The 72,089-nt window shown below is 33.4% G+C and overlaps 1 protein-coding gene, 1 long non-coding RNA gene, 1 other non-coding gene and 1 pseudogene across 3 annotated transcripts; 1 reads left to right on the forward strand and 3 right to left on the reverse strand.

Moving 5' to 3' along the window:
- Positions 1-7,560: 7,560 nt before the first annotated feature.
- On the reverse strand, positions 7,561-9,878 carry LOC114169510. Its single transcript, XR_003600944.1, has 3 exons — positions 9,772-9,878; positions 8,406-8,490; positions 7,561-7,844 (listed from the first exon to the last, which is right to left on the reverse strand). It is a non-coding gene; the product is annotated as an uncharacterized LOC114169510 (long non-coding RNA).
- Positions 9,879-17,844: 7,966 nt separating this feature from the next.
- LOC114169509 lies at positions 17,845-18,948 on the reverse strand (annotated as a pseudogene).
- Positions 18,949-21,570: 2,622 nt separating this feature from the next.
- On the reverse strand, positions 21,571-21,652 carry TRNAS-AGA. Its single transcript has one exon. It is a non-coding gene; the product is annotated as a tRNA-Ser (tRNA).
- Positions 21,653-46,452: 24,800 nt separating this feature from the next.
- Positions 46,453-49,635, forward strand: LOC114170183. Its single transcript, XM_028055667.1, has one exon. It carries the CDS (start codon positions 46,453-46,455, stop codon positions 49,633-49,635), a length of 3,183 nt encoding a protein of 1,060 aa, XP_027911468.1.
- Positions 49,636-72,089: the final 22,454 nt, after the last annotated feature.

Raw genomic sequence — 72,089 nt, forward strand, 5'->3', positions numbered from 1 at the left:
AATACATCTCAAACCTTTGCTGAAGGGGCATTCATCAACATGCCACCTCTGTTTGCTGGTGAAAACTATCCTTTTTGGAAAATTAGAATGAATTTTTTTCTTGAATCAGTGGACAACGAGGTATGGGATGCTGTGGTAAATGGACCTTTTCAACCAATTAAAGTTGTGGAAAGCAAAATTGTCCCCAAAGAATTGTCACAGTGGACTCTTAATGGAATAAGAGGGCACACTATGATGTTAGAGCCAAAAATATTATATCTTCTACACTAACTTTGGATGAATTTTACAGGGTATCTGTGTGTGAATCAGCCAAAGAAATGTGGGATGTCTTGGAAGTAACCCATGAGAGCACGGATGAAGTCAAAAGGGCAAGGAAGAACACTCTTAATCAGGAGTATGAGATGTTCAGAATGAAGGCTATAGAAAGCATATGCGATGTTCATAAAAGATTTACAGATATAGTAAATCACCTCCTAGCTCTTGGCAAAACCTTTGACAAAGAAAAACTCAATATAAAATTTTTGAAAAGCTTAAATAGGACATGGCAGCCCAAAGTAACAGCAATATCTGAATCCAGAGATCTCACTAGCATGAACATAGCCACTCTCTTCAGAAAACTGAGGGAACATGAACTAGAGCTTGGAAGACTCAAGAAAGAAAAGGATGGAGAAAAGAGGCACACCATTGCCTTGAAGAGTGTTGTAAAATCTGCTGCAAAATCCAATTCCAAAAAGGTTGAATATGCAACTAATGATTACCTTACATTATAATGGTAAGGAGGTTCTCAAATTTTTTGAAATACAAGAACAAAACTAACAATAATTCTACAAGAATTAAAAGATCCTCTAGGAAGCAAGAAAAACATATTGTTCCAACCTGCTATGAGTGTGGCAAAATGGGACACATCAAACCTGAATGCCTTGTCCTCAAGCTAAAGCAAAAACTAGAAGAGAAGAGTGAGACAGACAAGCACAAGAAGAAAAAGAAATCTTACAAAAGTGACTCTAGCTCATCCAGTGAATTTGATGGAAGCACTAAGGAAGAAACCATCCTTTGTCTAATGGCTGGAACAGGCTCTTCGAAGAGCAGTGTGAGTAGTTTCAACTCCAACGATGATGAAAATAACTACTATGAATTACTTGATGCTTTTAATGAATTGCATAAGGAAGCCACAAATTTTCAAAAGTCAAATAATAAGCGTAGAGGAGAAATTAAATGGCTTGAAGGTAGAGTAAAGCAACTAGAAGAGGAAAATGAAAATCTGATAACAAGTCTTGAAAAACTAGAAAAATCTGGGAAACACTCTAGGTTCAAAGATGGCACAAGCTCTCCCCAATGTGAAAAATGTCGAGGACAGCTAGAAAATATAGATTACCTAATGAAAACTCTTTCAAAATTCACCTTGGGAAGATCAAACTTCTATGCAGTGTTAGGATCTCAAAGGAGTGTGCTTAACAAAGAGAGAATAGGTTACACTGGCAAATCTAATCCATTAGGCACCAGAAATTTTCTAAATATGAGTAAACCACCATCTGTTATTTGCTCCTATTGCTCTAAACTTGGTCATGCATCTAATTCTTGCTATTTTAAGAATTGTGGGGTTCCTTAAGGAAAGTACAAATGGGTACCTAAAGGAACACCTCAAGCCATTAATATGAAATATCCCATGTTCAATTGGGTACCTACATCTTTTCTTTAATCTATGCTTCAATTACGTCTTGATGCAAGGAAAACAATGTAGCATTTATATAGTGAAAGCTCAAGACACATGAAAGGAGATGTGAAGAACTTCTGTAGGATATCCTACAAATCCAATTAATGGTCATGTTACAAGAGGTGATAATAACGAAGGTCAAACTTTAGGCATTGCCAAGGTGAAAAGTTCCTCGTCTATAGTAATCAAGAATAATTGTTGGTTGAATTTCTCCCATATTTTGCATGTTTGTTCACTAAAAAGGAAGTAAAATGTGCATTTTTCATATTTTTGCATAAATTAATCCATTAGAATAGCTTCAAATTGATTAAAATGGATTGTTGTTGTGATTGTGTGTTTTGAGGGATTGATTAAAATTATGTGCCTTGATTGCTACTAAATCACCTTTTATTGAGATGCATGTGTTGTTGTTATATTGTGTTTTGATAATGTGATTGAAATTGCGTACTTTGAATGTTATTAACTCACATTTTGCTGATTTGTATTATGTGTTTTACTTGCTAGCTAATCCATTAAGTGATTCTCTAATCGATTATTGTTTTCCTATTATGGCTCATTTGCTTTTGAACACTACATAATTCATTAGATTAGTCATATGCTAGTATTGTAATCCTTAATTGATTGTATGCACTCTAATGCCTTCATACTTTGCACTCTAATATTGCACTACTTAATTGCTCATATGATTTATGCCTGTATGCACACTGATGTTAACCTGTGCTATTGATTCCACTTGCTGCGTTGTTAAAATTATCATACTTTGTATTGTTAATCTGTGGTGTTCCTGGTATGTGCTGGTTTGGTTGTTTTACACCCTTCTGCTCCTTTTGCTAATGTCCAAAGGGGGAGAAAGGTTGTTTGTCTTGTCTCTATGTTGCAGGACACACATTGGCCATCATCAAAAAGGGGGAGATTGTTGAAAGGGGGAGCTTGTTCAACTCCAATGGAGATGGTTTTGATAATGTCCAAAGTTATACATCATGTGCATCATTGGTTTAGGCTTAGTCCTGATTTTCTATCTTTGGCATTAGGTGTTGCAGATCTAGAATTACATGTAAAACAAGCTTGCATTGAATTATATCAACTATCAAACTCTTGAATGTGACCAAAAGCAGAACTCGTAAATAGATTAGCTACCTAACTAATATATTAGTTGAGGACACTACACTGATGCAGTGAAAATACACTCACAATAATCTATTAGGTAAATTCCTAATCTATTAATAACTACATCAGAACTCTGGTATAAAACCAGTTTCTGAAATCAGTTTTAAGGGTGAGAGAAAAATAACTGAGAGACTTCTTTTTTGAGATCCATAGAGTTCTTGTGCTTTCTTGGGAGATCATTCAATTGGACATTCAAGAATATTGATGGTGGATTCAACCTTGATGGGTCAAGCTTGGATTTAGGATCAAGTGACAAATCTGCACATCCACTAGGTGTATTCGTTCCTTGTTTCTTTTCTTATTGTATTTCTGTTCATAGTTGATTCACGGTGTGAAGTGAAGGTCTAGGTGCAATTGTGTGGATGTGTTGCATCTAAGGTGAGTTCTTGATTTGTAGATCAAGCTCCTTAGTCTTTAGGGTCTTGAATTACATAGATGCTCTTGTAATTCTTGTAACTCTATTGATTTAGTGGAATCCTCCTAAGTGGGTTACTTAGGAGAAGATTGGACGTAGATTCATCTTGAATCGAACCAGTATAAAATATATTGTGTTCTTTGTTTCTCTCATCTTTTATGCTTTTCTTAATTGCTTTAATTAGTCCATTAACACAGAACTGTAAAACTGGTTATTTGGGGTATAAAGATTAACGAAACCTTCAAGATTCATTTAAAATCAGTAAAAGATTCACTAACCAATTCACCCCCCCCTCTTGGTTGGGTTATATTAGACATATCTGAATTAACAACAAAAGGAAAAAAAGATCATGAATGGAAGCATAAATTCGAATAGAAACATGCATCATAAGAACCAAAATAAGAAGTAAAATGGAGAAAAATATGAAAGACTAGAAAGGGGAAGAGGATTTATAATGCTAGCACGCCACTTAAGGGGGCACACAATTCACCAAACCCAAGATAAATGGGAATGTCAACACTTGAATCCTAAACTCAACATAAGAATAAAGGGTGATCACACTCTCAAGAGAACTCTCACAATATATATGTATAGACTCAAAATATTCAACCTTTTTTCTAAGAGGCCTCCTTTTATATGTGATGGAAAATCCCTCTTTGCAAAAGCACAAACATAAGGACACAAAAGCAAATACATGGAAAATGCTTCTAGAACCAAAGGCGTACAACCATACTCTACTCGATTCACATGTGGTTGTTGAGTAGTATCCACTAGAGGTGGAACATGTGGATGTGGGGTAGGAGCCATAGGAGGAGGAATATGTGGATGTCGAGTAGGAGCCATAAGAGGAGGAACATGTGGATGGGTCGACATAGAAGGAATATGTGGTTGTTGAGTAGGAGGTATAGGTGGAGGAATATATGGTTATGGAGGTATAGGACACACAAGAGGAGGAACAGGTGGTTCTTAAGTAGATACAGTTTTTTTAAGACGTTTGGTTTTAGGATCCATGATTATTTAAACTAGAGTACAATTCTAAAGTACTGCAAATGAAGATGAACAAGAGAAATTATAATAAAGTAGTCAAGGATTTTTGTCTCTATTTTAATCAAAATAAATAGGTTAAACATAACTACATGTATTTACCTTTCAATTGGATACATCCAACAATAATAGATCGGTCCTCCTAATTTCACTTCTTCTACAAGATGACAAGTTAAATGGACCATCATAGTGAAGAATGATGAAGGTAGAAGAATTTCCAAATGGCAAAGAGTAAGCACAATTCAATGTTGTAACTTGTCAATATCTGAGATATTCAATCTTTTACAACATAACTCCTTGAAAAATGAGGAAAACTCTACCAACACTACAATCACATGGTCAGGCAAAACATTTCGAATAGCTATTGGAAGTAAATGTTACATAAGGATGTGAGAATCTTGACTCTTAAGGCCAAATATCCTATAGTTTTCATCATCAACACAACGAGATATGTTACTTGAATAACCATCTGGCATCTTCACATTCTTTAATGTATTGAGAAATATCTTTCTTTGTTCTCTTGTCATTGTAAATAACAAAGGAATGTATTTTCCATTTTCATCCGGCCAAAGGTCTTCTTTTATCCCTATATCTTTTAGATCTTAACGAGCTTGAAGATGATCTTTTGATTTTTCATCTTTGAGCATTGTATACAACACATTATCACATACATTCTTCTCAATATGCATAACATCAAGGTTATGACGTAAAAGATTGTCCTTCCAATAAGGAAGATTAAAGAATATGCTTTTTCTTCTCCATTGGTTTCCTCTACTACTTGACTCAAGATTGCTATCAAATGTTATGGCGTCAAGTTGTTTCAAAATTTCTAACCCAAATAATAATTTTGTAGCACCTCTTTCTACAATTGTGCCATCAAATTGTTTTTTCATCAATCTAAATTTGTGGCTTCTCTCTAAAAAGTGTCAATGACCCATGAAACACCACTTGTTACTGCGTCTTAATCGACAAGGAAAAATGTCAAAATTACAAGTTGGACAAGCATAACCAGTATAAGTATTCCACCTAGATAGAGTACAAAGTCCAGGAAAATCACTAATTTTCCACATGAGACGCTCGCATTACAAACACTTCGTTTGGAAAAGAATCATATGTTTCAACTCCTTCTGTCCATAACTCATTCAACTCTTTCACTAAAGGTTGTAAGTACACATCTATCTTATTTCCTGGCATTTTTTTTCTTGGAATTATCATAGAATTAATAAAAGATGATTGTTTCATGCACCCCCAAGGAGGTCTGTTGTATGGAATTAAAATCACTGGCCATATACTATGACTATTATTCATGGTTCGATAAGGATTAAAGCCATCTGTTGCAAGGCCAAGGCGAACATTTCTAGGTTCTAGAGCAAACTCAGGGTGAAGTTGATCAAAACTCTTCCATGCTTTACCATCTCTTGGATGTCTCAACAATCCATCTAGGTTATTGTTTAAAATATGCCATCTCATGAACTTTGCTGTTTTTAGAGACATGAATAATCTTTGTAACCTTGGTTTCAAGGGAAAGTAACGTAATACCTTTACTGGAAGTTTTTTTTTCCACTAGTACGTTTTTTCTTCCATCTAGATTTATTACAATATTTGCAATTCTCCAAATTTTCATCTTCTCCCCAGTACAACATGCAATTTTTTGGGCAAACATCTATCTTGGTATAATTAAGACCCAACTTTTGTATCACCTTCTTTGCCTTTTAAAATGAAGTAGGAAATTTTCCATATTCAAATGCGTTTGTTAATAACTCTAAAATCATCGTCATAGCCTTGTAAGTCATACCACACAAACATTTTCTATGATACAACCTTAATAGAAAAGACAACTTTGAGTACTTTTGACATCCATCATACAACTCTTGGTTACAATCTCTAAGCAACTCAACATATTCTTCATTTGGCATGGTTTCTACTAATTCGAAAGGTCCTTTATATGCATTATAATCCATATCATTGTTTTTATTCATCCTAAATACATCATCTATCATATCTATCACTAGATTTTCATTTTGTGATGGCACATTTACTACATTTGTGTCTCTTGATTGCATTGTGTCATATGTTTCCCATGCCAAATCCAAACTTTGTATTTTTCTGGAAACAGCTTGCAAATTAAGTGGTCAAACACAACGTCTCTGGTTTCCCATTTATTACAATGACATCTAGGACAAGGACACCTTATTGTATCATTGATAGATCGGAATTCAAATGCAAAGTCTAGAAACTTATTTAACCCATCTAGATATTTAGTTGTATTTCGTGGCATATCAATCCATGACTTATCCATTTGTAAATCTGTCTAGCTAAGTTCAAGGAGAAAAAACTAGTTATAAAAAATTGGATATAAATGAGGGACTTGATGAGATTAGAAGTTGCAAACACTAAAAAGAAAAAAAAAGAATTATGAAAAAGAAAGACAAAAGAAGTAATCATCTAAAAAAAATTATTATTATCGAATGAACTTATTAATTATAAACAAAGAGAGCTAAGAAAAAACATATATATATATATATATATATATATATATATATATATATATATATATATATATATAGTGTAAGGTTGTGGTAGAGAAAGCTAAAGCTTGGTTTGTCTCAACATTTATTATTAAATAAGAAGGTACTAAATGATACCAAAAACTTTTAGTAAAATAAGTTAGGAATATAAAAAATGTGTTTTGTTTGTTTAATATACATCTTTCTCTAATTGGGATTGATAACTAAGATGTTGTTCTATAGTGAAAAAAAATGTATAATAAATAAGTATTTGTTATTAAATAACATGTTGGCTTGCTTAACTCAAAGAGAAGATAGTACATCATCATGAATAATAATATTAATATTTAAAATTTATGAAGTTAATGTTGGGAATACGAGATAGCAGAGAATGAAATAAAAAAGAGAAGAGAGAGACAATAAGAGAGGAAGGAAGATGGGTGGCATATTAATTCATTATGAAAGGGGTTGTAATCCTCACTTTCATGATTCACACACAATGCCAAAGGCAAAAAGTGTGCATCAAATTCCATTCCCACTCTCAAAGCATGCTCCCAAAGTAAATTAAATATTCCCATCACAAATTGTGCTTCATATATGAAAAAAATATTATACCATTTTATTCTGGTATAAAAATCAACCCAAGATTTTTTCAAAGTTTAATCAAAAGTGTCTAATAATAATTGTACCTATGACTAAAGCAAAACACAAGATGGTATTTAAGGAACCAGTGGCTAATCAAGTTAAATGACTTTGATAAAGAGTAGCCAACTAAACATCTAAGTAAAACATCAAAATACAGAGAGAGAGAGTTACATATAACAAAATTCTCTAGAACAAATACATGGTATCTACAATTATGAGGAGCATTAGAGATCAGAAGTAAGAATAAAAGTAGAAATTTAGTTTGGGAAGCATTGAGATACTTACTCTTTTAACCCTTGGGAGAGAAATCTACACTGATGCACTTATGTTTATCCAAAGATGGTGGGTGTTTCTGAATTGGAGAGAAGAGAAGAAAGTTGAAAGAGGATATAAAAAAAAAAGATAATCGTATGTTTGATGTTTCCTAAGCACAAGTCTGAGGAAAAACAAGTATTTCTTTTCAAAAAAACTTAACTAAGGAAGGGGCTTATTGATTTTCATTTCCAACATGCAGATTTATTTTATTATTTCATTACTTGGCAAGCTAATCTCATAATATTTGCGTGATTGTTTTTTTTTTTTTGGTAATCTATCTTGAAATAATATAAAACTAAGACCAGATCATTTATTTTGTACATTACTCCATGTTGATTATTTATGGATAATGACTTTCTTCCATTTGTTTATAATTTGCATTTACTTTCATCCATGCAAATGAACTAAAATACAAAAGGATGAGATATTCGATGAATGAAAAGGAGAGAAATAAAAATGAGTGGGAAACAATTACTTATTTTTTATTGGATAAATTATCATTTCATCTCTTAATCAGAATGTTATGTGAAGTTAATCCTATAATTAAAAATAATGATGGATATAAATAAAACTTTGAAGAAGAATATAATATATTCACCATTTTACAACTGTAAAACTTTCTACTCCTTATTAGCAAGTGGAAATGTCTAAGTAAGCAGCAGCAGAAACATCACTGTTGTGAACTGCATCAATCCAACAAAGCTAATAGAATCATTGAAGGATACAAGAAAGCAACAAGCAGTGAACGAAAAGAGAAAGATTACATGTAACAATATATACCAATGTAATAAAAATGAGGTACATGAATAGTATATATTATATATATAATATAATTTTTGTGTACACCAATTACTTCAATTAAAGCCAAATTACTTTTATTAGAAAGTATGTCACTATATGAAATGTGCTTGTAAAGAACACACATGAATGAGAGAAGGTTTGAAATGTATCTGTTGAACATGTATGAATTAGAGATGAAGATGGTGATGAATCAGAGACATGGATAATATGATGATGATATTGCACATACATGAGAATTGTTGCAAGGGTAATGAATTAAACCAGCGAACACATTTGGAAAAAATTTTATAACTTTTTAAACTACATTTGAACTCAAGGCTTTTAATTGAAAATGTCATCCAACGGATTTCATATTCTACACTTCTATACAAGAAATAAGTCAAACTAAAACATTAAGAAGTGATTTTTCTGCATAGAAACACAATATTTTATAACCAGAGTGCATACCATATCAGTAACTTTTAAACATTGAGTTTCTTAATGAGGTCAAGGACATGTGGCAATACAAAAATTTGTTAAAAAAAACACACATAGAATGTTATTACTTTTTGATATGTAACATAACATTGAACATTAACCACACGTATGTGCGTGATTGAGACCACATTCACTTTCCCTATATTTTGAAAAACTGAAGATCTTTGCACTTTGACATGTCTCGTATAAACCAAACAATATCTAAAGGCATGCTTATTCAGAATCTTTAATTCAAACACAAATAAACAAGTAAATAAAAAGAAAGAAATAAAATACAAAACAGAGCAAATAAAATACAAAGATGCTTGAATGTTAGTGAATACTATTAAGAAACTTTTTCTAAAGACTTCCCTATTTTTCTTTGTGCGGTTTTCCTTGAGAAAAAAATATCTAAATCAACAACTAATTTTTCATAAGTAGAAGAATAAGCTGAAAAGAACAACCAAATACATTCATTTACCTAAATTAAAGAATCGAAAATGAGAAAACTAGATAAATATAGATCTGAAAACACTAATTATTAATTGTGAACAAGAACCCTAATAATAAATCGAAAATAAAAATGATTTCAAAAAACAAAAAATCCCATGCGAAGAATTTGTGTAAACATAATAATAAATCGAAAATAGAAAAAAAAAAAAAAAAAAGAGAGATTTCAAAAACTCATGCGAAAATTTTGTGCGTACCAGAGTTTGATCTTGATTTGGATGAGACAGTGAACGAGGTATTCTTCGCAAAGGAGTAGAAACAACGAGTGACATTCACGAAGAAATGATAATAGAGGAGTTCGAAACATTTTGAATTGTACGGCAATAGAATATATTTTTTAAAAGTTAAATTCATTAAAAAACAATTAAGTTAAAATAAAGATACATACATTTAAAGAATGTGTAACACTGTAAAGTATATTAACGTTTGTGGCGGTCAAAAGAATTATCACAAATGCTAAACATGTTTGGTGGTGTATCTTAACCGTTAAAAAATAACCCCTAAAAATATATTTTTTTTAGTGTGACACCACTTTTAATCCAAAACCTTAAGATAATGGAATGGGATCATGAGTCTTTCATCTTATGTAGTGAGTAACTTTGTCTGTTCTATCCAATATGGGACTTTGACTCACACTTGGACTATTCTCAACACTATTAAACCACTAGAATGGAGTTAAAGCAGCTGACCAACTCATTGAATTGGGGGGTGACATGGAAAACAATTTGGGAACAATGAAACATCAAACACGATTGAGTTTAGGGCATGACTACGAAAATGGTTACCAACAAGAGGAAACCCAAACTCTCAACGAATAGAGAGACAACAAATATAAATCAATGAAGGGGAAAAACATCGAGCAGGAAACAACACAAAAGCACACTGAATCTAGTAGCATTTTCAGAAAGGAGAACACTTTGGGTAGGAAAATCAAGTAAGAATAAAATTTTAGAGAGAGAAAGAAGGGAAAACCAAATTATCGCAATAATACGAAGGAAAAACACAAGGTTAGCCGTTCATTCCCTTTGCAACTATTTTTCAGAAAATGACATTAATAATTGTAATAGACTGTATTGGGAAAAGAAAGGTAGTTCCTTAAATGTTAGCATTTGGAATATCACTAGAGAAATAAGTATCACGCTATCAAGGGAGGAGGAAGATATATTAAGGAAACTAGATGAGATAGAGGAGAGAGATAAAGAATAAAACAAAAAGACAGAAGTGGGGGGTAAGAAAAGTTATCAATGATAATAATAAGCTTAAACATTATGGGATTAAGGGCTGAGATAAATTGGATATACATAAAAGAAATTATCTATCAAGAACACTACAAAAAAATCATAAATTACCAACGGATCAAAATTGACGGATCTATGTTCGTCGGTAAATCACATTTACCGACGAAATTACCGACGAATATGTATCCATTATTTATCGATGAAAATATTTGTTGGTACGATGTTATGTCAAATTATTGACTTATTTACTGACGGGCAGTTTTTATTTACTGACAGATCGTATCCTTCCGTAAAGTCCTTGATGAAATCATAATTACATTTCACTTTCCCTAGCCCCAATTTCAGTTTCGTACCACAACAAAAACTGAATACCTCGCTCTATAGTGTGATCCTATGAGTTTGCCCCTTTGAACTTGGTGCTGTGAAGTTGCCACTGCCTGTTGTGACTATGTTGTGCATTCGTGGCCTAAGCAAGGTGTCTTTGTCGTAGTCCTCCCTTAATCTCACTCGCTAGTGGTAAGTTTGTGTGTCACCTTCCATCGTTGTTCTGTGGTAAGTCTAGTGGTAACTCTCGTTGACTTGTGTTTCCCAATTCAGTGGTCGCATGCATTCAAGCTACGCTGTGGTGAGGAGACTGCCAAAGACCTAAGCCATTGCTAGGTGTGCCATTTTCTTCTTTCACTGTCTTGATCCCTTATTGAGTGATATGTTCAGTTTTTTGTTTGATGAGTTGGTTGATTAGGGATTTGGTGTAGTTTTGAACCAATTCGTCAATGAAATTGTTCATCAAGTTCAATTATATTATTACTCCAAGCCTCGAGCTATTCCAATTGAGATTTGGTATAAATTCTCCCAACTCAATGATGTTATGGTTTTTGTCCCTCTTTTATAGATAAACTTTTCTAGAGAACCATTACCCATGAACTCATAAGACTAAAGGTTTCTTGCTACCTTCAAAGCAAAATCCAAGAAGTGACACAATATTGTCACAAGAGGTTGTGCTGATGCTAGCAACCTCATTAATAAATTCTTCTCCATTTCTTTTAGATCCATTCAATAGTTTTACAGCCACAAGGATGCCACAAGGATGGGTGATGGTAGTTGTCCTTTATACACTGCACTGAAACCACCTTTACCAAGATTCTAAACAAGGACTAAAGTTTGTTATATATATATATATATATATATATATATATATATATATATATATATATATATATATATATATATATATATGTATATGTATATGTATATGTATATGTATATGTATATGTATATGTATATGTACATGTACATGTACATGTACATGTACATGTACATGTACATATACATATACATATACATATACATATATATATATATATATATATATATATATATACATATACATATATATATATATATACATATATGTATGTATATATACATATATACATACATATATACATACATATATATATGTATATGTATATGTATATGTATATATATATATATGTATATACATATGTATGTATATACATATATATATATATATATATATATATATATATTCTCACTGGTTTCCTATAAACTAGATACCCAAGTGGAGAATGCATGCACTAAACATCAAGATAAACGAGATAACCCTCACGCATCATGGTTGCACCAAACACGTGAAGTAGAACATAAAAAACACAAACTACAACCTAAGCTAAATAAAGCCCTATGATCATGTAGTACTGCAACAAAAATTCATGTGAAAAAAAGAAAAATAAACAAAGAATCCATGCAAAAAACGTCCAAAAAGGAGCATATGGTATAATGCATTTATGCACTTACTGCACTCGAAAAGTTCAAGAAAGAAAAGAAAAATAAAATTTTGCATAAGTGGCCCACCTTCAAGCATCTTTTCCAATGATATATTATAGTATAATACTAAACAAAAAGGAAACTGACACGAGAAAAAGAGCCCTTATGTGCATTAATTTATTGTGGCAGTAATGTGTGCAATAAAGAAAGAAACCAAAGAGAGAAAGTATAGGCCTACACTCTTATAGTGGTTTTGGCACATTTATTACAAAAGAATAAGAAAGAGAAATTAAGGTTGGCTATGCATGGTTTGCACCACTTATTTAAACAAAGAAACAAGTGAATATACAACCCATGGATAGAGAAAAGCTTTAACTATACAACCCACAACATGGTGAGATAAGGACCATTAACTTTTGACTAAGCCATCATACGTGGTTGCACCTCATGCATCAAAGAAAAGAAGAAAAATGCAAGTAGAGTGTGCCTAATTAAGTTGGTTATTTATGCACTACCACTATTTTATTTATCTGTGTTCAAAATGCCAAAAATTGTATGCAAAAAATTTACACAAATACAGAGGAAATTTCTTTGGGAGTGGGAGTATGATAAACACAAAATACCTTGGATAAAATGAGAAACAATGTGTAGACCAAAGGAAGAAGGTGGGCTTGGCATAAAAGATGTAGAAAAGTTCAATACAACTTTATTAGCCAAATGGAAATGGAGATTAGGGGTGAAAATAGGGACTATGGAAGGAAGTACTAGAATTGAAGTATGGATCATGGAGGAACCTAAATCTTCCCACAACAAGTGAGGAAGAATCGTGGTGGTGGCAAGATTTGAATAAAATTTGTGGCAAAAGACAACAACAAAATTAGTTTCATAACAACATAGGTTGGTCAGTCAGTACAAGGAGTAAAATTAAATTTCGGGAGGACAAATCGGTTATCAATGTTACTCTAAGTTATAGATTCCCTAGGTTGTATGTAATATCTAATTGTAAGGATAAAACAATACAACAATTAGGAGAATGGAATGAAAATAAATGGGAATGGCACTTAGGATGGAGGAGAAATAGAAGAGTCTGGGAAACAATTCAAGAACAAGAATTGATGAATATCATAAAAGATAAACCCTTAAAAAAAGAAACATTTGATACATAAGTCTGGAAAAATGAGAAAGAAGGAACATTTTCAGTTAGATCAGCTTACTCCTTATTACAGAATAGTACTGGGAGAAATAATAGTGTCTTTACTTATTATTGGAGTGTCATGTTTATGGCACAACTGAATGCATGGTTATGGATGAAACATAAATCAATCAATATAACAATGTCATACTCAGATTGGTACCTAAATCTAGTACAAAGCTTAAAATCATTGTGAAGAGGCCAATCTAGTTGTTGAAATCTACATAATCAAAGTGGGTACAGTACAAAACGGAAACAATAATTAGCAGAAAAGAATTAGGAAGGTCAAAATTAGGAAAAGGGTAAGGTTAATTCCATACTTAGGAGGACCTATGTAGTTATCATAACATCCAAAATTGCTAACCAGAGTATAGAGAAAACAAGGACATTTCCTATTGGATGCACGAAAAATGTGTACTCTTAAAATATGCAGGTACACAAAAAAAAACAATAACAACAAGGCCAGAGAAGGGGAATGTGCAAACAATCAAAGGAAAATGAGGACCTCTAACTATAAACCAATAACTTAAGGGGAAGGGAACCAAACTAAAGTCTATAGCCAAAGCATAAGTAGGAGGTTGGAGCATGCAAAGGGGATGGTGGTGATATTCATCAAACTACATATTCTTGGATGCTGAAAAATAAGTTGTTACTTATAATGAATCATATTTAAACACATGAGTTATTACTTGTAATGAATCTTAATACAAGGCTTCAACGTAGTATATCTTTATAGAGTTATATAGGCACAATATTGTAATATCGAGGTTCTTTGACTATAGCCTAAGCACATATATTTGTATAATATTTAATTATTATTATATATATATATATATATATATATATATATATATATAATAAATACTTACTAACTAAAAAAAGGCTTAAATAGTCATTTGGTCCTAGTTTTGGTTTTTTTTTTTCAATTTGGTCCTAGTTTAGGATTTCTTTTCAATGTGGTCATAAATTTCGTAAATTTTGTTTAGTTAGGTCATTTTCCTTAACTCCGTTAAAATAGTTAACAGAATAGTGTCCAGGGTGGATTGTTACTATGATGTGGTGCACGGTTGAATGACGTGGTCATTAATTTACTGTAGTTCCCTTTGTAATTTTAATTAGAAAGGTTTAGGATTAGAAATTGATCGAAATTAGGTTTAAGGTTTCATTTAACAATTGGGGATTTTGTTCAATTGAAGATGTGAGGAGGTTGTCCAAAAAGATTGTGTGCATTGTGCATTCACTTTTGAAAAAGCCAGAATTGTTCATCGAGCCTTATCCATGAATGTTGTTCCCACTTCCCACTTATAATCTACCATAGATTTTGGTTTCTTAAAGGTCCAAAAAAACCATAATTGTCAATCCAATCGATTTTTATATTACAATTATGTCAACCAAAGAAAAATTAGCTAGGTTATAAGAAAATAAAGAGTGGGAAGAAAAAAAACAAAAGAAAATGACAGAATCTTATTTAATTAGCCTTGCCTGAAATTTTCAACGTGACGTACTATTTGCCAACAATAACACTATAACCCATGAAATTATCCTCACTGGATTATTCTGTTATGTTTGGCGTCATTGTATTCACATATAATTTTTAGGTTAAATTACTCTTTTGGTCCATCTATTTGTCAAGTAATGTTAGTTTAGTCTTTAAGTTTTTTTTATCTCAATTTGGTCCTTAGTTTCTTAAAAATGACTCAATTTGGTCCTTGTCGTCAATTTTGACCAAACGGTGTTAAATTAACGCCATGTGTCAATTTCTTTTTTTTTTTTTTTTACACGTGTCACTCCACATTTGTGCCACATGTCAAAATAATTCAATTTGGTCCCTATATTTGTTTTCAGTTTCAATTTATTCCCATTTTTTGTAAATATGAAGCAATATTGTCCTTCCTTAAATTGACACTTAATTTAGTTTTTGTATAAATTTTATGATGATATTCTTACTAAAATTGAATTTTTTATTAAATATTTGTAGAAATATTTTTAAACAATCTTTTTTTTAGTTTTATTATTAAACAAAGTTTAACTCCAAACTTAATTTCAACAATTAACAATTTTGCCATCATATATAAAGACATCAAGTGTATCATATTATACAAACTTAGTGAAGATTAAAAATCAAATAATTTATCATCCATAAGTTTAGGAACTAAATTTGAAGTTTAAAACAAAACCAAAGTTTAATGTTTTGTATAGAATTTAAAGTTAATTTAAAATATTTCTAGAAATATTTAATAAAAACGTTGATTTTAGTAATTTATAAAAAAGTAAATTGAGTGCCAATTTAAATAGGGACAATATTGCTTTATTTTAAAAAAAAAGTGGGATTAAATTGAAACTAAAAACAAATATAGGGACCAAATTGATTCATTTTGACACGTGACACAACTGTGAAGTAACACGTGTAAAAAATTAAAAAGAAATAATTTTTTTTTTTAAAAATAATTAAAATTTTAAAAAATAATTCAAAATTTAAAAAATAATTCAAAATTTTAAAAAAAATTAAAAAATTTTGAAAAACAAGAAATTGATACGTGGAGTTGACTTTAACACTGTCTGGTCAAACTAACAGTAAGGACTAAATTGAATCATTTTTAAGGAAATAGGACTAAATTGAGACAAAAAAACTTGAAGAACAAACTGATATTACTTGACAAATAAAAGGACCAAAAGAGTAATTTAACCTAATTCATATTCTTTATTTTATCATTTTTTTAAACTTTATTTATATGGAAATATTTCCAAATTTCTCTTTTAGTTCTTCATATAATTTTACGCATTTTCGTCATTGAAAATTTTTTCATCATTTATTATCATCAATGTTACTGTAGATTACAATTATGTTCGATCAAAGCGAATGTTGTGCACACAACCTTTTTGGACAACCTCCTCAATTCTTCAATTGAACAAAATTTCCAATGTTTAATAAAATCCTAAACCCAATTTTGATCAATTTTTAATCCTAAACCTTTTTTATTAAAATTACAAAGGGCACTACTATAAATTAACGGTCACATCATTCAACATGCACCACATCACAATAACAATCCACCCTAGACACTATTATGTTAACTATTTTGACAAAGTTAAGAAAAATGACCTAATTGAACGAAATTTATGAAATTTAGGATCACATTAAAAAAAATTCTAAACTAGGACCAAATTGAAAAAAGTTAACCAAAACTATAACCAAATAACTATTTAATCTTAAAAAAAAAAAAGACCACTTAGGGCTAAAAATTAAAGCTATAATGAAGTGGAAATTTAAATTTTAAAATTCAAAACTTAGATATTTGACTGTGATTAGGTTCAAGATATATTTAATCATGTTTTCCATATTAGCGATACACTTTTGTTTGTTTAGACTTTTTTTCTATCGTACCTTGTTTTGAATTTTATTTTTTCATAGATAATAAATAGATATGATGAATTTCTAATTTTTTTACATTTTTACTTTTTTAATTTTCTAATCTTATTAATCTTAATAGACTTAAATGAAAGAATTATTATTTATAATTATTTTACAAATTAAAAAAAAATACAACATAGAATAAATTATAATATGAACATTTACAATCAAAATAACTCCTACTCTATAAATAAGCATTTTAAATTTTTTTCAAGTAATAAAAATACTCATTCAACCTTTAAGCTTTTGTATTTTCCACTTGATTGAACTTTACCGCTCTTAATTTGGTTTAATTGAGTGTTAAGTTAAAGCTCAAATTCAATTCATTCAATTCATTTAACTTAAATTCAAATCAAATTAAAGTGATTAAATCCTATCAACTGAACAAGAAAAAAAAGTAAAAGACAGATTTTTTGGACAAGAATGTTGTTTATTATCGTACTCCTTTTAAACTCGGCAAGATTATTTGTACACATTATTTATTTATTTACTTTATTCTTGCCTTCATTGTACAAAATTCAACTAATGGTGGGAGTTCTATTCAATCTTAATCGAAGTTAAAACCCAACATGCAATTATGTATTTGTTAATTTGATTAAAAAAAAAACATATCTCCCAACGAAGTTGTTACTAACCTACATTGAACTTTTAGATACTTGACTTTTAGATTTCATCAATCCGTAAACATACAAGAATATTACTACCTAAATTCCTTTCTAATGAATCTGGTAATTTTTAAGTCCTACAATTTGGACAACTCATTCATTCACTTTAGGACACTTTCATATTTAGAAAAGAAGTCCACAAAAATGAAAATATGCACAAATGACAATTGCAAGGATGAACCTAAACAAGTGTTCATGTACTTGTATTTATCCAAATTAAAATGAGAAAACTAAGGGGATAAAGATTAAGAATAAGCATTTGGATCACCCTCCAAAACCATAGAGTGTCCTTCCCTGTCTCTTCAGAGCATACACCTATAATGAGTCCCACATCGGGAAGGTCACCTCAAAGAGGAGGCCTTATAAGGCTTGGGCTCTCCCACTCTAATAGCTAGCTTTTAGGGTGTAGTTCTCCCAATGACTTATGCTCATTACAAATGGTGCTTTCATTGAGAGCCAGCCAACCGGTGGTTGTAGACCCGCCGGGGATAGACCCATCGTGGTGGTGAGGCCCGTCGTGGTGGTGAGAGCCGCCGAGACGTCGACTTTCGAAGGGGATGGTAATGTAATGAGTCCCACATCGAGGAGGCCTTATAAGACTTGGGCTCTCCCACTCTAATAGCTAGCTTTTGGGGTAAGAGGAGGTCTTATAAGACTTGGGCTCTCCCACTCTAATAGCTAGCTTTTGGAGTGTGGTTCTCCCAATGACTTATGCTCATTACAACACCACATCCATAGCCGTAACCGTCTTTCTCCTAGCGTGCTCGGTATAGGTCACAGCATCGCGAATCACGTTCTCCAAGAATATCTTCAACACTCCCCTGGTCTCCTCATAGATCAATCCACTGATCCTCTTCTCGCCAATCGCCGAATTGCCGGTTTCGTTATGCCCTGGATGTTGTCGCGAAGAACTTTCCTGTGCCTCTTCGCACCTCCCTTGCCCAATCCCTTTCCTCCCTTGCCACGACCAGACATTTTCGAATTGGAACTTTGAATTAAAGCTAAGACGAGACTGCAGAGAAAGATTGCAAACGAATTTGAAAATTTAGGATTTGTTTTGGCTTCAGTTTTTGAATGAATGATTTTCGAGGGAGAGATATGCGGGGTATTTATTGAAGGTGCTCTAAGTTTTCAGTTTTGATCTCGGTCGTTGGATGGAGACTTGATAGACGGTTCATCTTTGCGATCCGTGGACTGCAAGTTGGACAATTATGAAACGTTGATAGATTGGTTTCAACGGCCAGATTTTGTATTGTAGCGTATGTGCAGATTGGGACTCTCTTTACTTTTTCTCCACATTTTGAACATCCTTTTAAATAAATATAGAATAATAAATTGCGTTTATCTTTTTAGGCAATATAAAAATTAAAGCAGAAATCATTATAGATTGTGTTTATTACTTTAAGAAATCCGTAAATTTAATAAGATAATAAAGAAAAAAATTATAAATAATATATTTGTTAATCCTTATGCATATCTTTGTAGTAAAAAAAGTGTGTGGCTCCTTTTGTTTACTAATTTCTTTCTTAAATCGAAGATTTTCACTTTATTTTAATAACAACTTGTGTAAGAAAATAGTTTTGTCATTATAGATTTTTATTATCTTGACCAGGTTTTCAAAATATTTTTTCAAAAATTGTATTATGAAGAACCTCATGGCGATGAATTTAATTGTGATACGAAAGAGTGATGCGTAAAGTAATTTTAATATAAAAGAATTTAAAATTTATTTTTTAACTTCATACTTGATGATTAGAGTGACCCTAATATTTTATTTTCTCTTAGTTTTCATGGATTCTAAAAAATGTAATCAGCTATAACTTTTTCTCTTAGGTTTCATGAATTTAATGAACTATAATCAATTATATTTAATTCATTATTATCGGCGTCGAAGTTCATATTTAATTATCTTAATTTCAGTGTTTGAATAAAAAAATATAGTGATTATAGAATAAGTAAATTTATTTTGGTTTAATTAGTAATTTGTTACTTATAGTAGGTATTTGATTATTTTAATCTTTATATTTGTTTATGACTTAATTGAGTCCTTGTTTTATAAAAATACACAATATGACTTCTTTTATTAAATTAATATTAACACTATTTGAAAGTGTCTTTAAGATATCTAATTTTTTTTTACCAGCACTAAGATGTATTCTCTTTGGATTTGACTAAAAACGAGCACATAGACATACACTAAACATGATATCAGGTCTAGATGCATTAACATATAACAATGAGTCAATCATTTGCCCATATTTAGTGTGATCTACTAGTTAGACTCCTTTTCTAATCTTAAGATGTATTAGGATGCATTAGAGTCTTCATCTCCTTTGCATCTTTCAAGTTAAACTTCTAAAGGAGTTCTCTAACATATTTGGTTTGATTGAGTATGTATGATCCTTTGCTTGTTTTAATTGCAAACCAAAGAAAAATTTTAACTCTCCCATCACACTCATCTCTTGTGCACTCTTCATTAGATTTGAGAAATCGTCACAAAGTGATTCATTTGTAGCACCAAAGATAATCTTATCTACCTATATTTTCATAAGTATGAATTCATCAAAATAAATTTTCCTAGTGTGGTGTCTACATAACCTTTAATAAATTCATTCTCAATTAGGAAAATGTTCAACTCTCAATAAAGCTTTTATTTTGGGAAGGACTCACCAATCTCCAAACTTCATTCTTTTCAAATTGATTTAGCATCTCCCACATTGCTTGTATCCAATTTTCATCCTCTAAGGCTTCATCTACATTTCTATGTCATTTTCAAATTAAAGAAATGTTGATGTCAAATAGTAGGTCTTTGAAAGATTATCATTTATTACTTCAACTTCATATTTCATATTCATTTCCATTCCAAAATAGATTTATTATTGATGAGCTACAGTACAATAAAGAAGATATGGCTAAAGAACATGCAATTTTATTCAAATCACTCACTAATGAACAAGTGCATATATATATATATATATATATATATATATATATATATGATGATATTGTGAAAGCAATACTTTAACAAAATGGAGGATTCTTCTTTATATATGGTTATGATGGGACAAGAAAAAATTATATGTGAAAGACATTATCAACTACTGTAAGAAGCAAAGGAATGATTGTTTTAAATGTAGCATCAAGTGGAATTGCTTCTTTACTACTTCCTAGTGGAAAAATAACACATTCTACATTTGACATCCCATTATTAATTAATAAGGAATCAACTTGCAACATAGCTCAAGATAGTCTTTGTGCTAAACTTTTAATTGCAACCAATTTGATTATATGGGAAGAATCACCCATGATGAATAAAATGTGTTTTAAGGCATTTGATAGAACCTTGAGAGATACAAAGAAAAATGTCGATGATGTTAATAATGGCAAACCATTTGGTGGTAAAGTTGTTCTCTTGGGAGGTGACTTTAGGCAAATGTTAATAATGGCAAACCTGGAGTTGGACTTTATCTTCCACGTCTAGTATTCCCATATGGACAGCTATATGTAGCTATTTCTAGAATGAAAACAAAGAAAGGACTGAAAATACTTATTCTAGATGAAGATGGAAACGTCACCAACAAAACTAAAATCGAGAAAAAGGTACTAATCGTGGTCATTGTCTTATTCAGATTACATATTACAAAACAATGATGAAGAATGTGTGAAAATTAATTATGTTTAAAAGTTGAAGAAGAATAAAACGTTGATGGCAGGATTCGAACCTGCGCGAGCAAAGCCCACATGATTTCTAGTCATGCCCAATAACCACTCTAGTACATCCACTTGATGACGTAGAATATGTATGTATGAAGTTATTTTTAATGTTTAAAATCCAATAAAAGTTTGTTTCTTATTAAAATGTTTTTAAACTACCTTTAGATACTAAGAAAGAAACATACTATAGGAAGACAAGAGAATAATATATAATACAATAAAATTAAGATAAATTATAATTATATTCTCTATTTAGTATACATAAAATAACAAATTAAATAATTGTAGGATATAAATTAATTGGTGTTTCAATGCCTTTTTATTAAACTTACATATAATAAAATTTGTTGTGAACATAAATTGGAGATCATTCATACTTCAATCAAACCACGTTATTATGTGTGATATCCTTTTTCATATTCACCTTCACTTAATCATTTCAAATTAAGATAGACGATGAAGATTATCCATATTTGCTCACAATTAGCTACCATGAATATTTATGGTCAAATTTTTGCAATGATTTGTAAGAATGCTATCTTGACACTCTTTTTCTTTCATTAAATATGTTTTATTCAAATTTTATGAATAATTAGTGTCAAAATAGTTTTTTCCCATTGCTTTGGTAACACTTTACTTAACAAGTACTCTGAGTTCTAATGGATCTGACCTTGTTCTCTGTAATAGGCAAGTGTAGGATGCATAACCATCTTCCATGTGCCTAGTAAGAGAGAGGACCCATGGGAAAAATTGAAAAATTTGGCAATTCTTAAGAGTATAAGAACTATATCCATCAAACATGTTCAAACATCAAATTTATGGCCAATTGTTGGTCGAAGATACTTTAAATTAACTTTTGAGTTTGCTAGAATATAAAGAGCACACATTTCAAGAAGTTCACGACTTTGTCTTTGACAGAATAGGGTGCGCACACCTGCATATTACCATGCAAAATATTGTAAACAACAACAAAAATTTACTTGTACGAGAGAAGCGAAAAATTCCACTACAATATTTGGTGTTCCAATGTCTATTCCAAATACTACATCAATGCATCACCTTAACTTGGAATAACTCAAATACTTTGATACTTTTGTTCAATCTATATGAAGCAAATCAAAATTCAAATCATGTGCATGAGCTGAATTTTGTTCACTATATGTGCTACTTCATCTCAACCAACTGATGGGAAAGCCACTTTCTGTGTTGCTTTGACCAGTATTAACCCTCAGATCGAATTTCATATCATAGAAATGAATCTCAAAGTATATTTAACATAAGGTTGGAGGAGTTGTGTTTGCAATTGATTACCACCATAGTGGCATGCTCCACTCTTAGGAAGAAATTGTTCTGATTCAAATATATTCGAGTATCAAAGCGTCTAAAAGTTGTAAGAATCGAATGATATTTGAGGATTGAAAGATATATGAGTATCAAAGCATAAAAAAGTGTTAGGGATTGAATAGTCTTTTGAGAGTTGTCTCAAAGGCGTTAAGAATAACTAGGGATGGCCAAAATATCTATGTCTGCGAGTATCTATGTATAAAATCCACAACAAATAATTGATACCCATAGGTAGCAGGTATTTTAATACCCGTTTATAAATGGGTCAGGTGCGGGTATCATCCTATACATACCCTCGGATATCCAATACCCGCAAAAAATTAAAATTAAAATATAATTTGTTTTATTAAGTTAAATTTAATTAAAATTAAATTAAATTTATATTTTATTAGATTCTATTAAATTTAAATTTAAATTTAATTCTTATTTAATTTAATTTATATTTTAATTTTATTTTTGTAATTTTATTTTAAAAAATTACAAAATATATTTTTTAAATATTTGTGGGTATCTACGGGTACCTACACATTTTAAAATACTTAGAGATATTTTTTAAACAGGTACCCAATGGGAAAACAGGCGAGTAGCTAGTGAATTTTTTTGTTGCAAGTCGAGTTGTGGTTAGGCATTATCCGTGTCCGACCCGACCTTGTTGCCTTCCTTAAGAATAACATATACGTTCATATGAAAAGTCATTTGAGGACTATTTCAAAGGTATGAGTTTAGATAGAAAATAATTTCCTTTAATAATGACTAAAGTGTTGGATTTCCCCCCTTTCATCAAAATTTGATGTTTTTTGACAATGATGCAATAATACTTCAACTGAAAGATGAAACTTTGATGAAGCTCACAATGATAATAGCTCACAAATTAGTCTCAATCACGACAACCACAAAATTTTCAATGCATAAGAATATTGATAGACCGATATGCACAAGATACAAGGAGAAGCTAGGGAGTACAAGTGATATTGTTAGCGAGTGACAATGTCATGAAACTTTGATGAAGCTCACAATGATAGTAGCTCACAAATTGGTCTCAACCACGACGACCAGAAAATTCTCGATTCATGAGAATATTGATAGACCGATATGCAAGGGTGATCTAACTATGTATCACATCACATAACAGGCATATTAACATGTAACTCAAGTAGCATATTATAATGTAAAATAACTAATTCATAAAAAAAATCCACCAACACGTGTTCTCAACCCCACAACTTGAACTCATCATAATATTACCACCGAGTAATATTAATGGTATGGCACTCTCTCATAGCCAACCATTATACATTTCCATAGATTTACTAGCAACAACTCCCCCCACTCGACAAAGCCTTGGGTGGAGCACTCTTGCTAAGCTTATACTAAAGACTTACAAAGTAACGAAACCCCTTTACCCTAACTTGACAAAGTCCTCTAGGTAATGAAACAATCTTGGCTTTACAACTATCAGAGTTCATATTGTCTCAATACATATGCACACTCATACCATCCCATAAATGAACAACCACACGATTATACACATTCATGATAGATAACACACATGCACATCAAGGCCTCATCCTCATTTGTATCATAACATATTGATATCATACAATCCTCATCATTATACTTCACATACATCAATCATCAGGCCAAACATCCAATATACTACAAACAAAGCCAATCACAAGTTATCACAATAAAATATCAACACAATGCAACCATGAAAAATTAGCAAGCAATCATGCGTAATATATAACTCCAACCACAGACCTCCAAACTTAGATCACATTGTTCAAACTAAAGAACATGTTATGGACCAACTGTCAAAATTTCAGCTAAATTAGACGGTTGACGAATCAGAAAACGTAAATTTGCAAAAACTGCGCAGAGTAGAAAAATCAATGGTGCCAAATGCCGAAATCCAGTGCTCAGCGCCACACCTCTTGTAAAACATGATGCTTAGTGCCCAGAAATTAGTGCTTAGCGCCATACCTCTCTACATTCGCTAAGGACCAACACTTAGCGTCCGACGACGTGCAAATATACCCAAAAATATGAAAAACAGCGTCCAACACATGATTTGGGGTCATTTTAGAGGCACACAACACTAATGAACATTAAAACTCAATCAATCATGCACCAAGCTCATAACATTCAATACCTTGCTTCCCAACCTTCTACTTCATGTAAATAATCCACCATTCCAACACACCAATTCACCCAAAATGTTAATTCAACCACTCAATGATACAACATCACAATTTCCACTGCACTTTTATTCTACACCAGCACATCATCGTGAAATTCATATTCATATCTTTTAAACTAGTTTAACCAACAAAACAATTCTCAACTCCAATTCAATAAAGGTAATAATACTTCAACCATATTTTTCATCTTATTTAACCACAAAGTTCAACACAACCAAGCTACCATGGGATTTGATCAACTTACCATCCAAGGGCTTCTTTCACCACAAAAAAAATCAAATTTAAACAAAAATATATATATAATTTAGACATAATTATTTCCTTTATCACAAAAGTTTGCCCAATAGCAAAAGAATAACTCCATTGCACCATGAACGCACAAACATAGAAGAGCAAAATTCATCCTATTAAAATTTTGCCCAATTCATCAAAATTAACAATTCTCAAGGCCACGAGACATCACATTATACCTTACTCCATCACGAAACAATGTAAAAAAAATCATCTTAGAACATTTCCCTTTCAACCCATGAATAAGAACTACACACCACATATATCAAACTAAAAATACAAGAGGGCAAGGCTTAACATCCCTTACAACAAAAATTAACGCTTCCCCGTCTTATCTTATTTTCCACAAAACACTAATCACATAAAAAAAAATGTAAATACAAGTTGTAGCTTCCTTTACTTGGAATTCTTGAAATGTGATCACCTTAACTTGTTCCACCCTCTTTTGCTCTCAGTCTAACGTTGCCTCCACAAATTTATGCAGCCCTTCTTTTCTTTCCTCCCAACTTACGTTTTCTTCCTCTCTCCCAAGCTCGAAATTACAATTTTTAACTTAATTAAAATGACCCTCTACTTTCCCTTACTAGGCTATGTAAAAAAGAAACAAAAATATATAAATTTTATATCTTGGAATGCACAATTTTCCTTCAGTTCTCACCTTTTCCCTTCCACTCAACATTGGAATTTTTCAGCCCACTTACTCTCCTTAATTTCACTTAATTTCTTGTGCTTATGTCTAGATACAATGTATCTAGCCCGCATTCGAAATCACAACCCCCATGACTCAAGCAAAACTCCAAACCATATAAACCATATTTTACTAGATCTTACAAAAGACAAAGTTCTTCAATTTTTCCATTTTGACTCATTTTTATTTGCTTGAGGTCTACTTAGTAAACTTTCAATAATATTTCCCTTGAATAACTTTTATGAATTGCGTAGCTGGCAATTTGGGTAGTACCAGTTACACCATCCTTCACTAAAAGGGCAAAAACCTCACCAAAATATCTTTCAAAGGAAAAGGGAGTCACACGCAACTAGAGCTCGACAAGACAACACATTGAAGAAGAGCACAACGAAAAGAAAACCTTCAAGTTTATCTACATCTTATTCACGAAGTCCACGAAAAAGCCTGCATAAGAGAACTAGCGACAAAATATATTTAAGACATGAGTAAAAGAGCCAAAAACTTGACAAAATGGAGAAAGAAAGATCCCCCAACAGGAATACTTCAAGAAGTAATATACGAACTGATAAAGCCTTTTGTCGCCTAAAAGACTCAGTCAAAACCAATTTTTCCTTAAAAATGCAGTATAGGGAGAACCTTGGGAATCAATCCATAGACATGGCTAAAGTCAAATGCAAAATTTATGCTTGAATTGTGGTGGGGAAATTTATTCAAAATCAACACCTAAAAACATAAAACTCAATCATCAAATGCAAGAAATGCTATGAACTATCCATGAATGCATGACATGCAATGCACAAAAATGGTAGGGAATGATGAATTAGGTAATCCTAAATGCTCAAAACATGTTTAATGATCAAAATAGGCTAATTCAATGGTTAAATTGGTCCAAATTCATCAAATTTGAAATCTGCCCAAAATCAAGAACATGTTCATGAGCCAAGTGCATGGTAATCTTAGATTAGGATCTTTTGATGATGCAATTGAAAATAAAATGATGCAGAATTATTACAAATGATCTTAATTGCATTTAGAAACTGTAATCACTTGATTTGGTGCACTACATGCAAAGTTCCCAATTTCAAGAAACCTAAATCCCAAATTTGAGCAGAAACGCGATTTCGATCGATTTAACCAACTCGTGCAACGAAAATGCAATTAAAAGCTTAGAAAGCTTCATCATGATGATATGAATGAAACCCCTAAATCAATTTACATAAACAATCGACCAAATCACATAACCACAAAATTATGCAGAAACAAAAAATGGGAATTGAAGTGCGATTTGAACTTTTTTATACTAATAGCTTGTGGAGCATAAGGAAGAGCTAAATGAAGCCATAAGTTGAATCAAAACATGAAAATGATGCTAAATTCGAATAGAACAGTAACATGGTGTGAAATTATGCAGAAAAACGAGATTTGATGAAATGGTGATAAAAATGGGTGTGTGATGGTTCAAATAGCTTGGGAATCATTCCAGGAGTGTGCACGAATTTATAGAACTTGAAAGGATTGAGAAATAAGGGGGAATTTCAGTGGAATAGTAGCTAAGGTGAGTATGAACATGAAAATGGTGTAGAATGGGTGTTTTGGTGATTTGATGATGGAAACTTAAAATTAAGCTTGCAAACAGTTAAAGGAATTTAAAAGTGATGTGTGATAAACGCTGGAATGAAAAGAAACTTGAAATTGTAGCAAGAGTGCAATGAAGTGGAGAAATATGAGTCAAATGAGCTTAGCAACTACAATTAGTCTTGAATCCAACCCATTCATCTTGTTTACTCTGAAACAATGATGTATAAAGGTCTTTTGGACACACCAATTCATAACGATGGTTCCAGAACCTAGATTTGGTAAGGTAAGGTGGAGTTCAAGCTCAAAAAGTGGTAGCCAAGGTGGTGATTTAGTGGAAAATGATGATGAACATTATGAAATCATAGGCCAAATGAACAATACTAAAATCATAGGGCAAAAGTCAACTTTAAGGTCAAACTTGCCACTTTTGCACACTTCATGTTGTGCCACCAACTTAACCTTGCTACTATATGAACTTCTAAGCCTTCAAATCTTCAATTAAACCTTGCCTAAGGATAGAGGACCTGCAAATTAATGAAAAGCTCAAGGGGAATGATTAGCTCTACCTAGACACTACTTGAACAACTAAGTTAAAATGACCTAAAACATGAAGACTAAGACCTTTGCTGAATTGACCCTAAACCTCAAATTTTTGTGTTTGACCACTTCCAACAAGTGTAATTAGGCATTTATAATGATTCCACAAGGTCAAATCACACAATTTGAAAGAATTTCAAAAAGTCAACTATGTCATGGTTTAAAGGCTAAATAAGCAAAACTTGACTCTTAACACTAGGTTTGAATAACTTAAGACCCTAGGACTCAAAATATGATGCAACCACACTAAAATGATGTTCAAAAACACTCTACAAGAGTATATCTGCTTCCACAAGAACAATACCTAAGTCTGAAGATGAAAATTGTTTTGTGAAAACTATCACTTTTAGAAATCTTCATGCTTTTAACTTCAATGTCACTAGAGCAGAAAACACATTTTATGATAGGTAAAAGGGACTTATTATGACAAATATTATGACGTCATAGTTATGGGATTAATAGAAACTACGCTTTTTGGATGACGCCACAAAAACCTATCATAGTTAGTCTGATTTACTATGTTAGGTTGCAGTGCCCTTGTCATATTAAGTTCAATTTACTATGACATCCGTTGATAGGCCAATCATAGTAAGCTAACTTAGTATGACAAATATTGGAATACTTGGCATAGTAAATCAACTTATTATGACAGATGAATGAATACTTATCATAATAAATCCAATTTACTATGATTGGTACTCCTCAACTTGACATAATAAGTGATTATTAATTTTTTTTCAATTTTTCTCCATTCATAATAGTATTACTTGAATATAATAATATATAATTCCCAAATAAAAGAATTTCATTGACATACTTTATCCAATAAACATTATCAAAAAGAGACTTACTATATTAAAGTGTGTGTATATATATATATATATATATATATATATATATATATATATTAATAATACAATTCAAGGTAGCACAAAAGGCAACTTTTTAAATGACCCACAAAAAGCAAAACACACAAAATTAACTCAAAATAGCATTTTTTAACACTCTATTTGTTTGACAAGTGGCAAAGCCTGACGATGACACGTGTCACTCATTTTCTAAACCCTAATTCCTTCACACTTAACTCTTCTCTCTCTCTTTATCGTCACCCTAATTCGTTTCACTCTCTTCACACTTAACTCTTCTCTCACTCTCTACCGTCACCCTAACAACTCTTCCCTCACTCTCTGCCATCACCCTAATTTCTTTCACTCTCTTCACACTCAACTCTTCTCACCCACACCATATTCATCTCCGATCAGGTTTTTACAGGTTGATTTCACATTTTTTAGGTTTTTTCCTATCAGGTTTTGGTTTTGCCTTCACCGTTTACCCTTTATGTTTTTTCTATCATCTCCGATCAGGTTTTCTTTTGGTTTTTATGGTTTATTTGTTTCTTTTTCTATTTTCCATCATATTCGACCACTACTTCGTAAGTTTTTGTTGTTTTATGTTTCCATGATAATTTCTTTGTTTTTATAGGCTGATTTCACATTTTTTAGGGTTTCTCTGATCAGGTTTTGGTTTTGCCTTCACCGTTTACCCTTTATGTTTTTTCTATCCTCTCCGATCATCTCTGATTAGGTTTTGGTTTTTGTTTTTATCGTTTATTTGTATCTTTTTCTGTTTTCCATCATATTCGACCACTACTTCGTAAGTTTTTGTTGTTTTATGTTTCCATGATAATTTCTTTGTTTTTACAGGCTGATTTCACATTTTTTAGGGTTTCTCCGATTAGGTTTTGGTTTTGCCTTCACCGTTTACCCTTTATGTTTTTTCTATCATCTCCGATCAGGTTTTGGTTTTGGTTTTTATGGTTTATTTGTATCTTTTTCTGTTTTCCATCATATTCGACCACTACTTCTTAAGTTTTTGTTGTTTTTTCTCATATTCGACCACTACATGATAATTTATTTGTTTTTACCGGATGATTTCACAATTTTTAGGGTTTATTTCTAGCTTTTTCTATTTTCCATCATATTCGACCACTACTTGGTCATTTTTTATTTTTTTACATGATAATTTATTTGTTTTTACAGGATTATTTCACATTTTTAGTGATTACCTATTTTGTAGGTTTTGGAGATTTATATACAGGATGTCTCAAAATGACAGTCATGAGTTTAGTCTGAAGTTGGAACTCATTTGAACTCATTGAGTTCTGTTAAAATGCATTGAGTTGAAGTTGGAACAATGATTATTCTTTTTAATTTTGATATGCATTGATATCATTTTAATTTTGTTTCAATTCATTATGTTCATCTTTTATTGTTAGTGGTTGTTGATGTTATTGTATTGTATCAGATGTAGTGGTATTAATTTTTAATTAGTTTTTAACTGTATGAGAGGAAATCTAGGTTATGCACTTAAATCGACACAATTTTATATGTTTGATTTCTGTTTTTTTTCTGATTTTTTTAAAAGGACTTGCTCAGTTTTCTTGATTGGAACCCAAGGTGGATTTGTTTTCTCAGGTAGTGTTGGAATTCAATGCAGAGGAAGTAATGTTTTTTATGCAAAAGATACAATGCTGGCTGCAATTTTATGCAAAAAAGATGGGCCAGCTGCTTTGCTCATGCTCTGTCTTGAGGATCTCAAAGCCATAACCAAAGTTGTTGTCCATGGGATTGTATATGAGAACTAATGATGTAGAAGTTTTGAAAAATGCATTGATATGAAGTTGGAACATTTATATTTTTAAATTATGTTACATAGAATTCCATTATCCATTTTCAGACGATTATTCCATTATCCATTTTCAGGCCAGTATTCCATTATCAATAATATCATTTTAATTTTGTTAAAACAAATTAGATATCTTTTAATTATTTTATTCAACCTTATAATTTATTTGTAAACTTATGATGGATTTATTTTTATGCAGGTTTACCCATATTTTATGTTGGAGTCCTCAGTTAATTAACATCAGGTCTTTTCTTTCCTTTATCTTCGATGCAGCTACATGATTGCATCATGTTACTTCTTTCCTTTTTCAGCTTTCTGATCTCTTCATACTTTTGTTTTTCTTCTTTCCTTTTTCTTCTTTATTGTCTTCATATTTCCTTTTATTCAAACCTTCAAACAATATCTTTATTTCCTTTTAAATGTCCTGTAACTTTTATTTTTCTTTTGCTCTCTACCATATTTTCCTTTTATTCCACAACATTGAGCCGTGTGAAAACGAGCTTTTGTTTTTTTCTCTGGTCTTGATATGTTTGACCAGTTGCTTTTCCCACATTTTACTCACTTTGGGAAACCAAAACCAGAGTATGCGTATGGGTTTTGTTTGAATGAACCATAGTAGGCATTTCAAAAAAGTTATTTTGCTTTCTTTTGTCCTCTTCATATGTTTGACAGTTGGTTTTCCCAATTTTTACTGAATTTGTGTAACCAAAACCACAGCATGCGTACGGTTTTAGTTTTGATGTATTATCTCTACAAATACATCAGACTATTCTTATTTTTTTATGTTCTCTACAAATACATCTATCCACACCTTCCTTTCTTCACTATTGTCTAATTTTCCATTTTTCTTACACCATGTCTGCTTTGCAAAAACAAACCCAGTCATTACAAGAACTGAACCTGAAGAAGGAAGCTGGAATGTTGTTGCAAGAGTGGTAAGGTTATGGTTTGTTGAAGATTACACAAAAGGAAAATCTCCATTTTCCATGGAGATTGTTCTTCAAGACAAAGATATATGATATACTACACCATACTATAAACGTCCGTCATTTTGTTACTTTTCTTTATTTTTTTAGTTTCCATGTTATATTATAATGTGATATATGAAACTATTTGTGCAGGGTGTCCTAATCCATGCGTCTGTTAGACGCACACTGATATACAAATTTCAATTTGAAATAAAAGAGGATAAGGTTTACTCCATTAAGTCTTTTAGTGTTTCATGTAATGGTGGTTCTTATAGAACTACAAATCACGTCTATAAGATCAACTTCCAATTTGGAACCAAGGTCAATTTGGTAGAATCTACCTTAGTTCCCAAAATTAGTACTGCATACACCCCTTTTTCAACCGTCAAAGCACTTGGTTTTGACACAGATTACTTAGTTAGTAAGTATATATTTTTTTCTTCTTTGCGTTTAAATTTTTATTCATGTTTTTTTTATTGTTTTATTTTTCTGTAGATGTCATTGGAATGTTTATTGGTGTTGGAACAAAGAGAGAGTTAGAGAAAGGTGGTAAGAAGACCAAGATGAATGTCATCCTTATTGAATCTGATGGGTAAGAGGATTGTTCTTCTTTTATTTGATGTTTAATATTAGTCTTATCTAACAAAATTTTACATCATGCAATAGTTATCGACTAGAGTGTACTTTATTTGGTCAATATGTTGATATGTTAAATGCATTTCTTGCCTCTAGAGAGGATCAATATGTTATCATTGCTTTACATTATTGTAAAGTGAAGATCTTCCAAGGTAACTAACTTTTTGACATTTTGTACAATTGTAGTAATTTTTTAAAAAGTGTTTGACATCTTTATATATTTTATAGATAAAGTTTCTATTCAAAACTGTATGAATTATACGAGGATAATTTTTAACTGTGATGGTGAAAATGCTACGAAGTTGAAAAAAATGTAAGTACATTTTGCAGTTTTTTATTTTCGTTTAATTTGCATGTTTTTTTTTTGTAGGATGTGGGATAGTACTGAATCTCCTTCTCAACCTCTTACCCAACTTGGTCAGTCTTCAAAAGTTAGCTTAGAAGAAGATTTCATTAAACTGCATCCTAGATGCTCAATTGAAGGTCTAAAAGATTTTAAATAGGTTGATGATGGCGCATCGACAATAAGGAAGCGGATTGGGATGGTTTTGGTTTGGGTTCCGTCCCGGAAGATGATGTGGAGGTCTATATAGCCCTGGGTGGATACTTGTTCGCCGGAAAAGCCATATATGGGCTCATCATATGGGATCATGGCGGTGTCAAGAAGTTGTAATTTTTGGTAGGTGGCCCCAGTAGAGGATGTCAACTGAGCTGCCTTGATCCACAAGGACTTTCTTAATAGCATAATTTTCGATTTCGATGGTGATGACCATGGGGTCATCTTGTTGGTGGTCGAGGCCGTGGAAGTCATCATCTGTGAATACAATGGGGGGCATGCGGCGTGTGTGGTGGGAATGGGTGATATGATTGATGGATTGTATATGGCGGAGGTGTCTCTTTCTGGCAGAAGAGGTGGAGCCTCCGCTTGCGAAGCCACCAGAGATGGTGTTAATGATGCCTCGTAAGGGGGGGTCGGCAAGGGTGATGTCAGTGCGGGCGGGCTTTGGTTGTTGATTGTTGGGTTGGGTGGGGTGGCTATTGTGATGGGAGTCATTTGGTTGACGTCTGTGGTCAGGTCGTGGGGGTGGCGGGATCGAGAGGAGGAGGAATGGTCATCCCTACGGATGAAGCGGCGAAAGTGGCCTACACGGACCAGTTCTTCTATTTTATCCTGGAGTGCTTTGCATTCTTTCGTAGTGTGACCATGGTTGCGGTGGTAGCGGCAATATTTGGTCATGTCGGCGTTGGGAGGGGTAGTTGTCTTGCGTGGTGGAGGGATTAGATCAGCTTGGAGGGCTTCGTCTAGAATGTGGGAGCGGGCCACTGTGAGGGGGGCGTATCTGGTGAAGCGAGGTTGGTGGGGTTCGCGTGGGCAGGTATCAGGGCGTGGGTTAGGCTGTGGGGTGGGGTTGGAGGTGGTGGCGGCGTAGTCGTTGCAGAATTTGGTGTGAAGTGTTTTCATTTCCTTCATGCGGACGTAGTCGGCTGCCCACAGCTTGAGTTCGTGCATGGAGGTAGGTGGGTGGAGGTAAACGTTGTTGGCGAAGGGGCCGGGTTGTAGGGTAAGAGTCATGCACTGGAGAATCATCTCCTGGTTGAGGTGCGGTGTACGAAGGGCGGCTTTACTAAAGCGATCGATGAACGCTCTGAGTGGTTCGTTAGGTTCCTGTCTGATACCCAGTAGGGATGTGGTGGTGGTTTGATGGGGACGGCTTCCAGCGAAGTGGGTGGAAAACATGTGGGAGAGGATGTCGAAACTATCGATTGAGTGGGGCGGAAGAGTTGTGAACCATTCTAGGGCAGGGCCTTTGAGGGTGGTGGGGAAAGCTTTGCAAAAGACTACGTCTTGGGATGTGTACAAGGCGACATGGGTGATGTAGACTTTAAGGTGCTCGTCAGGGTCGGTTTCGCCAGTATAGCGGTCCAGGGTAAAGGGTTCCCACTGGGCTGGGAGAGGGGTGTTGGCGATAAAGTCCGTGAATGGGTGGCGGCGTCTAGGCTGGTGAGGAGGGAGCATGTGAGGTGGGGGGGTGGTTGATCATAGCAGGAAAGGTGGAGGTGATGTTGTGAGGGGGAATGTGGGTTGTGGGAAGATACTGTGGGTTATAGGGTGGAATATGTGTGGTGTGGAGGGCGGTGGGTATGTTGTAGGGTGGATATGCACATTTTTTATTATTTTTATTTCCCTTTTTATTTTAAGTTTGTTAGATTTTCCTTTATTCTCTAAAAAATAACAAACAAAAATATCATGCCAATCAAATCCAATATCTGAATGACATTAGGTGAATAGAGCAAAACGTGAACAACCATTTTTCACTCGGATACGCAAAAAAATTCTTTGAATCTCGTATTAGTTGCGCATCCAAACAACCAGAGGTGTCCGCCAATGCGTGTCTCAAAATTGGCCGCGTCTGATCCATGGAGAAGCTTCCAACATCGTGTCGTGCAGGTGTCTGCCGCGCCTCCGCGTCCGTGTCCGCGTCGGGAGCGGGAAGCGCCTACCAATCACTGTGTCGGAGCATCACAAGCTGCAATAACTCTAACCAGTTTTCTCAGCCACCCTACTACTTCATACGTTCTAAATGTTGCATTTCAAAAACTTTTTTACAAGAAATCGACATGAATCAAGTTGTTAACCTTCAGCAAAACTATTATAGAAAAAATGATTATAATTAAACACCTTCATGGAAAAACATGATAACTAATAATAGGAATTCAAAAATAATAGGAAATGCACCAAATCCAGAATTCAAAAACTGAATTTTTACAAAATACCAGAAAAAAATAATAGGAAATTAATACCTACTTTTCTAGATTCTATATCAGGATCTTTAAGGAAAGCATCGTGTTGTTGAAGGACATTTCCACCACGGGTGCCATTAAAAACATCAATGTCACTATAAGAAATAACACCACATACCAATCGAGCCTTAAGCTAACCTCTTTGTCTCCCACCAGAGTCTATGCTTAGTGAACGTTGGGGGATTATCACAATTTGGAATAACCCTAATAATGTAGTCATCAAAATAATAACAAAGGGATAGTCGATAGAGTAGAACATAGTTTTAATATCTAGATGACAGTATCAATGGTGAGCACGACTTAGGAATATCAACAAAGTCACAACAAATTCTGAAGGAACCATGAACTCAAGCATAAATCTGGAATCACAAATCGATGAGAAGAATGCCAAGTTAATAAACTTCAAATGAAATAAGAGTTTATAAAACCTTAACCTAAACTAGAAAAAGAGTCGAACAAAGAGGGATTGCTAGTTACCATAAGAAGCCGAAGTTAGGAGCAACATTATTGGGTTTGGGATGGTGCAAATGACGTGGATGAAGTGGACATCACAAACGAAGCAAACAGCGCAAACAACGCAGCTATGTGAACAATGCAGATGAAGCGGACCACGACTTGTCGGAGGTAGAGGCTGACAACGACAATCGAGAAGGGAGACTACTTGAGGAATGAAAGACGAGAAATAGAGAAATGAGTGACTTCATGAACTGCTTTAGAAATGGAAGATGAGAAATAGAGAGATTGTGCGTGGAGTGCCTCTAAAATGAAAAAGTGGTAAAATTAGGGATCTAGAGATACTATGACAAGTGTTGAAGTATCGATCATGGTAAATTAAAGATTTGGAGATATTATGGTAGGTCTTCCTAAATTTGTCAGAGTACATTTTCAACATAATTTCATATTTGCTACTATTCTCATTTACTATGATAGGTCCACTACACCTATTATAATAAGTTTTTCCTTTTCATTTATTATGACAGGTTACCTTTTACCAGTCATAATAACTGTTACTTTTATTACGAAAATGGCACCGGTCAACTTATTATGAGAGGTGAACTTTACCTGTCATAATAAGTCGTCATTGATTCTTCTTTTTTTCACTAATGTGTTTTAAGCGCTATCAAAAAGTGGAAAGATGGTTAGAGAAAAGTCCAATAGCCTATGATTTTGATTAAGTACTACAAAAACTAAGAATAAAACAACTAAGTTTGATATCTTAAGATTGGATAAATATTCAATAACATTATCGATACGAAAAACACTTATACATATATATTTAATTTCAATGAAAAAATTTGAAATATATAAGACACTTGTGTAAAACTATTGTAACATATGTCACCTACATGTTTTGATTTAGTGGCGTTGCATCTCCCCTACCTTACGCTTGTGTTTTTCAAGTGAAATTGTAATAAAAGGTATTTCTTATTTTCTTACGTAACAACAACAATAAAATATTTTTTTCTGTGTTTAGTGTTGGGTTGATGAAAATAACATGTCTTGAAAAGTCAAACATCGCTTACGATAACCTAGAGGGTGGATATTAGTGACTATATAATGGGCTCTATGCCCATCATGTTCCTTGCCCCAAGTCAAATGCACTTTGAGCTAGTGTTTGGCTTTTCTTATTCTGTTGTGATAGAGTGTTGTGAAGTGTAGCTAAATTCTTGCTCTGGAGGGTGTGAGTGTACTTGGGGTCAATGGGTTGAAGGTGTTTTCTATGTGTTGTACAAATTTTCACATAGTGATTATTCTCTGTGGTCGTGGTTTTTCCCAATATTTGGAGTTTCCTCGTTATATTCTTGTGTTCTTTGTGTTAATCTTATTTCTCTATTAATAGGGTGATTCTTGAGGGTAAATACAGTAATGTTCTTAATTGATAATGCATTTTTCCAAACAAGTGGTATTAAGAGCTATTGTTTGGTAAGTTTTTCTTAGTATGCTTTGTGGTTGCAACTTAGTTTGATCTTCGACATCGGAAAAGATTAATTCATTCTTGTTAGAGAATCATCCTTGGTTGCTGAAGTTGCAATGTGAAATTTGATGGAAGGATCATTAATAATGTTGTGTTGACACGATGAATCTGCAGATGGGTTCTTCGAGGTGCAATGATTGTGAGTCGTGTTGGATCTGTAATGGAGTTCGCGTGTGGCGAGATGCTCTAGGAGTTTTCACGCTATATTCTTATGTTCTCTGTGTTAATCTTATTTCTCTATTAATAGGGTAATTCTTGGTGGTAAAGACGATAATATTCTTAATTGATGATGCATTTTCCCAACATGTAGCAACTTGTTAGCTCATATATTAAGATTGAAGCTCAAACCGATTCCCACATAGTCTTCCATACATAAATCGTTGTTGGAAACTGACCATACATATAACTCTTGACAAAGCCAAGAAACACCCCAAAGAAATGTAGAGTGTGAGTCCGATGGAAACTGCAACAGGAGAGGGAAACATAGAGAGCCTCAATAAAGTCTTTAAAATTAATCCAGGTTTTGTAGAAAAAATAGATTCAATACCATTTATTGAATCTCGCATGCATGTTGTTGCACTGTAGGGCATATTCAGTTTGTCGCAAAGATCATGATATTAAAACCTTCATTTGCTTGGAAGTTCAATCCCCAATGACTCAAACTGATCCACCTTGCTCTAGAAAGTGCCCACACTAGAATGGTCCTTCACCTCATAAACATGGACAAAGAAATTGTTCGTGCCAAAAAGAGAGAAGGTCTCACTCTTTCGCATTTAGCAAGTGAATCCAAACATAAACCTTTTAACTAAGTTTCTCAAAGCCTGCCCAGATTCCATAAAAGATTTGACTATTAGAAGTGAGACAACATTGCATATTGCTGTTTGTCAGGTGGGTCGCCAATTTATTGGATCTACACTGATTTACTTAAGCAAAATAAAAGGAGGTATTTTTTTATGGGCTCCTGGCCTATTATGCAATTTACATATGCTACCCTTGCATCACGTTTGTTATGAGATAAGAGAAAAATAGAGTGAGAGATATAGAGAAAGAAGTTGTGAGTGCCTATGGTGAGAAGCCATTAGAGAGAGATAGTGAAAAAGAAGAAGAAAAGAGCAACTAGTGTATCCTATGCAAGTTTGTGAAGAGAAGCTACCTTGGAGAAAAGGTTTTATCATCATGTGTCAGGTGAGACTCTTGCTTACAATTTATGGAAGAGATTAAGTAAGCTGTTTAAGTCTAAAAATTCCTTGAACAAGGCATTCCTTATCAAGAAGATAGTAAACTTGAAATACAAGGATGGTTCCTCAATAGCAGAGCACTTAAGCAGTTGGGAGACTTTGGTGGTATCTCTAAGTAACTCTACTCCTAATGGAAAATTGACTTTTCACATGGTCAAAGATAGCCTCTTAAATGAAGAAATTAGATGGAAGAGTAGTAATAAGGTTATCTCCTCTTCTCAAAATGAAGCTTTAGTTATGGAGTCAAGAGGAAGAAATATGTACAAGAATTCTCAGAAATTTAATAACTGCTCTCAGAGATTTAATGATCAGAGTAAGTGAAGATGGAAGTCAAGGCCAAAGATAAATATCACATGCTTCCATTGCAATAAACCAGGACATGTGATTAAAGACTGTTGGTTCCTCTAGCGAGAGAAGTCAAGGGATAAAGGAAATAATTACAATAAAAGAGAAGATAAAGATGAAACCACTACTGCATTTGTGTCTGATGGTGAAGTTGTAATTGTTTTTGAAGATGACTCTATTAATCTAACTAACTATGAGTATGAATGGGTTGTTGACTCTGCCTCATTTCATGTTACACCACATCGTGATTATTTCACATCCTATACTGTTGGTGACTTTGGGCATGTGAAGATGGGAAACCAGGGGGTAAGCAAGATTGTAGGCATTAGAGATATTTGGTTGGAGACTAATACTAGTTGCAAATTGTATTTGAAGAACGTCAGACACATCTCGGATATTCGCCTAAGCTTGATCTCTTTCCAAGTACTTGATGATGATGGTTACCATAATTTCTTTAGAGATGGAAAATGGAAGTGCACTAAAGGGAACATGGTGGTAGCAAAAGGAGAGAAGCGAAATACTCTTTATTGGACAACAACAAAGTTCTCTACACCTCAAGTAAATGCAGTTGAGGATTGTTCCATAAAGCTATGACATAAACGGCTTGTTCACTTGAGTGAGAAGGGCCTTGCTACACTTTCAAGACATGGATTGCTTTCTGTTAAAGGTACATCTCTTGAAACTTGTTCTGATTGTCTTTTTGGTAAGCAACATAAAGTTTCTTTCGCATTTATCCTCCACATAGAAGACCACATGTTCTAGATTTAATTCACACTAATGTTTGCACTATGAGTGATCAATCCATTAGTGGTTGTCTTATTTTGTCACTTTTATTGATGATCATTCTAGACAGGTTTGGGCTTTTGTTTTGAAATCTATAGACCAAGTACTTGAGGTGTTCAAGCATTTACATGCAATTGTTGAAAGAGAAATAGGCAAACTATTGAAATGTGTTAGAATAGATAATGATGGTGAGTACAAGGGTCCTTTAGAAAATTATTGCAAGGAGCATGGCATCAAGCTTGAGAAGACAATTCCAAAGACACCTCAACATAATGGAGTTGCAGAGAGAATGAACTATACAATTAGTGATAGAATCAGATGCATGCTCTCTCATGCAAAATTGCCTAAAGCGTTCTTGGGTGAGGCATTGAGAACTGTAGTGGACTTGATTAACCTTTCTCCATCCAATCCTTTTAATGGTGTTGTTCCTGAGAGAGTGTGAAAGGGGAAAGATCTTTCCTATAATCATTTGAGTGTTTGGTTGCAAAGCATTTGTTCACATCCCTGGAGATGAAAGGTCTAAACTTGATGGGAAGTCTAAATAGTGCATCTTCCTTGGTTAAGGTCGTGATGACTTTGGTTACAAATTTTGGGATCTGGTTGACAAGAAGATTGTTAGAGGCCGAGATGTTATTTTTCTTGAGGACCAAACCATTGAAGATATTGAAAAGAAAGAAAAGCCAAAACAGGTTACTCATGGGTTCATTGATGTTGAGCCAAAACCTCTTGCCACAATTATTGATCATGGGGGAGATGTGAATATAGATGTGGAAAATGTAGTTGATATGTCTGAGATTGAATTTAATGAACCGAATGAAGTAGCACCTCCTAAACCACTTGTAAAGCCTCTTATGAGAAGATCTGTTAGAGAAAGACATCTCTTATAAAAATATTCCCCTCATGAATTTGTGTTGTTGAATGATGGGGGAGAGCCTAAATGTTATGAAGAAGCTATGTTACATGAAGAGAAAGATAAGTGGTTCAAATCCATGCAAGAGGAGATGAAATCATTGCATGAGAATCATACTTTTGAGTTGGTGAACTTGCCTCAAGGTAAGAGAGCACTGAAAAATAAATAGGTGTTCAAATTGAAATCTGAAGAGAATAACTCATAGCCAAGGTACAAGGCAAGGTTGGTTGTGAAGGGCTTTGGTCAAAAGAAGGGTATTGATTTTGAAGAGATATTTTCACCCATGGTTAAAATGACTTCAGTCAGAGTTGTACTTGGCTTGGCAGTAAGTTTAAATTTAGAAATTGACCAACTTGATGTGAAAATAGCCTTCCTTCACGGTGACGTGGAGGAAGAGATTTATATGGTACACCCTGAAGGTTTTTCAGTCAAAGTTAAAGAAAATTTTGTTTGCAGATTGAGAAAGAGCTTGTATGGGTATAAAAGCTCCAAGGTGGTGGTATAAATAAATTGATTCCTTCATGATGGATCATGAATATGATAAAACTTTTTCTGATCATTGTGTTTTTTTTAAGAAATTTCCTAACGAAAAATATATTATTCTCTTGCTCTATGTTGATGACATGTTGATTGTTGGTCATGATAAAAATGACATTCAAAGTCTTAAAAGAGAGTTGAGCAAGTCTTTTGCAATGAAGGATTTGGGTCCTGCAAAACAAATCCTTGGCATGAAAATTGTTTGTGACAGGAAGAATGGAAAATTGTGGTTATCCCAGCAAAAATATATTGAAAAGGTATTACAGAGACTTAATATGAAAAATTCAAAGCCTGTTAGCACTCTACTCGCAGGTCACTTTAAGTTGAGCTCAAAGGATTGTCCTACAAGTGAGTATCATAAAGAAGAAATGCAGAAGATTTCATATTCATCTGTAGTTGGTAGCTTGATGTATGCAATGGTGTGTACAAGACTAGACATTGCTCATGTTGTTGGTGTTGTGAGTCGTTTCCTTTCTAATCTTGGAAAAGAGCATTGGCAAGCTGTGAAATGGATACTTAGGTATCTCAAAGGTACTTCTAGAGTTTATTTATGCTTTAGAAGTGGTAAGCTTGTGTTGAATGGTTACACAGATGCAGACATGGCTGGTGATATGGATTCTAGAAAATCTACCTCTATCTATATGAGGACTTTTGTAGGGGGAGCAGTGTCATGGCAATCCAGGTTATAAAGATGTGTTTCTATCCTCTACAGAGGTATAATATATTGTTGTTACAGAAGTTGCTAAAGAGCTCTTGTGGATGCAGAAATTCCTACACGAGTTGGGATTATCACAAGAAAAATATGTTTATATTGTGATAGTCAAAGTGCAATCCATCTTAGCAAGAACTCAACTTTTCATTCAAGGTCAAAGCATATTGAAGTCCGATATCATTAGATATGGGATGCATTAGAGATGAAGCAATTGTCATTAGGGAAAACCCATACTGATGAGAATGGGTCAGATATGATGACAAAGATCTTACTTGCTGGAAAATATGCTATATGCAAGGAGAAAGCCAATTTGGTTGATTATGGCACTAAGTAATTGTTGAAGGGGAGATTTGTCAGGTGGGTCACCAATTTATTGGGTCCACACTGATTTAATTAAGAAAAATAAAAGGAAGTATTTTTTTATGGGCTCCTGGCCCATTATGCAATTTACATGTGCTACCCTTGCATCAGGTTTGTTATGAGATGAGAGTAAAATAAAGTGAGAGATATAGAGAAAGAAGTTGTGAGTACCTATGGTGAGAAGCCATAAGAGAGAGTGAAGAAGAAGAAAAGAGCAACTAGTGTATCCTGTGCAAGTCTGTGTAGAGAAGCTACCTTGGAGAAAATGTTTTATTCCTTTCTCATATATTGAGGTTCACTCTATTGTTTATTTAAAATACCCATTCACTAGTGTAAAATTAGTTTTTTATACCTATATATTATACCTGTTCAAATTTATTAGACATAAAAAAGAGAGACCATAATAATTTTATGAATAATATGAATTTTTTTATTCCTGTTGGACTTAAAATAGGTATAAAAAGTGATTCAGTGACATTTTAAAAATATTAAATAAAACTTTTTATAATTGTTTTAAGTATAATAGGTATAGAATATTCGATTTTTCATTTAGCCTTCCCACTTCTCAGTGATGTTTCACGTTTCCAGAGCTTCCCTCTTTTTTTCATTTCCATTTACTCCCAACATTGGGTCTCATTGTTTCCGTCCAGTGTTGGCCTGTTGCTGCTGAGGTCCGTTCCCGTTTGTCGTTTGGCTTCGCCATTCATTGTCCGCCGTTCGCCGTTCACCGTCCTTCGTTTGCCCTTCGCCCTTCCCGTTCGTCGTTCACCCTTCGCATTTTCCATTCGCCGTTCGCATTCGTCGTTCGCGGTTCTGTCATCATTTGTGTTCGCTCCTCCATTGGAGTTGATCTCCTCTGTTCATGTTTCGCACCTCCATTGCTGTCACATTCAGGCAATATCACTATTCTCCTATTATTTGTTGGGTTTGTTGCTTTTATTATGTTTGATGTTCCCGTTTTTCCTATTTTTGCTAGGTTAGGTTGTTTTTGCAAATAATTTAGGGTAGGTTGTTTCTGCAAAGAGCTTCTATGGATTGAGGAAAAGGATAAAAGAGGTACGTAACTGGTTATTATCATTCCACATGTTTTTATCAAGATTTCTTGCGTCTTGTGGAAATAATAGTTAACATGATTTTAGATAAATGATTGCTTTTGAGATGAAATAACTTTCAGCAGATATTATGTAGGATGACAAATGTTACACTTGGTTTCCCCAATAACTTGCCACTTGATTTTAAAGTGCAGAACATGAATTACCAAATTGAGTTTAGTAAGACAAATAAACCTACATTGATCATGAACATCTAACATTGTCATAGTGCTTATACTTACTTTTTCATTGATGAAGATGTGCTTCTCAAAAAAAGAAAGGCTATCTACACTACACTCCATCCCTGTCAGTTTTCAGTGTTGAAAGATTGCTTCCACTTTCTCTTGATTCTTAGTTGTTAAACTTTATTAGGATGTAAGTTTTTAACTCATTTTTCATTAAATCGGGTTGTTCGCCAAAAGTCCTGTATACTATTTCTGGAAAAGCCACCAAAATGCAGAAGAAGTTGTCTTTGTGCATCAGTTAAAACTGCAATCTTCAAACACAGAGTTAACAAAAATAAGGACATTGGAATCACTAGGATTAATACAAGACAATAGGGATAGAGGAGTTTGATTTTGTCCACCCACCCAATCTCTCATCTTTCAATCCATCTCCATCACTTCTTTTTTTCTCTTTTCTTTTGTTTTTCATGTCCCTATCCATTTTTCTCCTCTCCCACTTTTTGTTTTTTTATTTCCCTATACGAACTAATGCATGTCACATTATTCTTTTCATTTTCTTCACTTTTACTACCTCTTTTCTTTTATTCAGAATCTTTTCAAAAACTAAATTATCATTTTTACTAAACCCTCTCTAGTAAGAGCAAGTCACCTTTTTCACATGGTAGGACTGCTATCACCGAATTGGTACAGTCTATATTTATTATATCTAACCATCAAAGTTGAGAACAATGACAAACAGAAAAGGAGTGTTGCAGACAATTGTATAAAAGTATTTGAAAGATCGCGGACTTGGACTGGTGTATTGATAGCAGCTCGCTCAATATGACCTCTATGGTAGCTATGATCTAGGTCTATCTCCAGAAACCTCCAGGCTCGCCTTAGCAATGTGTGCACCCTTTGAAATTCATAAGCTTCCTTTTTACGTTCTTCTTGCCATTTCAACACTTCTTTTCTGTCATTGTACCAAAGGTCAACTGTTCTCCTAGTCTCTTTCACAGAAACCTGAGAAAAAACTGTGTAACTTTGTTTGGAAAACCAAATCAATAATGAAGGGACTTGTAAACTATTTAAGCCCTTCACAATAAGTTACAGAATTCAAGGTACCTTCCAATCCCTTGATAGCCAACTGGAGTCTTTCCATACGCAATTGAGAAGTTGAGCATTTTGGCTTTTCTTCTTTCTAAAGCAAAGGCATCCTGAAGTGAAAAAGAAACGTAATAGATAAATGGCATGCTGTTTTAGGATCGACCAATGAGCAAATGGTTATATTTTGTTTAAATATTGATTTCAAATTAACTGTGTATCATGCCTGTGTTCTCATAAATTGTTACAGTTGAGATAAATAAAAGAGACTATATTTTAGAGTAATCGAGACAGCTTGAAAACTCCACTCATATGTTCTCATTTATATTGATAGGATTCTGACACAATGTGTATAGGGAAAATCATTGATAGATATTTAGGTACAAAGATAGGTATGACTAATAGGTACTAGCATTTTCCCGATACAACTACTTCCTAACTATATTTAATGCTTATTCTAATAGTTACTATATAGAACCGGAGGAGAAATATATCTTTAGCAAGAAGGATTTGATATAATAATGCTAAGCTGGCTGCAAGAAGATTAACTAAACCTCAAATCATATTATTAAATACGTCCTACACATCCGCAAACTCTAATGAATTTTTCGGCATATATGTTTGGAACCCCATAACATTTAGATCACAAACACACATGCTCAATGTTGGATGCTTTCCCTCTTATCAGTGCAAGCAGTAGCTGCCCTTTCATTGCAGTGATAACATCCATAATTCATTCTTTTTAAAAGAAAAAAAACTTATTCTTTTAGGTTTCAGATATTGCTACCCATTTCTTCTATTTTTGAATGTATATGGAAACAAGTTTTTCTTTTCTTTTTTTAATCCAAGTTATATATAAAGGTGGTTTAAATAATATTTTAATTTTAAGTATGTTGTCATTATTATTACGGTTATCCCATTAAAAGTAATTGTATGCTTAATGTATATTTGTCAATATTTTTTTTATGAAATATTTTAATAGGTTAAGAGTTCATATATATTATTTTATTTATGATATGAACTTTTAATGAAGGTGAGATTTTTCTTTTTCTTTTTAAGAAATATGTGATATCTATCCATTGAAAAAACTAATAAGTGTTAGGGAGAAAATAATTGAACTACTAAGAATAGTTTTCTATCCAAAAATCCATAATTGAGTGTCTGTGGCCATGGATTCGTACCTAAAATAGAAAACCAAATAGACATGGTTTCATCTTCTGCTTTTAATTTGCTAGAATAAAAAATAAAGTTTATTATTATTATTGTTATATATAGATATTTTACAGATTTTAGAAAAGTGAACCGAGGGATGATTGAAATATTTCAACAAATTTGGAACACATCCGATAAAATGGAAAAATCATATCATTGAATTATTTGTATAGTCATATATAATTAACCTTCTTTCTTTACTTTAGCTTCAAAGGGTTTTGGCATTTTAATTTTTTACTTAGGCAATGAAATTATGAGCAGTGTATTTTGTTGACACATCAAATCTAATTAATGAGCTCAGTGTATGTTTTAATATTTTGATGTTTGTACTTCAATTGCAAAGTCTTATTCATTTTTTTCTTTGCATGATATGTGAATAATAGGAGGTAAGTGGCATGTAGGATTTATGTGTGTATGGTAGCATGTAGTTTTTACCTAGAAAACTAGAAATGATCACACGCATAATTGTGAATTTTGTCCTTATTTTTGAACCTTATCTCATATGGCTTCTTGCCACTTTCTTTTCTTTTGTTCCATTTTTAAGAATTCATTTATGTGAATTGTTCCAAAGTCAAATGAGATGTTATGTTATAATTAATGGTGTAGGGTGAGTTCACAGATTGGACTGCGTGTTTAACTGAGTTCACAATGGATCGGAGTTGGATAAATTTTATACGCACAACAAATGAATATGAGAATGGAGTAGAACAATTTCTTGAATTTGCAAATATGAATGTTCCGGATAATAATGGAAGATTCTACTGCCCGTGTGTTAATTGTTTGAATGAGAGAAAACTACCAACTAACGTTATTCGGGAGCATGTTCTTTGTGACGGTTTCTTAAAGAGCTACACAAAGTGGATATGGCATGGTGAATTGATAGACATGCCAAGTGTTGATGTGTCTGAAGAAGAAGAAGAAGTTGATTTAGAGATGGGTGATCAACTAGAGGAAATGATTCGTGATGTTGGACATGATTCCTTCCAACGTGCAAATGTGTATGAGAATTTGTGCAATGACACAGAAAAACCTTTGTACGCAGAATGCACTAAGTATACTCGATTGTCAGCAGTATTAAAATTGTTCAATGTGAAGGCAAGAAATGGGTGGACTGATAAAAGCTTCACAGAATTACTTGAGTTGTTAAGTGACATGCTTCCTGAAGGTAACACATTGCCAACACGCAATTATGATGCGAAGAAGATATTGTGTCCAATGGGTATGAAGTATCAAAAAATTCATGCATGCCCAAACGATTGTGTCTTGTACAGGAAGGAGTTAGCCATGTTACATCAATGTCCACGATGTGGGGTGTCACGATACAAACAGAAAGATAACGAGTTTGAATCTAATAGTAAGGGTCCTCCTACGAAAGTTTTATGGTATATTCCTGTAGTTCCGCGGTTGAAACGTTTATTTAGTAATGCAAATGATGCAAAACTCATGAGATGGCATGTAGATGGACGTACAACAGATGGCCATTTGAGGCATCCAGCAGATGGTTTGCAATGGAGGAAAATTGATTCCATGTTTCCAAATTTCTCCAATGATTCAAGGAACATTAGGTTTGGACTTGCTACAAATGGAATGAATCCATATGGTAACTTGAGCAGTAAACATAGTTCATGGCCTGTTCTGTTAGTGATTTACAATTTACCTCCTTGGTTGTGCATGAAACGTAAATATGTTATGTTATCCTTGATGATCTCGGGTCCAAAACAACCAGGAAACGACATTGATATTTATTTAACCCCATTAGTTGAAGATTTGAAGATGTTATGGGAGGAAGGTGTTGATATGTTTGATGGGTACACTGGTGATTCCTTCAAGTTGCATGCCATGTTATTTTGTACGATCAACGACTTTCCAGCATATGGTAATTTAAGCGGATATAGCACTAAGGGTCATAAAGCATGCCCTATATGTGAAGAAGGCACATGTCACCATCAACTACAACATGGAAGGAAAACAATATACCTTGGACATCAGAGATTTCTTAGTACAAATCATCCATATCGTAAATTAAAGAAAGCTTTTAATGGGTGTCAAGAAAATGAATTAGCTCCGATGGTTTTAAGTGGATCACAAGTATATGAACGTGTGAAGGACATTGGGGTTGTGTTTGGAAAGATGAAGAAAAAAGGCACTTCAAGCAACATATGGAAGAAAAGGTCAATTTTCTTTGATCTCCCGTATTGGAGGGTGCTTGATGTGAGACATTGTATAGATGTTATGCATGTAGAGAAAAATGTGTGTGATAGTATTATCGGAACACTCCTCAATATTCAAGGCAAGACAAAAGATGGTCTAAATGCTCGTTTGGACTTGGTTGAAATGGGTATAAGAGAACAGTTAGCTCCACAATCACATGGTAAACGAACATACTTGCCTCCAGCATGTCACACATTGTCTAAACAAGAGAAGAGAAGTTTCTGTGAGAGTTTACAAGGTGTGAAAGTTCCACTAGGTTACTCTTCCAATTTTAAAAGACTTGTATCCATGAAAGATCTAAAATTACTTGGGTTAAAATCTCATGATTGTCATGTATTGATGCAACAACTTCTACCAGTGGCTATTCGAGGCATATTGCCTAAGAATGTCAGATATACCTTAACAAGATTATGCTTCTTTTTTAATGCAATATGTAGTAAGGTTATCGATATTGAGAAGTTGGACCAACTAGAAAATGAGGTTGTAGTCATATTGTGTCAGTTGGAGATGTACTTTCCCCCATCATTCTTTGATATTATGGTCCATCTGATTATTCATTTAGTTCGAGAAGTTAGAATTTGTGGTCCAGTATTCTTAAGATGGATGTACCCTATTGAGCGATACATGAAGATATTAAAAGGGTATGTAAAGAACCAATATCGTCCAGAAGCATCAATTGTTGAAAGATATATTGCAGAGGAAGCTATTGAGTTCTGTACAGACTACTTATCACAAGTTGAAGCTATAGGGGTACCTAAGTCTCATTACCATGGAATAGGTGTTGGTAAGGGTACTCGAAGTGCAAAAGTTATAACTCTAAGTAGAGATGAAGTTCTCCGAGCACATTTATATATATTGAATAACACTAAAGAAGTCATTCCCTATTTAAGTGCTCATAAAGATATTGTAAAGAGAAATAATCCACGAATGTCTCAGAAGTGGGTCATTAATGAGCACAACAGAACTTTTTTGAAGTGGTTCAAACAACAGGTTCAAAATGACAATACAACTTCTGATACATTAAACTGGCTAGCAAGTGAGCCAAACTATGATGTCCTATGTTGGAGTGGGTATGACATAAACAATTATACATTTCATACAAAATTCGAAGATAACAAAAGCACCACACAAAATAGTGGAGTAATGGTTGTAGCTGAATCAATGCATTTCTCAAGTTCAAAGGATAAATATCCGATTATGGCCTCAATGTGCTACTTTGGTGTAATTGAAGATATATGGGTAATAGATTACACAAGTTTCAGAGTACCTATTTTTAAATGTAAGTGGGTTGACGGTAATACTGGCGTGAAGACCGATGATCTAGGTTTTACTTTGGTTGACCTAGAAAAGGAAGGTTATAATGAAGAGCCATTCATCATGGCATCTCAGGCAAAACAAGTGTTTTATGTCACTGATCCCGTTAACAAAAGATGGTCAGTGGTTCTCCAAGGCAAAACCAAACAATATACTGATTACAATGATGAATTGATACTTGATATTAGCGAAACTCCATCCTTCTCATCAAATATGCCAACCTTGATTGTCGATAATGAAGTAGATAATGTTCATGCCATGCGTGATGACCACAACGAAGGGTTGTGGGAGAACATTCTAACTTGACCCATTTATTTCTGTGCCAATAAACTTGTGTGTGTTATTGGTACGTTTTCTTCCTGTTCACTGTTTAAAAAACTATGATTCATGTATATTTTGGATTAGTTGAAATATTGAATTTTAAGCATTTTTCTGCTTTCAGGTAACTTTTATATTCTACTTTTTCTATATTGGAGAAGTTTTGATTTGAAGCCATAACCTAATATCCATTGCTTTCAGGTAACTTTTGTATTCTACTTTTTCTATATGATTCTTTGAATATTCTTCTTCACATGCTAAATCCATGAATTATTCTGAATTATATCAGACAGTCTTTATTGTTTTGTTCATGGCTGTCAGAATTGTATGAATTAACAATTCGATTTTTAGAATAGATGTGATTCTTAAATGCAGCGAAGCAGATTTTAACATTGCTTGAATTACACCAAAATTTAGATTTGGGGTTTAGTTAATCTAATTGAATCCAAATTGAAAAATAGAAGAAACTAAAGTAAGATGATATTTATTGCTTCCAAAAGGACAAAAATAGAAGAACCAGCATGATCAGTAATGCATGAAATTTGTGAACCAGCACTGAATTACACGCTGCCATAAGGGAGTTTTGGGTGGGTGCTCATTGCTCAACTGGGTATGTTGTGAAAGCAGAACATGTTAAATACATTATTCGGAAGTGATTTTTACGAAAGAACATGGTATACATTTAAAGAACATGTTAACTTTGCTTCCTTTGCAGTTTTTTTTTTTATATTTTATTTTATACATGATGTGTTGTTTTTTATTTCTACATACCAATAGTAAAATTTTACTATCACCAAGAAATTTAGATTCACATATTATATATTATACCAACCACTGGTAAGCAATACATGCTAATTATAACCACCTAGTACCTTAAAACACAACCTATTTGTTAAGCCATTTTCACTGATTAATTCTCCTCTGTCATATACCTAAAATAAAAGCATCCATCTACAACAGTTGCAAGAATTTAATATGATATCACACATATTATAAGAATCCTTTGCCAAACTAAGAGTTTCCAATGTAACTGGATGAAAGGCACGCATACACACATAAATAAACTACTTGAACTTTTAACTTTTTTTATTTTTATCAAATTCAATTTAGGGCAAGATTAATACTCATCAAAACTTTGCTATCTCTAATCAAGGTTGATGTATAGAAATTTGATTTTAAGGCATCTTGGCTTCTTTAAACAGCACATTGACAAGCTTATATATACTGAAATTGAGAATCATGTATATGGATGACTATATAATTGAAGAAGTTGTTATGTAAAATTAGCATCAATCAATTTGAAATGAAATCTTAAGATATTTAAAATAGACTTTCAGTATATATTCGTTTACATTTGTCATGTATAGCCAATTTCTTAGCAGACTTGCATTATTAACATGATGTTGCTGGAAAAATATCTTAATTGCAGTAATTCAACCTTTTTAACATTAAAAGATGGAATACAATTACATTTATCTTTTTGCTTATTTTTTACCTTTTATGCATATATATTCATATCTGAAAAGTATATTACGAAGGACAACTTTAGGTGTCTGATCTTAATGTTCATAAACATTTTATTTGTAGGACTGAGCTTGAGGTCATGTTTTAGGACCATACTGGTAGCACATGATATGAACTCGTAACAGTTCCAAATTAATGCAACTGTACCATCATCTAAAATTGTGTATGTGACTATAGCATGAAACTTGAATCAATTTCTGCATGTACCTAACCAGTGACAATAGTAAAATTGTTTATCATGTGTAATGTTTTCAACTATGAAAAGAGTATCTGATATTTATTAATTCTTAATCACAATTATTTATTTGAACAGGGATATGTCTGGTGACACACCATTTGGTGACCTCCCACCTTCACAAGATGGGGACAAGATTCAGACGTCTACCAAAAGAAAGGGTAGGCGTGGGACTATGTTGAGAGAGTTAACAGTTAGTCGCAACGCAGATCAGAGATTGCCTATCCAGTTTGATATGCAAACTGGTAAAGCTTTGGGAGATAATAGCACGAAATTCACCAGCTATGTGGCTTTGCTTGGTAGGAGCAAGTCATCCATTCTTATAGATGATTGGGACCATGTTCCAGAGATAGTAAAGAACCAGATTTGGCAAAGTGTCCAGGTATGAAATCTTAACTTAAATAATTTATTACGTAAATATATAACTGATACTTATTATATGTAATTCATTCTTATTGTACAGGTCACATATGATGTCCCAAACAGTAATTTGTTAAGGACAAAATGGATTTCATTTGCTGGAGAACGGTGGAAGGGTTTTAAGACGGACCTTACAAGTCGTTATATCTATGGTCCCTTAAGTGATAGAAACCCTTGTGAGAAGTATCAATTCCTTGATGAAGGCACATGGCAGGCTTTTAAGGAGAGGCGATTAAATCCTGTCTTTCAGGTAAATTCATATTATATGTAGGTTTAACTATTTAATTCAACATATTGCTAACATAAATCATTCTTTATACTTTGGAGCTCATAGGCTAAAAGGAAAGCTGCACAAGAGATAGCGAAAAAGAATGTCCACCCCCACAGATTATCCCGTGGGGGTTATGATAAATTGGAGCAGAAGATGATGAAAGAGGCATATGCCTCTAATTCTAGTGGGACTACGGTTACTCATCCTCCTCGCCATGATAAATGGAAAAGAGCTCGTCAAAAACCAACAGGGGATTACATATCTGCAGAAACAGAAAGTGTAGCTAGGCGTATTGTAAGTAACTCAAACTAATTTATTTTTAGATGTGTATTAATATTTTTTTTTAATCTTAACTTAAAGTTTTTGTGTTGTAGGATGAGCTGGTCGAGCAAAGCACGCAAGGATCATTCACTCCACAGGGGCGTGAGGACATATTGGCAGTTGCCATTGGTCGTCCAGAGCATCCTGGACGTGTTCGTGGTGTTGGAAAATTTGTAGGCATCCGTCAATTCTTTGGTCCTCCATCAACTCATCATAATAAAGCAAATATCAATGAGGAAGTCATCATGTCCATCAAAGAAGAAATGAGAGAACAAATGAGGGAGGAAATGAGGGAGGAGATTAAGAAGGAGATGAAGAAAGAGTACTTTGATATGAAGGCACAATTGTTAGCAGACATGAGAGCAGAGTTAGCCTCTCCCTCAGCCCAACCTTGTAATCCTCCTCAACAACCTTCTCTTATTTGTGTAAGCACAAAGGGGAGTTGTGATGTTCCTCTTGAAGAGGCTTCTCTCACTGTTGATGCAGATTATGAGCTTTTCATTGATGATCTCCTACAGTCCTTGGTGGCTTTAGGTAATTTGTCTAATTATATTGTTTTGCATGTATTTGTTTTAGCCTAATTATATTGTCTTATTTATTTTACAAATATTATTTGGTTACCATAGGTAAAATGTATGCATTGGGGTCAACCATACATCATGCTACCATTGCAGATGATATGATGAGAGTAGTGGTTGTAGATGTTCGAGATGCTACTGCTCGAGTCCCAGTGCCCACTCAAGAGGTTAAGACAGTGGGGCAGGCCCCTGGAAATTTTATCCTTTGGCCAATTAGATTAGCAAAAGTAATTGCAAAGGAGGTAATTGTCCTTACTTGTTTTAATTATGCATGTATTTACATCGGTGTATACTAATGTTATTTAATACTTTAAATATGTATAGCAGATTAGAGTACAAGAAAAGGAAGATGTGAATGAATCGTTACCACAACCGATAATTCTAGAACGACTTGGTGCAATGGCAGCGACTATCGCCTTGCAACCTATACAATTGGAAATGCCTCCCCAAGCCACAAATAGGACCTTCAACACCCCTTTTTTTATATGTCAAAAGGATATTTTTGAAGTTCTCTCTGGCACTGATATGTTATGTATATCAGTAATACAACTTTGGTTGTTGTAAGTAAACTTTTATTACTTTTATGAAGTTTGAATATATTCAATATGCTATTCTTATATTATTTATTTTCAATGTTTAAGGTATTTACATCGTAGATGCACTGAGAAGAAGAATGATCACATATATGGATTTATTGATCCTATTGCCATTCAAGGCGTTAGGAATAAAAGTGAAGAGGTTCAAAAGTACCTATTAGAGGCATTTGATGTTGGGAAAAAAGAAGTGTACTTAGCGCCTTATTTGCAGCAGTAAGAATGTCTTTTATACATTAAATTATATTTATGTAAAACTTAATTGTATATAATGGTATTTGAATCTGTAGGGGTCACTGGCAGTTGCTGGTAATTCTTCCTAAGAAGTTTGTTGTGGTTCTTTTGTGTTCATTACACAAGAAGCCTAACACTTTGAAAATTAAAAGTACATTACAAGCGTAAGTTTTTCTTATTAACTTATTTTGTGCTATATAATTTCATTATACTAAGCTCCTTATTAGGCACAATTTTAATATACATTAAATTTTACAGAGCGGTTGAGGCTCATTCCAGGTTGCAGGGACAACAAATCAGTTCTAGAAAGAAGTTGCAGTTCATTGCACCCACTGTAAGTAGTTAATCTTCAAACTATTGAAATACAATTATCAAATTTATGATATTATATGAATTTAACTTGTAGTGCTCACGTCAACCGGGAAGCTATGAGTGTGGATATTATACCATGACGCACATGCATAGAATCATATCTGCAAACATTGTTGACTCCTGGGATATGGTAATATGTACAATTTATAAATCACATCTTAAGTATTTATCTCTAAAAGATTGTTGACTCAACTATTCATTGTGTAGATTTTCAATGACACATCTCCAATGAATCAAGGAGTCTTGAAGGAAGTTCGTGAGCAGTGGGCTTCGTTTCTTTTAAGTGTTTATATGAGATGATGTTAGGTGTTTTATGACTTATATAGTAATTTGTTTTTGAGTAGTATTATATTTCATATAAACATTAGATTCTATTTCATGCAAATATTAGATTGAATGAGATTTGTTTTCTGGATGTTTTGGGTAATTATATACAGGTTTGGTATATGGTAGGAAGCATAAACAAATTTTCCATAAAAAATAATAAATTACTTTTTATACCGGTTGAGGTCATACTTGGTGTAAAATATATAACTTTTTATACCGGTTGAAACTATAATCGGTATAGTAAGTCATTTTTTTCTTACATAACTTTCCATTTTCAAGAGGACTTTTTATACCGGTTTTAGAAATGGTATAAAAAATAATTTTTTATACCGGTCATGAAACCGATGTAGAAAGATCAAACCTTCTATACCGCCTACATCTATACCTATGCTAGAACCGGTATAAAAAGCCTTTTTTAACTGGTATAAAAAACCTATTTTACATTAGTGATTGGGGTTTGTTATCCACCTTATTGGTGAAGAGAATAGTGCTTTGTTGATCCTTGGAACCTCCAAGAGAACTTGTGGTATACTCATTCATTTTTATTAGTGGAATTTTTTACTAGACAAGGTCCTGTGGATTTTTTCTCCATATTGAAATTTTCCCACGCTAAAAATTTTGGTGTATGCTGATTCCTCTCTTATCTGTTTTATGCATTTTATTATTTGCATATTATTTATTTAGAAAGGATTTGATCTGGGTTTTGCTTTCGCACTTGGTTATTTGTTATTTTTGAGATCTTCCAAGCAGTGTTAAATACCATATGATAGAGGCTCTTAGGTTCTTACTTAGATGGGTTACGACAAATATTGTCGTTGCATGACATTCTGAATCAGGAAGACGTGGACGATCACACATTGCAACAAAAAACAATAACAGGTATCATTTAAATTTGTCTTTATGGGTTTAGTATTGATATTATATGAGGGTATATTGTTGTCTGTTAAAAATCTTCTATAAGGATCCAAAGTTAGTAATGGAGACAAATATAAATAAGGATAAAATTACATTTCTGTAAAGTTTATAAAATATTACATTTTTTAACATCTTTTAATAAAAAAATTTCAAATATCTTAATTGTAAAACTATTTGTTTCTACATAACCGATTGGTAGCATGACCTTGCTGTCTTCACTCCCTGCTCTCCGAATCTCCATACACTAGGGTTAAAATAACTTTGTCTTCAAGTCTTCTTAATTGTCTAAACCACTTGGGTGGTACCTGCACTCAGACTGAAGTCAATTTTGGTTGGAATACATCAATAATAAATGCTACAGTAAACGTGTATTAGCCTACTCATCGTGGGCTTTTTCATTAGTATTAGCCTAATCATGTCCCATACATACCTTAATCTCATTATTTGGTTAATTTGTTGTTTACTTTTGCTAAGTAGTTTGACATTGGCTAATGGTAAAGTACGCAAATGTTCGGACGATCTTTCCATGAAATCAATCAATTCATGTGTGTCTACTGTTCGGTTGGTCAAGGGGTTCAAACCATAATAGTAGCCCCCAAGCCCGAGTTCCGTCTATAATGTAGGTATGAAGGAGATTGATAGTCAAATTTATTTTCTGGAATCGATCGTTCTTGGTGTTCTTTTTTCTCGACTGGCCTTGGCCATTTGAGGGTCGCGCAGGGCTTGGGGTTGAATTAATTTTCAATGCATTCGAGTGCTTAGGTGACCATTTTCGTACCTGACCTACCAAGAAGGTCCGTTGGTTATTGCTGATACACGAATTTTCCAAATGGCTTTTCGCCCTATTTTCCTCTTCATACAAGGGGTTTACAACCGGTTTCTTCGAGGTAGAAATAAAGAAGAATGGTCAAAACCATTTTTTCGACGCTGACAATCGTCAGAAGTTCTCTCTTTACAAGTCACGTTCTTCCACTAATTGGTCCATGATAACTATCGAGGAGGAGTTGGTGCCCGCTGTGCTTGATTAGCTTCCTCCTAAACTCCCGTCCGGCGACTCCTCAAATGTTATAAATCCCCCCCACATGTGAAGTTAAGTTTGAAAGTATTGAAATGGGTAATTAGTCAAGAAGGGGTTGAATTTGCTTTACAAAAACTTTAGTCATTTTTTAATTTTAAAACCCTTTTGTATTGAATTAGATTAACCACAAATTCAGAATGCAATTGTTACCGGACACTACACTTTTAATTAGCAAAAAATGAGATAACAAACTGATTTTATTAAATTGTTAGCAAAATAAGCAGAAACACAAACCAAGATTCTTAAATCTCACAAGAGTCTTAACACAACACAGCAAGATCACAGTTGCAAACCTAGAAAATCACTAGGAAACACCTAGAAACCAAAGAAAGATCAAACCTGAATGAAGGCTTTCCCAGCCAACCAAACCTTTTTCTCCAAGTTCCAAAATCTAAAAGTAAAAAGCTCCAAGAAGATCAAAGATCCTTCAGGAATGGTTGCACTTCTTGTGATTCAGAGAGAGAGATTTCCACAAATTCAAAATGATTTTGCATTAAAAAACCTCAAGTCTTCCCACTCTCGCTGAAAAACCAAAACTTATAGCCAATCTGTTAGCATATTCAACAGGTTGATTAAAAAATAAGTCAACTGATTGGATATGTAAAAAATAGAACTACAACAGCAAACCATTTAACTTGTTAAAAACCTACTAAACAAGTTAAAATACGCCAATCCGACCCTAGACATGTATACAATGCTATATAGTTTATACTAAGAGCACCAATCTTCAAGCTTTGTGTTCTTCATGTGCAACTCAGATTCAACACACACTTCAAGCTTGATCAACACGTGAATCTTCAAGTCTTCACATCTTCAACAATTTATCATAGCTTCATCACGTCACAATGCAATGATTTCATATATCTTTATCAAATTTTCAAGCATTAAATCATTTGTGCTAACAAGGTTTATGGTAAGCATGTTTTCTACGCTTAAGTTAGTGTCAATCGGGTATTAAATTGGCTAAATTTGTGGTTATTTTCTCATTAGCCACTTTAGGCATACATGATTGGATGCGAGAAACTCAGAGCAGGCATAAGTTTTATGCAGATAAGAGGAGGAGACCGCTTGAATTTGAGGCAGGAGATCACGTATTTCTTGAGTTACACCGATAATTGGCATCAAAAGCGCGATCAAGTCGAGGAAGCAAATTCTGAGATTCATTAGACCAAATAAGCCAACCTTGATATTGATCCATTGGTAGCCCCTTTGAGCTTTAAGCCTCTTTTTCTTGTTTTTAAACCCATTGCATAACCTTGAAAAGAAAAATACCATATTCTACCTTGTGAAGAAAGAAGGAGCTAGTGGATTATGTTAGGATTGGTTGAGGAATAAAGTGTGTGGGTGAGTACCTCACTTACAAAATAATGAAAATGGCAAAAAAGAAAAAAATGATGAAAGAGTTTTGAAAAAAATGATTCTTTTGTCAAAAAAAGCAACAAACGAAAAAGAGTTGTTTTTGAAATTATGCTCCATTATTCTTCCTACATTACTATTTCAAAAACCCAAAAATCTTAAAATTTTTCCTACCTTTGCCTTTGCCCCATTATAACCTGTGAAAAGTCCTTATGATCTTTGAATGCATATTTTTTCTGAAAGTTTGTGAATATTATAGTCTTGTTAAGTATTATGAGAGTTTACTTGCATGAGTATTTTGAGTGAAAACACAAGCCAAAACACTTGACCGAATTTTGGAGAGAAAATATACCCTTTATCTTGAGTTATATCTTTCCTATTTGATTTTCTTGTAAGTTTAAAGGATTAACTTAATCGTGTGAGAAATAGAATCTTTTCGTTTGTATTTGCATGATAACCTAATTTCTAGAATATTGATTCGTTTCTAGTGATGTTCATTCCTTTGATCCAATATAAAATATGAAATAAAATACCCCAAAACAAAGTTTTGAAATTGCTCAATTTTTCCCAGGAGTGCAAAAGGATAAGTGTGTAAGTATGATGAATGTGTATTTTTACCCTCATTTAATGTTTAATTCTGGGTATTGAATTGAATTTGTGTGCTTAAAGAGTGATTTAATTGACAGTTATAATAATTAAGCTATTTGAGCTTATGTGATAAAAATGTCTTCAAAAGTGATTTTTAGTTGCATAAATTATTTTTGGATATTCTAATGTTTGTTGATGCAGTTGAAGTTAAGATTAAGCTCGTTTAAGGTGGAAAAAATTGATTGAAGTTGGAAAACACATTTAAATAAGGCTAAAATCAGCAAGTTCTAGAAAAATCACTTATGCACCCCTTAAATTATATATACACTCCCCTCTTTTCAAATGGGCTACAGAAAACCTACTTCTACACCTCTGACTTTGTCTATTTTCACCCCCTCTTTCCATTCATAAACTAAGAGGCACTCAGATCATGCCATGTGGCAATCCCTAACTTTCAAATCTGTCTAACCACATGTTGACACGTGTCATGATCCAACAACTCAAAATTCAGCCAACCAAATGGTGCACATCATCATCTTCCATCTCTCTCACAAACCAGAAACCCCAGCCACCATGGCACCATCCTTCACACACCTAACCAAGCCACCATCAGCCAATCAGAGCACACCATCGCCGACAGAAACTGTGTTTGGCAGCAGCCACGTCGCTGGATCACCATGGACAGCCTCGTCGTTCACATAGCACCAATGCGTCCACGTCATTCCTGTAGAAAATTTGCGTCACCAGCAACCTTACTGTCTCACCAGAACGAACGACAAATCAACGTGCACCTACGAGCAAGAACCTGCAACCTATGCACCACTACTGCGAGCTTCCACAACACCTACAACCAGCACGCGTATGCATTTTGAATCTCCATCACACACGTCGTAACAACCAGTTTAGATTGCCTTCGATCCAGATCCACCATTGAAGCGTTAACGTTCAGGATGCAACACCACAACTTCCTCCTTTTTCGTTCAAGAACCTATTGCAGAAACCATGGAGGTAGAAACCTTAGTTTGGAAAGAGAGAGAGAGCACTCTGCCACGTGTCAGTCTCTCAATGGACATTGAAATGGTCAAAGTTGCTCAAATTTGGTCAAAGACTGGTCAAACGAGAGGGTTTAAGTGCAAATATTCATCTTTTTGGATTTCCCAGTAAATTTGGACTACAGAAAATTGGCTTATTTAGAAAATTAATGCAAATATTATTTGGTGATAATTTATCAGATATCTTTAAGTAATTAATTAATTTAATTATATCATAAATTATTAACCAACTATATTTGTTAAATATTTTTAAAACTAACTATCTCTCCAAATATTTTTAAAATCACTTTAAAGATAAATAATATTTATCTTTATTTTAAAAGATATTTGAGAGGTTTTAGCAACCGAAAAACCCATTCCAAGTCCTATATAAAGAGACCAAGGGAGTAGAAGAAAAACAAGCTCGAGACTTCAAAGTTTAGGAACCCTTTAGGGGACCCTAATTTCGATTCATTTCTCTCTTTATTCTTCTTCTATTTTTATTTTACTTTTGCATTCTATGGATTGCTAAACTTCTTGGGTTAATTCCATTGTAATTTCATTATGGATTATGAGGTTAGAATGAAATAATTTCTTAGTTCTTTTTATTATTTTTGAGGTTTTCATTCATCTATGTCTTTTATCTTTGAATCACGTAAAAAGTAATGATTTTAAATCTATATGCATGTTGATCATATGAGTCCAAGGGTTTTTAAATTTAATTGAGACTTTACTTTAGTTTTATTTAGATGAGTTTTTACCAATAATTGAGACTTTACTTTGGTTAAAGGTATTTGTAAGACCCACTTATATTCTCTACCCTAATGTTTAAGGGCTGACCGAATCTAATAGGCCTAAGTGATGGCCCATAGGTTGTCCAAAGCCCTTAAGACAGCCAAACCCTCTCATTCTGTCCTTACTTTGCAAAAACAATACTCACTCCTCTCCCTTTTCCCTAAAATAGAGCTCTGCTAGAGTTTGGTTCCCTCTTGATTCGCGTCAGCTCAAAAGCTCACCTCGTCTCACGTAAGTTGGTCCTTGAACCGTACTCCCTCCTTTCTAAGTTTGTTTTTGTGGTTTCTGTTAGGGTTCACAATAGTAACCCTGTTATTCTTTCTGTGTCGCTGCTCCAGTTCGTAAATCTGCACCTGGAGCTGCTGGGTTCATTGGCTTAAGGGTCACAGTCTATTATTAGCCTCTTTCAAGGTAAGGGAAGCTATGGCTTCCTTGTTTACTTCGGTTTTTGCTTATTTTGCCACTATTTTCACGATTGTATGGTTGATGTTCTACTGTTAATGTTTGGATGGCCTTGTATTGTTGTTTGGGTATTGTCGCAACCCGAATCGCGACGGGAAGGCGAACCGAAAAAGAAAACGGGTTTGAAAAGAGATTGAGAGTCTCCACCACAGTTATTTTTGGAAAACTATGGGAAACAATAAAATAAAGAAAGTCTGCGAAAAACCAAATTTTGGATCCGGGAGTCGGTTATGCGTAGAAAAGGTGTTAGGACCCTATGCACCCGTCCGAAGGCGGTACCTTTAATTAAAAATGCAAAGTTGATGTGGTTTTCAAAATATTAATTTTCCCCAAAAATAATGAGACAAATAATTTAAAAAAAAAACAAAAATATTTTTTAATTTTTTGGCCCCGACAAGGCTTGGTCCTACGTATTCTCATTTAAAGTGAGAAATCAGGGTTACGTAGTTCTTGAAAAACGACCTTTTTGTTTGGAAATATTGATATTTTTATATTTTGAAAATTTTGTATTTTTTTGGTGTTTTTGAATTATTTGAAAATAGGTATCACACGACGTGATCGGTCGGACAAACTACAAAATACAAAGGAGTAAAATATTTTGGTATTTTCAAAAAAGGAAGAAGGACCAAGTACCATGAGAATGCGGGCGATCACACAAGTACTCAGGTCCTTAAAATGTATTTAATCATTTAAAATAAAAAGATAATAAGTACTAAGATGCAGACGATCACACATGCTCATACCTTTAAAAACGTATTTAATTATTTGAAAAAAAAAAGATATTAAAGAGATATTAAGTACTGGAACGATGCGGACGATCACACAAGTACTCATACTTTTAGGAAACGTATTTAATTATTTAATTATTTGAAAAAAGATATTAAGTACTAGGAGGATGTAGACGATGACACGAGTACTCATACTTTTGAAAACACATTTAATTATTTTTAATTTTATATTTTGTTTTATATTATTTTAAAAAAAATATTTTTATAATTATTTTTAAAACATATTTTTATTTATTTTTAGGTTGTGCATGTTTGAAAAATTACGAATCAGTCCAAATAACAAAAAAAAAAGAAAAGAAAAATAACATGGAGTGTGGAAATAGCAAAAGAATGGTGCATTGTGAAGTGTGTGTAATGGAAGTAAGGGTGCAACAAGTAAACACAAAAAGAGGCCCAGAACAATAAACAAAGTTAACAGGGGTGCGGATTAAGAAAATATGGAGTGCACAAGAACAAGCCAATACAAAATGAGGAGGTGTAAGAGGTGAAACCAGGGGTGCACGAAGAAATGAGGGGTTTAGGAAAGCCTTTCTTTTGTCTTTTGCAGAAAACCTCAAAGGATTCTTCTTCCCCTTCACGCAGCACGGGACGTCTCCCCACCAAGCATCACCGCACAATATCACAGATGCAGACAGTACCTACAGCCACCGCACGTACCACGTTCGCCGCCGACGAATCCGTTCGTCACCGGAGGGCCCATTAACGTTGCTGGACACCACAAAAGGCGTCACCGGTGCTACAATGGTGTCATCCTCCTTCCTCCCCGTGGAACGCACGAAACGCAGCAGTCCCATCGACGAAAGCCATCGTCGGTGATATCTGTCGCAGTCAGAGCCTCCACCTGCGTATTCTGGAAATTTTGGAGTGGTGGCTAGTAATGATAACTGGGAATGGGAGAGGTGAAGGAAATTGTGTTGGTTGATATTGTATAATGGATATGTTCGTGAGTGAGCTGGGTTTCTGAATGTGATTGAGATTTAGTGGATGGTGAAAAAAATGAAGAAAGAAAGATTGGTGTTGGTTTACTCCGTTGAGGGTGTGAAAGATTGGTGTTGGTTTGGTCTGTTGAGGGTGTGAAGGAAGTATGTTTTTTTGTGTCCCTCCTCCCTCGAGATAATGGAGGTGGTATGATATTTAACTTGTGCGGATGAAGGTGCGGCTGAAAAAAATGGAGTGGCCAGGGGTCCTCTTTTAGAATCCAAAGGTGTCAATTTTTTGCGTGTTCAATGATGTTGATGGACAGAAAAATGATGATTCCTTGTTGGCAGTTGCGTGTGTTGTTGGGTTTGTTTATTGTAACCGTTGGTTCCGATGAAGGAAAAATCTGAATTTTAAACGTTACGTGATAAGCGTTGCACCAGAAAGTGTTTCAAAATGGCAAAGAAAAAAGCCATAGATATTAAAACATGGTGAATGTGTGTGATGAAGATGAGAGAGTAAGTGTGAGAGTGAATGAGTGATGTGTGTGAGAGAGTGTGGGTCCCATGGATGGATGTGAGAGAGAGAAAAGAAAAGAATAAAAAAGTGATATTGTGAGGAGTGGTGTGGGGTCGTGAGATTGGAGAGATTTTGGAATGGTGTGAAAAAAAAAAGAGGGGGTGTGGAATGAGAAAAAAAAACTAAATTGGGTTAAAATAATTTATCAAACATGCTTTCTTTTTTATTATTATTTTTTAACTAATTAATTTTTTTTGAAATTTTTAATTTTCTTTTTATAAACTTCATTTCATTCTTTTTTACCTTTTGCATTATTATTTTTTATTTATTATTTTTTTTAATTTTGAAAATACATTTTATTTGTCAGGACAAAATTAGTTGTTGACAGGTATGAATGTATGGCTGTTGTAGGGAGAACAATGACGAGACTTGACATTTTCGCCCAAACGAGACTGTTTCGCCTAGGCGAAACTAGTAAAAACAGGCCCAGGTTCGTACTCGCTCTCGCTCAAGTGGAAAGCTCTCGTTTTGAGCGAGGTACTATCTCACTCAGGTGAAAGGGACTCGCCTAAGCGAGAACGCGTGGGAGCTTGAGGCACATCGCTGCAGTTATAGCCCAAGCGAGGAACCTCACCTTTAGGCGAAGGGTGGACTCGCTCAGGCGAGAAGGGCTTGCCTAAGTGAGAACTCGCGAGTCTTGCATGGTGCTCTGTTGACAGTCTCGCCTAAGCGAGGACCTGTAGCTTGAGCAAAAGACCTATTTCGCCTGAGCGAGGGTCCCTGGCTTGAGCGAGATTGGTGCTGGAATTGCTCCATGGTTGTTCTTTTTCATGCTTTTGAGTGTTAATTGTAAGTTTGGTTTGGATTACCCTATTTAAAGTATGAGTATATGAATATGCATGTAAGATCTGATTGTATGGGTTGGAATGGTAAGTTTGGCATGAGTTTGACATGAAATATGGATGGGATGATTGGTTATAAAGAGTGAAATGGAATTGGTATGAATGATGAGGTAAATTGATTTATGGAACATGTTTTTGGTATGATTAGGATGTAATTTCACGATAGTTTCATGGTGGTTAGGGCATAACCCCATGAATCTCTAGGTGAGATCTCATAGTGGTGCCTCAGTTGGTCAGGACGTAATTCCATGACCCCTATTAGTGGGAGTTCTTGGTGGTGCCTCATTTATATAATTTAGTAAGGATTCAAGGTAAGGATTGCATCCTGACGCTCTAAAGAGTCAGTTAGTCTCACATAGAGCGTACTAACTCTAGTGGTGAGAGTAGTAGGAGGCCTAGAACACTTTAAGGGCTAACCTTGTGTGGGGGGGATGAGACACTAGAACAATTAGCTCGGTAGAGCCGTAAAGCCACCACAAGTGCAAGCATCCGTTGAATCCGACTAATTATATGTATCCGAATGAGTCGTGTCTCGAGTCTTAGTGTATTATGTGCATGTCATAACATGATTGATTGACATATGCTTTTTGGATTATGAAAGTGTATGTAACTGTATGATAAACCTTTTTCTACTATAGCTTACCCTTTTATTTGTTGTATGTTCTGTTGTGTGGTTTTCTCTTTTGCGATGATCATCAATTTATTGATGTGAGTAGATGTGAGAAATCCTCATGGTCAATAGGGAAATAGTGATTTCGCTGCACACCCTCTCTAGGTTGGATTCCAGCTTTCTTTTATGGCCATGGCCCATTTATTGTCTTATTTTTGCACCTTCTTTTGTATATTGTTGACCCCTTACATTATTTTGGTTATTGGCATCGTGGTGTGCCTTAATTTCTATTATGGGTTCTTTTGGACAACTGTAAGGAGTAGTGTCTATACTCCAAGACTTTGCCTCTTATATTATCTGTGTGACATTTCCTTTAATTAGGGTTATTAATTAAATGGGGTGTTACAGTATTTACTCTAACGAAAATTAATTGAGACTTTACTTTGATTAATTAAGCTTTTTATTTAGTGAGGAGATAAAAGAATAGACATGATTAGGCATAGTAAAATTTGATTGAGATTGTACAATGGTTGAATTTAATGTGGATATTCTAAAAGTTCTCACTTTTAATTAAGGCTGTACTTTGGTTAAAAGTGAGAATGCCAACAAATTAATTGACACTTTACATTGATTAATTTGTAAATCAACAATAATTAATTAAGCAATAATCTTTAGATAACTGATGATGAATCTATTTTGAAAAAGCAGTGGAATCGACCTATTTTTCTTTACTATTGTTTCTACCTTATTTTATCTTTTTATCTTTATCTCTCATATTTTTATTATTTTATTTGACTAACCGTTTTGTATAGATTTTATAAGAACTAACTTGTTAAAAGTCAATTCCGTATTCGTTGGGAGACGACTTAGGGTTAACTTTACCCTTTCTATTTCCTTAACTTCTATCTTAGCAATACTAAAGTTGTTATAGTTTAGTAGTATTAATTTGATTGCGTCAACGACAGCGTTATCACTAGTGAGGATCTTGAATTCTCAAGTTAAGTAGCTGAGCGGGAAAGAGATCAAAACGGTGAAAGTCCTCTGGGGCAAGGCAACCCAGGAGATGACTTGGGAGACGGAAGACCTTATGAGACAGTCTTGTTCGCATCTATTTTCGGGTAAGTTCAATTTTCGAGGTTAAAACCCGATAAATTTAAATAATTAAATAAAGGTTAAAATACCTTTTTAGTCCCAATTTTCGTCAAGTTTTGTCGAATAAATGCTAATTTTTTTTTGTACTCAAATAGGTCCTAATTTTCGTCAAATTTGTTCAATTTGGTCTTTTTTCGCTAACACCGTTTAAATATTAATGGCCATGAACAGTGACTGCCACATGTCACTTCATGATTTTTTTTATTTTTTATTTTTCTTTTAATTTTCTTAATTTTTAAGATTTTTTAAATATATACGTGTCAACTTAGCAACGTGCCACTTGTCAAAGTCAAAGTTTTATATTCAATTTGGTCCCTATATTTGTTATTTTTGTTCAATTTAGTCCTTTTTTTTAAATTGACAAATTTTGTACCTATCGAAGATGAGACCAAATTTAATTTTTATATAAAAGTTATAATGATGTGAATTTTAATATATTATATAAAAACATTTAATAAAAATATGAATTTTGATATAAAAATTAAATTTGGTTTCAATTTGGAGAAGGACAAAATTGGTTAGTGTTAACACAAATTGAGACTAAATTGAACAAAACTAAAGAATATAGGGACCAAATTGAATATAAAACATTGACTCTTACACGTGGCATGCTGCTGGATTGACACGTGGACATTTAAAAATAAATAAATAAAAACCACGAAGTGACACGTGGCAATCACTGTTCATGGTCGTTAATGATTTAAACAATGTTAGCAAAAAAGGACTAAATTTAACAAAATTGACGAAAATGGGGACCTATTTGAGCGTAAAAACAAAATTAGAACTTATTTGACAAAACTTGATGAAAATTGGGACCAAAAAGGTATTTTAACCTTAAATAAATAATTATTTAATAAATGCGAGTAATGGGAACCTTTATGGCATTTAATGCGGGGTTTTATGACATGGAATAATACTAGCTCAAATGGTTGAGAGTACTTGATTATTATGAAAGGTCTTAGGTTTGAGTTATGTGTATGTCATTTGGGTGTTGTTTTAATTGTTTATTATTTTGTCAATATGCTTGATCATGATGAGTGATAATATGATCCTAGATCTATATGAATTATCACGAAACATTAATTGGTTGAATTGGTTGTGCCCTCGCTTTGAAATTGTATGGTTATGTGTTTAAACCTTAGCTTAGGTGAAATAAATTCCTTTTTGGCCAAATTTCTTTTTGGCATGAATGTGAAGAAGTAGAAACCCTAGCCGTTTAGAATAGCAGCTGGAAGGGTTGCACAATCATCATAAAACAATAATTGAATGATCATTAAGCTCCTTGTTAATGCAAAATTCGTTTTAATAATTAAGGCCATTAAAAATTAGAGTGGGAGGTCAAAATAAGGAGGAGATAAAGTCCTTTTGATACTTTTAATCAATCTACACTAAAAAGAGAGAGCTAAGAGGGTATTTGGAAGCCATTGGAAGTGGAAAAAGTAGAAGGTGCCAAGGAGTGGGATTTTACTATCATCAAGGATCATAGGCTTTACTAATTGAAGCGAGGAAACCCGGTTAGGGGAGTTGCTCTGTTTGTTTATGTTAATTGGTATGATTTTCGTGGTATGTTATATGATTGGGATGCCTATTCTGCTTTAATTTGCTACAACCGTCATTTTGAATCAACTCTATACAAGTCCATTTTAACTATTTTAAGGGTCTCTAACTCTTGAATCATCAATTTGTTCCTTAAATCTAAATGTCAACCCCAAAGTCGAATTTTCATCATTATTAAGTAATTTTTGTATTGAAGCAAGTTCTTGTACACATAAAAGTCTTATGTCTACTTTCTAAATGACTTCTTGTTTTGCAGGTTTATGAGTACGTATTTTTTTCCTTATTTAATGTTTAATTATGGGTATTTAATTGAATTTATGTGCTTAAAGATTGATTTAATTGGGATTTCCTTTAATTGGGTTTATTGAGCATGAGATACAAACACATGTTAAAATAGCTTTTTAGTTGCATAAATGTTCTTTGGATATTTTGACGTGTGTTAGTGCAGCTGCAACTAAGTTGAGCTCATAGAGGTGTGGAAATAAATTGCTTAAAGCTTCATGACACCTTAAAGATAAATCCAATAATAAAAAATTATCAAAATCACAAAAATCCAAGTCAAGCATTGCATGAAGATGGCAAGAAAAGCTTGAAAAAGTGAAGAAGTTTAGCTAAGCCAAGAAGAGAGCAACAAAAAATTGGACCTTGCGGTTTTCTTTATCTTTATGATAGAAGATAATTTGGAAAAAATATATCTTAGATATTTTATTTGATATTTTTAAATAATTATATTATTTAATTATATCATAAAATATTAAAAGATAATAACTACCAAATCTTTTTAAATATGACAAGATCTTCTTGAATCTTTTTAGATCCACAACAAACTAATATATCTTGAAGATATTGGATTATTGAGAAGATAATTTAAGGAGATTGCAAATGGTTGATATGAAAAATTAATACAAATATTAATCGGTGATAATTTATCATATATCTTTAATTAATTAACTTAATTATATTAGATATTGATATTATCAACCAACTATATATGTCAAATAGTCTATATCTCTCCAAATATTTTTAAATATTTATCTTTATCTTTATTTTAAAAGATATTTGAGAGATTTTACCAACAGAAAAGTCCAGTCCAAGTCCTATATAAAGAGACCAAGGGAGTAGAAGAAAGGACAAGCTTGTGACTTCGAAGTTTTGGAACCCTTAGGGGGACCTAATTTCGTTTCCTTTCTCTCTCTCCATTCTTCTATTTTTTTTTAAATGTGATAATGCTGCCATTGACGCGATCAAATTAATATTACTAAACTATAACAACGTCAGTATTGCTAAGATAGTAGTCAACAAAATAGAAATGGTAAAGTAACCCAAAGTCATCTCCCAACGAACACAAAATTGATTGTTAACAAATTAGTTCTTATAAAACTATACAAAAGAGTTAGTCAAATAAAATAATAAAAATATGAGAGATAAAGATAAAATAAGATAAAACTAATAGTAAAGAAAAATAAGTCGATTCCACTGCTTTTTAAAAATAGGATTCATCATTGGTTTTCTAAAGATTATTGTTATTGATTTCTTGTTTAAGACTTCAAATTAATCAATGTAACTTCTCGATTAATTTGTTGGTGTTCTTACTTTTAACCAAAGTAACTTCTCAACCAAAAGCAAGAACTTTGTAGATTAATCTTAGTAAATTTAACCAAAGTAACTTCTCAATTAAATATTACTAATCCTAATCAAGTCCATTCTTTTACCTCTTATATCTAGTAAAAAGCTAATTAACTCAAGTAACTTTTTGATTAATTTTAATCTAAGTTTTCACCTTTAATCGAAGTAACTTCTCAATTATTAGTAAAAACACATTCAATCATATGAAAGTTTCTAAAATTAATCAAAGTACTTCTCAATTAAAATTTAAAAACCCTTGGACTCATATGATTGTTATGTTATGTAGATTTAACACCGTGCTAACTTTCTAAAATGTAAAAAATCATTACTTTTACTAAATTAAGAACCAAAAGACATAGATGAAAATATATATCAACAAGAATCAAAAGAACAAACAAATTAATTGATCTAACCTTAGAATCCAATTAAGAAATTACAATGGAATCAACCCAAGAAGTTTAACCTTTCATGGAATGCAAAATAAAAATAAAAGAAGAAGAGAGAAAAAGGAAATGAAATTAGGCCCCCCTAAAGGTTCCTAAACTCCGAAGTCCCGAGCTTCTTTCTACTTCTCCCTTGGTCTCTTTATATAGGACTTGGACTGCGCTTTTCTGTTGCTAAAATCTCTCAAATATCTTTTAAAATAAAGAAAAAAGATAAATATTTAAAAATATTTGGAGAGATATAGACTATTTGACAAATATAGTTGGTTGATAATATCAATATCTAATATAATTAAATAAATAAATTAAAGATATATGATAAATTATCACCGATTAATATTTGTATTAATTTTCCAAATCAACCCTTTGCAATCTCCTCAAATTATCTTCTAAATAATCCAATATCTTCAAGATATATTAGTTTGTTGTGGATCTAAAAAGATTCAAGAAGATCTTGTCATATTTAAAAAGATTTGGTAGTTATTATCTTTTAATATTTTATGATATAATTAAATAATATAATTATTTAAAAATATCAAATAAAATATCTAAGATATATTTTTTCCAAATTATCTTCTATCATAAAGATAAAGAAAACCGCAAGGTCCAATTTTTTGTTGCTCTCTTCTGGGCTTAGCCAAACTTCTTCACTTTTTCAAGCTTTTCTTGTCGTCTTCATGCAATGCTTGGCTTGAATTTTTGTGATTTTGATAATTTCTTACTATTGGATTTATCTTTAAGGTGTCAGGAAGCTTTAAGCAATTTATTTCCAGACCTCCATGAGCTCAACTTAGTTGCAATTGCACTAACACACTTCAAAATATCCAAAGAACATTTATGCAACTAAAAAGCTATTTTAACATGTTTTTGTATCTTATGCTCAATAAACCCAATTATAGGAAATCCAAATTAAATCAATCTTTAAGCACACAAATTCAATTAAATACCCATAATTAAACATTAAATGAGGGCAAAAATACGTACTCATCAAAGGTACATTGACTACCTTGTTTTCAGTTCCTTCTTCTTTGACTCAACCTCAACCTTTCTGTGTGGTGTTTTTGGTATGTATCCTTCATTCTAATTTGTTTTTTTTGTTTGAGTATATACCCTTAAAGTATAATTATAGAAATTAACAATTACTACATATATGCATTACCTTGAACGTGATTTGTATATGTAAATTATAATAGGACTAAAAGGATATTACAAAATAGTTGAAAGAATTGAAATCAAGTAAACTAGAGGTGTGCTAGAATGAATAAATTATTCATGCACCCTTTGTCTTTGCCTTCTACACAATAGGTTTATTACTTAAGTCCCATGTTTGATAATTGTCTTGTGTTGCACTTATGTATTGTAACATAACATTTTCCTTATTTGGCTTGTCCTAGCACATGGCCGAAGTTCCCACCCATTGTGGTTGCTTTTTTTGTTTTAATAATGTTAATTATAGCAAATACCATTTGCTTTATATAATTGCTACCTTGATCATGATTTGTATATATAAATTGAAATTGGACTAAAATAATACTATAAAATAGATGCAAAAGTTGAAATTAACTAAACTAGAGGCTTAAGTAGTAATAGGTTTATTACTTAAATCTCATGTTGGATAATTGTCCTTTGATGCACTTATGTAGTGTAACATAACATTTGGTAGTTTCTAAAACTTTTTGTTAAAATTCTTTAAAAATAATACAAACCATATCGTTTATATATAACCACGTGGGCCCCTCAATTAAAGGAGAAAGAGAAACCTACAAAAACAAACCCTTTCTACGGACTTACATGAAGTCACTAACAAAAAGTGCCTATAACGTATTATCAAACTTTAAACAATGATATTCATGCATAATGAATTTGTATTATCTTTTCAGCGCTTCAAGAATCCATCACCTCTATCGAAAGACACTATCCATACACTAAGACAAGAGTGGGCAACATATTTATTGGAATAAGGGAGTTAGGCCAATAGAACATTAGAATTTTATTTTAAAAACTTTGTAGAATAATTTCTTGATGAAATTTTTAGTTTTGTGGTAATTGTAAAAGTCTAGACAATTTTACTATTATGAGTTAAAATTACCACGTTGCTGGAATATAATATGAACTCTGTTATGGAAATTTTCTGTTTTTCAGGTGTGGGAATATGTAAATACAACCAAAATTTAAAAAATAAACTGCTGAAATTGACATGTGTCCTTGCACTGACAGACATCAAAGGACGTCGGCTGTAGCACTGCCCGACGTCCTTTGAAGTCTGTCAGTACAAGGACAGACGTTAATTTTAGCAAATTTTCCTTCCTGTTGGCGCGATTTGAATGTCGGGTGGGGATCAAACTCACGTAAAGGGATGTCGGACTCTTATTTTTCGACGCTAGCTAACGTCAGTTTTTTTTCATACGTGAATTTTAATGTCACCATATATGACGTCGGTATTTTTGCAGATGTCAAAAGTTGAAAATAACAAACATTTTAAGCACTTTTTTGTGTTAGTGAGTTGAGTATGGACGAGAGCTCCCCTTGATTTTATTAAAATTATTACTATTTTATAAGGAGACAGTGGGCTTAGATATATATATATATATATATATATATATATATATATATATATATATATATATATATATATATATATATATATATTGGAGAGTAAATTGAAACAAATAGATATATGTGAAGACTAAATTGAAACTAATAAACATATGGTGAGACTAAATTGAAATCAAGACAATGATATTTGGTAGTGACACTAACAAGTGGCAGTACCTTGCCACATGACATTGATAGGGTCACGTGTCATACCAAGGACATGATATGTAGC

Source organism: Vigna unguiculata, chromosome 11, assembly GCF_004118075.2.
Source record: "Vigna unguiculata cultivar IT97K-499-35 chromosome 11, ASM411807v1, whole genome shotgun sequence".
NCBI lineage: Eukaryota > Viridiplantae > Streptophyta > Magnoliopsida > Fabales > Fabaceae > Vigna > Vigna unguiculata.

Excerpts from the sequence above, each read along its gene's own strand:
- LOC114170183 (XM_028055667.1), top strand. The coding sequence starts at position 46,453 with ATGGATCGGAGTTGGATAAATTTTATACGCACAACAAATGAATATGAG.